General features: G+C 35.7%; 2 protein-coding genes and 1 non-coding gene across 3 annotated transcripts; 2 read left to right on the forward strand and 1 right to left on the reverse strand.

Annotated features, from left to right (window-relative positions):
* The first annotated feature begins 3,589 nt into the window (after window positions 1-3,589).
* Window positions 3,590-3,697, forward strand: LOC112732055 (small nucleolar RNA R71). The gene has a single exon (XR_003167796.1). It is a non-coding gene; the product is annotated as a small nucleolar RNA R71 (small nucleolar RNA).
* A 22,963-nt stretch (window positions 3,698-26,660) lies between these two features.
* On the forward strand, window positions 26,661-46,108 carry LOC112727627 (DNA-directed RNA polymerase I subunit 1). The gene is made up of 21 exons (XM_025777451.3): window positions 26,661-26,986; window positions 27,065-27,234; window positions 28,232-28,391; window positions 28,468-28,752; window positions 29,863-30,072; window positions 30,189-30,359; window positions 30,896-31,055; window positions 31,409-31,593; window positions 32,353-32,616; window positions 33,338-33,426; window positions 33,583-33,730; window positions 33,988-34,206; window positions 35,279-35,599; window positions 35,689-35,833; window positions 41,311-41,519; window positions 41,856-42,058; window positions 42,669-42,867; window positions 42,974-43,236; window positions 43,721-43,861; window positions 43,997-44,801; window positions 45,255-46,108. The coding sequence occupies exons 1-21, from the start codon at window positions 26,969-26,971 to the stop codon at window positions 45,849-45,851; spliced, it is 4,962 nt and encodes a 1,653-aa protein (XP_025633236.1). The 5' UTR covers window positions 26,661-26,968; the 3' UTR covers window positions 45,852-46,108.
* An 18,680-nt stretch (window positions 46,109-64,788) lies between these two features.
* On the reverse strand, window positions 64,789-65,698 carry LOC112730196 (uncharacterized). Its single transcript, XM_025780295.2, has 2 exons — window positions 65,609-65,698; window positions 64,789-65,214 (listed from the first exon to the last, which is right to left on the reverse strand). The coding sequence occupies exon 2, from the start codon at window positions 65,140-65,142 to the stop codon at window positions 64,789-64,791; it is 354 nt and encodes a 117-aa protein (XP_025636080.1). The 5' UTR covers window positions 65,143-65,214; window positions 65,609-65,698.
* Window positions 65,699-72,089: the final 6,391 nt, after the last annotated feature.

A 72,089-nucleotide genomic window follows, 5' to 3' on the forward strand; every position in this document is an offset into this window, starting at 1 on the left:
GTCTCTTCCTTGCCTTTGTTGCTCCTCTCTCATGATTCTTTGATCTTCTCTAATTTTATGGAGGAGGATGAAATGCTCTTGGTGCTCCACCCTTAGTTGTCCCATGTTGGAACTTAATTCTCCTAGGAAGGTGTTGATTTGCTCCCAATAGTTTTGTGGAGGAAGATGCATCCCTTGAGGCATCTCAAGGATTTCATGATGAGGAATTTCCTCATGCTCTTGTTCATGAGTGGGATCTCTTGTGTGCTCCATCCTTTTCTTAGTGATGGGTTTGTCCTCATCAATGAGAATGTCTCCCTCTATGTCAATTCCAACCGAATTGCAAAGGTGACAAATGAGATGAGGGAAGGCTAACCTTGCCAAAGGAGAGGACTTGTCCGCCACCTTGTAGAGTTCTTGGGATATAACCTCATGAACTTCCACTTCCTCTCCAATCATGATGCTATGTATCATGATAGCCCGGTCTATAGTAGCTTCGGACCGGTTGCTAGTGGGAATGATTGAGCGTTGGATGAACTCCAACCATCCCCTAGCCACGGGCTTGGGGTCATGCTTTCTTAGTTGAACCATCTTCCCTCTTGAATCTCTCTTCCATTGAGCGCCCTCTTCACATATGTCCATGAGGACTTGGTCCAAACTTTGATCAAAATTGACCCTTCTAGTGTAGGAGTGTGCATCTCCTTGCATCATAGGCAAGTTGAATGCCAACCTTACATTTTCCAGACTAAAGTCTAAGTATTTCCCTCGAACCATTGTAAGCCATTTCTTGGGGTCCCGGTTCACACTTTGATCATGGTTCTTGGTGATCCATGCATTGGCATAGAACTCTTGAACCATTAAGATTCCGACTTGTTGAATAGGGTTGGTGAGAACTTCCCAACCTCTTCTTCGGATCTCATATCGGATCTCCAGATATTCGCCCTTTTTGAGCTTAAAAGGGACCTCGGGGATCACCTTCTTCTTGGCCACAACTTCATAGAAGTGGTCTTGATGCACCTTTAAGAGGAATCTCTTCATCTCCCATGACTCGAAGGTGGAAGCTTTTGCCTTCCCTTTCCTCTTTCTAGAGGTTTCTCCGGTCTTTGGTGCCATAAATGGTTATGGAAAAACAAAAAGCTTTAGCTTTTACCACACCAAACTTAGAAGGTTGCTCGTCCTCGAGCAAAAGAAGAAAGAAGATAGTAGAAGAAGAAGAAATAGAGGAGATGGAGTGGGTTTTGTGTTTCGGCCATTATGGGTGGGTTTGGGAGGGAAAGTGGTTTGAATTTGGATGGTGAGGTAGGGGGAGTTTTATGAAGGATAGATGTGAGTGGTGAAGAGAATGGTGGGATTTGATAGGTGAGGGGTTTTTGGGAAAGAGGTATTGAGGTGATTGGTAAATGGGTGAAGAAGAAAGAGAGTGGTGGGGTAGGTAGGGATCCTGTGGGGTCCACAGATCCTGAGGTGTCAAGAATTTTTCATCCCTGCACCATGTGGCGTGCAAAACGCCCCTTGCTGCCAATTCTGGCGTTAAACGCCACGCTGCTGCCCATTTTTGGCGTTTAACGCTAGCTTCTTGCCCATTCCTGGCGTTAAACGCTAGTCTGGTGCCCTTTTCTGGCGTTAAACGCCCAGAATGGTGCCAGACTGGGCGTTTAACGCCTATTCTGCTACCTTTACTGGCGTTTAAAAGCCAGTAACTGTTTCCTCTAGGGTGTTCTATTTTTCATTCTGTTTTCACTTTATTTTTGCTTTTTCAATTGTTTTTGTGACTTCACATGATCATCAACCTACAGAAAACATAAAATAACAAAGGAAAATAGAAATTTAACATAGATAAGTAAAAATTGGGTTGCCTCCCAACAAGCGTTTCTTTAATGTCAATAGCTTGACAGTGGCTCTCATGGAGCCTCACAGATGTTCAGAGCAATGTTGAAACCTCCCAACACCAAACTTAGAGTTTGAATGTGGGGGTTCAACACCAAACTTAAAGTTTAGTTGTGGTCTCCCAACACCAAACTTAGAGTTTGACTGTGGGGGGCTCTGATTGACTCTGTATTGAGAGAAGCTCTTCGTGCTTCCTTTCCATGGTGATAGAGGGATATCCTTGAGCTTTTAACACAAGGGAGTCTCCATTCACTTGAATGATCAATTCTCCTCTGTCAACATCAATCACAGCTTTTGCTGTGGCTAGGAAGGGTCTGCCAAGGATGATGGATTCATCCATACACTTCCCAGTCTCTAGGACTATGAAATCAGCAGGGATGTAATGGTCTTCAACCTTCACCAAGACATCCTCTACAAGTCTATAAGCCTGTTTCTTTGAATTGTCTGCCATCTCTAGTGAGATTCTTGCAGCTTGTACCTCAATGATCCCTAGCTTCTCCATTACAGAGAGAGGCATAAGGTTTATGCTTGACTCTAGGTCACACAGAGTCTTCTCAAAGGTCATGGTACCTATGGTACAAGGGATTGAGAACTTTCTAGGGTCCTGTCTCTTTTGAGGTAATCTCTGCCTAGTCAAGTCATCCAGTTCTTTGATGAGCAATGGAGGTTCATCCTCCCAAGTCTCATTACCAAACAACTTGGCATTTAGCTTCATGATTGCTCCAAGGTACTTAGCAACTTGCTCTTCAGTAACATCTTCATCCTCTTCAGAGGAAGAATACTCATCAGAGCTCATGAATGGCAAAAGTAAATTTAATGGAATCTCTATGGTCTCAGTCTGAGCCTCAGATTCCCATGGTTCCTCTTTAGGGAACTCCATGGAGGTCAGTGGACGTCCATTGAAGTCTTCCTTAGTGGAGATCATTACCTCTTTCTCCTCTCCAGGTTCGGCCGTGTGGGTTGTGGTTATTGCCTTGCACTCTCTTTTTGGATTCTCTTATGTGTTGCTTGGGAGAGTGCTAGGAGGGAGTTCAGTAATTTTCTTACTCAGCTGACCGACTTGTGCCTCCAAATTTATAATGGAGGACCTTGTTTCAGTCATGAAACTTTGAGTGGTCTTGATTAGATCAGAGACTATGGTTGGTAAGTCAGAGTGGCTTTGCTTAGAATTCTCTGTCTATTGCTAAGAAGATGATGGAAAAGGCTTGCTATTATTAAACCTGTTTCTTCCAACATTATTGTTGTTGAAACTTTGTTGAGGTCTCTGTTGATCATTCCATAAGAGATTTGGATGATTTCTCCATGAAGGATTATAGGTGTTTCCATAGGGTTCTCCCATGTAATTTACCTCTTCCATTGCTGGGTTCTCAGGATCATAAGCTTCTTCTTCAGAGGAAGCTTCTTTAGTACTGCCTGTTGCTGCTTACATTTCAGACAGACTCTGAGAAATCATATTGACTTGTTGGGTCAATATTTTATTCTAAGCCAACATGGCATTCAGAGTATCAATCTCAAGAACTCCTTTCTTCTGAGTTGACCCATTATTCACAGGATTCCTTTCAGAGGTGTACATGAATTGGTTATTTGCAACCATTTCAATGAGTTCCCGGGCTTCTGCAGGCGTCTTCTTCTGATGAAGAGATCCTCCAGCAGAGCTATCCAATGACATCTTGGATAGTTCAGATAGACCATCATAGAAGATTCCTATGATGCTCTATTCTGAAAGCATGTCAGAAGGGCACCTTCTGATCAATTGCTTGTATCTCTCCCAAGCTTCATAGAGGGACTCACCATCCTTCTGTCTGAAGGTTTGGACTTCCACTCTAAGCTTGCTCAATTTTTGAGGTGGAAAGAACTTTGCCAAGAAGGCATTAACTAGCTTTTCCTAAGAGTTCAGGCTTTCTTTAGGTTGTGAATCCAACCATGTTCTAGCTCTGTCTCTTACAGCAAAAGGAAAAAGCATAAGTCTGTAGACTTCAGGGTCAACCCCATTGGTCTTGACAGTGTCACAGATTTGCAAGAACTCAGCTAAGAACTGATGAGGATCTTCCAATGGAAGTCCATGAAACTTGCAATTCTGTTGCATTAGAGAAACTAATTGAGGCTTAAGCTCAAAGTTGTTTGCTCCAATGGCAGGGATTGAGATGCTTCTCCCATAAAAATCAGGAGTAGGTGCAGTAAAGTCACCAAGCACCTTCCTTGTATTGTTGGCATTGTTGTTGTTTTCGGCTGCCATGGTTTCTTCTTCTTTGAAGAGTTCTGTTAGGCCCTCTAAAGAGAATTGTTCTTTAGTTTCTCTTAGGTTTCTCTTCAAGGTCCTTTCAGGTTCAGGATCAGCTTGAACAAGTATGCCTTTATCTTTGCTCCTGCTCATATGAAAGAGAAGAGAACAAGAAAGTAGGGAATCCTCTATGTCACAGTATAGAGATTCCTTAAGGTGTCAGAGGAAAAGAAGAATAGAAGGAGGAGGTGGAGAAGAGGGAATTCAAACTTATCCAGAGGGACAGAGTTCGAATTGCACCTTGATGAGGAGTCTTAGTCCTTTAAATAGAAGGATGTGAGAAGAGGGGAAGAATTTTCGAAAATTAAAGCAAAAGATTTTGAAATAATTAAAAGAAATTTTGAAAATTTGATTGATGATTTTCGAAAACTAAGATTGGGAAAGAAATCAAGTGATTTTTTTGAAAAAGATTTTGAAATCAGAAATTAAAAAGATATGATTGAAAAGATAAGAAAATCAAATTAAAAAGAGAAAGTTTTGAAACTAAAGTTGATTACTTGACTAACAAGAAATTAGAAGATATGATTCTAAAATTTAAAATTTGATCCTTTCTTAATAGGCAAGTAACAACTTAAAAATTTTTAAAGTAAATCTTGAATTGAAGCAAGGATTTTTGAAAATAGTAAAAATAAATATAAAATGGAAAGAAATTGATTTTGAAAGAGATATGATTGAAAAGATATGATTTGAAAAAGATTTGATTTTGAAAAATTATGAAAACTTGAAAAAAATGTGAATTAAAAACAAAATCTTCCCTCTAGTGTCATCCTGGCGTTAAACGCCCAGAATGGTGCCCATTCTGGCGTTTAACGCCCAAATCTCTACCTTTTTGGGCGTTAAACGCCCAGCCAGGTACCCTGGCTGGCGTTTAAACACCAGTTTTCCTTCTTCACTGGGCGTTTTGAACGCCCAACTTTTTCTGTTTGATTCCTCTGCTGAATGTTCTGAATCTTCAATTCTCTATATTATTAGCTTGAAAAGACACAATTTTGAAATTTTTTTGAATTTTTTACGAAAATTATATTTTTGGTTTTATGATTTTAAAATTTTTTTGTATTTTTTACGAAAATTATATAGAAAAGAAAATAAAGAGAATCAAAACTTTTAATAAGGATTCCAGGAATCATGCAATGTTAGTCTAAAGCTTCAGTCTAAAATGATTAGACATGTTTGGCCAAGTTTCAGTAGGACATTACATTCAATAGCTAAATTGATGAGAATCAATCAGCTTTTGTGATGATAAGAACATCACCTTGAAACTCTAGAATTCATTCTTAAAAATTCTGAAAAGTACCTAATCTAAGCAACAAGATGAACCGTCAGTTGTCCAAACTCGAACAATCCCCGGTAACGGCGCCAAAAACTTGGTGCACGAAATTGTGATCATCAACAATGGCGCCAAAGACTTGGTGCTCTCAAACGTGAATCACACTTTGTCACAATTCCACACAACTAACCAGCAAGTGCACTGGGTCGTCCAAGTAATAAACCGTACGTGAGTAAGGGTCGATCCCACGGAGATTGTCGGCTTGAAGCAAGCTATGGTCATCTTGTAAATCTCAGTCAGGCAGATTCAAATGGTGATGGAGGATTGATAATTAAAAGATGAATAAAACATAAAATAAAGATAGAGATACTTATGTAATTCATTGGTGGATTTCAGATAAGCGTATGAAGATGCTTTGTTCCCCTTGAACCTCTGCTTTCCTATTGCCTTCTTCCAATCATTCATACTCCTTTCCATGGCAAGCTTTATGTTGGACATCACCGTTGTCAATGGCTACATCCCGTCCTCTCAGTAAAAATGGTCCTGATGCTCTGTCACAACATCGGCTAATCAGCTGTCGGTTCTCGATCATGTCGGAATAGGATCCATTGATCCTTTTGCGTCTGTCACACGCCCCACAATCGCGAGTTTGAAGCTCGTCACAATCATCCCTTCCCAGATCCTACTCAGAATACCACAGACAAGGTTTAGACGTTTCAGATCTCAGGAATGGCCGCCAATAATTCTAGCCTATACCACGAAGGTTCCAATCTTAGATCAGAAACCCAAGAGATACGCATTCAAGCCATTGCTAGTAGAACAGAGGTGGTTGTCAGGCACATGTTCATAGGTGAGAATGATGATGAATGTCACGGATCATCACATTCATCAAGTTGAAGAACGAATGAATATCTTGGAGAAGAAATAGACTTGAGTTGAATAGAAAAACAATAGTACTTTGTATTAATTCATGAAGAACAGCAGAGCTCCACACCTTAATCTATGGTGTGTAAAAACTCCACCGTTGAAAATACATAAGAACAAGGTTCAGGCATGGCCGTGAGGCCAGCCCCCAAACATGTCTAAGATAGCATAAGACTTATCAAAGATCCAAAAAATATCAAGTGTGAAAATACAATAGCAAAAGGTCCTATTTATAGAGAACTAGTAGCCTAGGGTTTACAGAAATCAGTAATTAATGCAGAAATCTTCTTCCTGACCCACTTGGTGTGTGCTTGGGCTGAGCATTGAAGCTTCCATGTGTAGAGACTTTTCTTGGAGTTAAACGCCAGCTTTTGTGCCAGTTTGGGCGTTTAACTCCAACTTTTGTGCCAGTTTTGGAGTTAAACGCCAGAATTCTTGAGCTGACTTGGAACGCCTGTTTAGGCCATCAAATATCGGATAAAGTATGGATTATTATATATTGATGGAAATCCCAGAATGTCTACTTTCCAACGCAATTGAGAGCGCACCAATTGGGCTTCTGTAGCTCCAGAAAATCCACTTTGAGTGCAGGGAGGTCAGAATCCAATAGCATCTGCAGTCCTTTTTCAGCCTCTGAATCAGATTCTTGCTCAGGTCCTTCAATTTCAGCCAGAAAATACCTGAAATCACAGAAAAACACATAAACTTATAGTAAAGTCCAGAAATATGATTTTTAAATAAAAACTAATAAAAATATAATAAAAACTAATTAAAATATACTAAAAGCATACTAAAAACAATGCCAAAAAGCGTATAAATTATCCGCTCATCTGGAAGGAAAAGAAAAGAGAGAAGAGAGAGATTGTGTTTGGTGGAAGTGAATAAGGGATTCAAATGAATTGAATTTTATTTATCCGGTTAGTAACGAGTTTGAGAGTGATCACCGACTTGGACTTGGATCTTTATTTGGGCTAGGTTTGATTTCTTTCTTTCTTATGGTTCAGTTGTCCATCCTTTTTGGATCAAGATTTGAGTGAATGGTATGGTTAAAATTTGTGTTGGCCAATGTGTTTGTGTTTATGGGCTTTCTTACTGGGCTTGTTTCAATAATACACTTTTTCATTTTTTTATTTGGAAAAAGAAAAAAAAAATCTTTTAAACTCTGCTAATTTTTTCACAAAGGGAAGAAAGCATGGAGCTGAAATAACTCACTTAAAACCCCTTTTAAAGGATTATGCGGTACGATTGAATCAAATAAGCCCTTTTGGAATAAATATTCAGCTACTTGTGAATCTTCGGGTATTGTCGTATTCAACTTTTCAGTGGTACGGAGTCAAATGCTAGAAAATTCATTTCTAATAGAAATTGTTATGAAAGAAACCAATTTTTAAATGCTGGAGTAGATCCAAAGGAGATTCCACTTCCTCATGAATTTATCTTGAATCGGGATATAGCTTCAAAAGATGATAGAATTAAGAATACCCACTAAAAAAACTAATACAATCCATAATGAGGTACCAGAAAATACAACATTTTTGTTACTTGAGCAACCATCAGGAGAAGCAAATATGGTTAAAAAAGAAAAGGGAAACTGTTTTATATAAATTGAATATCCCTCTTATTTTTTATTCTCTTTTCTATTGTAGTGATAAGCCGGAGGAAGGTGAGGATGACGTCAAGTCATCATGCCCCTTATGCCCTGGGCGACACACGTACTACAAACGCAAAGCTTATGGCTGACTGATATTGTGCACCATCATTTAGCTATTGCGATTCTTTTCCTGATAGCTGGTCACATGTATAGAACCAACTTCAGGATTGGCCACAGTATAAAAGAGAATAAAAAAAGAAAATTAATTTCTGCACATTACACAAAAACAATCATATAACCAATTTGATAATAAGTCAATAATGTTTGGTCATCACTTTAATTAAGTTTTAGTTTTCCAAATTCAAAAATTTCTCCCTTAATGAAAAACATTATTAAAGAATGAATTGAGAGAAGTTGAGGGTAAGAAACTTCCCTTTGATGATTTATTTAATATGAAACTCCCCCTTTTCTTTGATCACTAAGATCTTTTTAAATGTTTGCTTTTAACAACCTGTGGAAACAATTCCAAGTAACCAATATATTTGCAAACAATTCTAAAACACCACATCCTGTTTAGTTTTTGCAAGGTTTTTCACAAGATCATTAATCAGCCTTATCAAACACAGAGTAATCACAGATTAAAGCTAATATTCTTAGAATTTAGATATCAAAGAACAAGACAAAAGCATTTAAATGTGATTTCTCATCTTTCCAAAACAGAGGCAGCCATTCAAAATAGAACATAGGCAGTCATGAGATAAAAACTTTCCATCAAACAAAAACATGAGTTTCACAAATTCAAAGTAGAGGCAAATATTTTTAGTAACCCATTTTTAATTCATTTTTCTTTGTTTCTTTTCTCATGTTCAAAAATTTAAAATAGAGGTAGCTATTTTTAGCAATAGCCCATTTTTTAGCTTATTTTCTCCCTCTTTTGTTATCAAGGAGGAAACCTGCAGAAAGAATGTCTCTAAACAATCCAAAACAGCAAGTTAAACAAGCTATTACTAACAAAGTTAATGAGATAATCCTATTACAGTCATCCATAAAGTAGTATTTAAAGCAGTATCCAAAGTACCAAGAAACACAGTGCCATCAAAATAGAGTTCAGAATTCAGAAACAACTAAGTATCAAACTTCCAAGGGCAACAGGGGACAAGACTAAGCATCAGATTCCTCTTCTTCAGTCTCCAAGATGTCTTCCTCTTTCTCGGACATTACCTGATCCTCATCAAGTGAATCAAGGTGCTTTAAAAGTACCTTAATTCGGTCATGGGATTTCATCAAAGATTTTTCAGTTTGAATTGTAATCTTTCGAATTTGTTTGCTTGATTAGACCATCTGTTTGGTCATAGACACAAACTCTTGGAGGACATCTTTGACAACCCCAGTAATCAAGTACTTGTGGGAATCAGAAGTACCAGCCACTGAAGGTGAGGAAAGGCTTTCATCTTCACTTTCATCCAAAACTTGATCCTTAGTGGTCTTGGTGTACTTTCCTTTGGCTTGTTTCATTGCACCACCGCCCTTTAGAGATGAAACTTTGTTTTCGACAGACTCATTACTTAGATCAATTGAAAAAGATTCAAATATGCAAGTCAGAAATATTTCATAAGGTAGAGAAATATTTTTCTCACTTCTAACACAGTCTAGCATGTGACGAATCATGAGGTAAGCAAATGAAATATGAGCAAGATTCAGAGTGGCATACAGCACCAAAATATCACAGATGGTAACTCGCTGGTATGATCCACTTTGGAGAAGAATAATATGAGTGATGATTCGGTAGAGTTGGGCTCTAACAGGACCTAGAGCCTTATGGGTGGAAATCATACCATCCATAAGTGAAAAATTTTCATAAATGCTAGCCAAGGCATCCTAATGAGAGATACCTAGATGGTCATCTCATTTTCCAGACATGTAGGCTCTCACTCCGATGTCTTCATAACCAAGTACATCACTAATGATTTCCTTATTCACAACAATTTGACAACCCTTGACATAAGAGTGGATTTCTCCCTCATGAAAAAGCAAGTTGGTATAAAATTCTCTGACCAAATTCGGATATACTGGTTTTCGAATATTGAAGATGTTTTTCCATTTCAAAAGATCAAAGTTAACTTTAAAATCAATTCCTTTTTCAGTCAGAGCCTTAAGGTCAACAACTAAAGTAGATCATAGAGAACGTTTTGACAGTACTTGTTTGTGAAACTCATAATCCATACAGGAAGAAAAGCAGAGAGAATCATAATGAGAATGAGAAGGTTTACCAATTTGGTTTTGTAGTCAAGAGAATCAATGTTAGGAGGTCCCCTGGAAGGTTTGAGAAATGGCCTTCTAGAGGCCTTGGAGGGATGGCTAGAAGGGGCAAATCGTCCTGAAGGATGAGGGGTAGAGCGAGGAGGTGGAGATGGTGGATGATCTTCTTCATGCATGGGACCCTTTCCTTTTCCTCCCTTATTAGCCCGAGATAACTCGGCCTCCTTCTGTGTTGAGGAAGCCCTAGGATGAATGGTCTTTATTGCCATGGATTCCGTCTGTTAAGGTGACTGAGATGAAGATGAGTGAGAATGAATGTGTATGTGAGTGTGTGATTGAGATTGCTTTGAATGAGGAGGGGTTGCAAGGAGGTATATAGGTGCCAGTGCCTCTTCTAGTAGCAACCTTCTTTTTCATAATGAAGAAGAAAAGAGAGAATGGAGGGGAGAGAGAACAGCGTAGTGGAGTAGTGGAGAAGAGAGAGATTTTCTTGATTAAGAAAATGTTTTTATATTGATGTCAATTTGTATTATAAATAAATATTTATTTATAATAATTATTATTTATTTAAACTAATAAATATATTTTTGTTGAACCAGCCTAACAGGAATTTGATGATTTGTAATTGGATCTGTTGCAGACGTGGAATCCAATGGTAAAAAATTACTTACGCTCAACGGGATTCTACCACGTTTCTAAGATTGGGGTGATAAGAGGATTTTACCCCTTATTAACTGCTCTGGTGGAAAGATGGAGACCGGAAACTTATACATTTGTATTGTTGGTGGGTGAGGTTACTGTGACACTGGAAGATGTCGCTCATATATTTGGCCTACCCATTGATGGAGAGCCTGTGAGTGGCTGGACAGATAGTAGTAGCGACTTCCAACAGAGCCAGAGTATCGCGATATTCAATTGCAAACCAGTTGTCAGTAGTTCTTCGAAATCTTATATAAAAGTTGGGTTGGGTTCATCGTATTAGAGACAGAGAGTCATTGGACAGTGAGGAGTTTATTAAGAGATATGTCAGATGTCAGATTTTCTGTTTGTTGGGTTTGACCCTATTCACGGATAAGTCAACCGCATATGCCCATGCGAAGTATCTACTATTGCTTTGCGATTTTGAGCGGATCCATATAGCATGTCTCACGCATCTTTGTAGGGCATTATGCCGTGCATCACGGTATGATACTAAGGAGATATATGTCCCTATTAATCTGTTGTTTGTTTGGGCATGGGAGCGACTGCCGTGTATTGCGCCTGTACTGAAATGGTCCCTTCCACCGGCTGAGATACCAGTTGCCATGAGATAACAGTTCCTATTTTAGTCCTGCATTATATTGAACCAGCATATTTGATTGACGGTAACCATTTTTAATTTTTTTAATGAACTATGTTTCAGGTGGAGTCATTCCGAACGGACCACAGCGTGGTTATCGAAGACCACAGTGACTTTTAGGCAGGAAATAAACTACATGGACGAGATAAATATTTAGGGTTCGTGTCATTCCCGTATCGAAACATTAATATAGGGTTCTAATTTTCTAATAATATGGGCCAGTTTGTGTGGCAGCTGTACGAAAGATTGATCATACCCGACGAGTTACATGGACACCTTGAGGTATGTGACTCGGTTTCTCCGTTATTGTCATTCGAGTGTGTCGAATGACACCCTGTAAACCGAGTGATGCGTCAGTTTGGGTATGCACAGCCACCCCCTGTGGTAGCTAGAAAGTGCCCACAGTCACACGTCCGTCGCGCAAGATCAACTACCAACACCTTTTCGCTAGTCATTTCGCGCACCTTAAACACCTCATTTCCTCTATCAAACTGGTGCACAACTATATTCCCAGCATGTTGCATATTTACTTCTATCTGCTATTGTGTAAATACAGAGTAAGTAAATCCAGCATGCTTGCATTTATGAGTCTCGGCACTCTTCCACATAAAAAGTTCATTTAACCAATAATATGTTGCTCGGATGAGCGCCAACACAGGTAGGTTTCGGGCACTCTTTAGCACTGAATTAATGCATTCGACAAGGTTCGTCATCATATGGCCCCATCGATGTCCCTTGTCAAATGCCAATACCCAATGTGTAAGTCCAATGGCATCGCACCACCGGACATATGCCTCGCCTCGCTCTTCCAACCTCTTATAGTTGATGTTGTACTCCTCCACCGTCCTTGAATACCCTATGTTGACAAAAAGTTTTTGTAAGTGCGGGACTTTGAATGCCCTTAAGAAGTTGCTACTGATGTGCCTCATGCAAAATATCTACTATGCTCTTAGAGGTTACCAGTCACCTTCGGAAAGATTTACTACTGCCCGAATTGACTCATGTTAGTATGAGATCATACCCACACCGTCTCTTTTAACAACATGCATTCATAGATTCCTAAGAAAGAAGTGCCACGCATCAATTGTCTCCCCCCTCCACCAAGGGCACAATGTTCTAGTTCTCATCTTGTACAATAGCAACCAGAAGTGTACCTTTGTATTTTTCGTATAGGTGTGTGCCGTCAACCTGAACTAAAGACTTGCAATGCTTGAATGCTCTAATGCATTGATTGAAACTCCAAAAAATGCGGTGGAGTATTCTGACCCCCTCCGCCTCCTCACTCCCGTTATATAGGGGTCATGTTTCTATTTGGACAATTGAACCAGACATCTTATGAACCATGACTGAGATCCACCATGGCAAAGCTTAGTAAGAATCCTCCCAACCACCAAAAACTTTGGCTATGGACTTCTGCTTTGTCAACCAAGCCTTTCGATAACTGATGGTATAATTGAACCTTGACTGGACTTCCGTAATTATAGATTTCACCTTGACGGACGGGTCGTTCTCGACCAATGGCCTTATAGCATTAGCAACTGTATCCGAGTCCAACTTGGAATGATCATGTGAAATCGTTCTCATTGTGCACGTGTGCCTACCGTTGTATCTGCGTATCTCCCAACAACCCTTTTTCTATATCAAGCTGGCTCGGATAAGTCAATTGCACCATGCTCACACGTCTTACATTTTGCATAGAACGTCTATCGCTCAGACTCATACACATTGTAGTTGACTCCTCTAGAGATAGTGTAACTTCTAATTACTGCGATGACCGACTTTCTAGAATTATATTCCGTTCCAATCCTGAACTCTCCGTCCTCAGGATCAGCAACACCTACAGAAAGCAGAAATTATCATTCATTGATCAATCCAAAAATATAAATTAACAAAGACGTATTATTCACTCATCATGAACCTATGTTTTCATATTCCGAAAATTCCGGTGCATACACGGCGTCAAGATCCAATTTACGCTTAAAAGATGGAACATTCATCGGTTGACTAACTGAGGGATGAACCACTACATTCTCCGCTGCTACCTCAACTCCCACATCACCGTCCTCGTCTTCGTCGCCGGCTTCATAAGTGGTTTCGAAGTCCTCTTCGCTGTCACTATTCATTCCTTCGTACACTGCAGCTCTATCATCCTCTATATCTAAATCATTTTGAATCTCATCTGCCTCTACGTTTTCAAACTCAACATACAACTCAATCTGTGGTTGTCGCATCTGATTCTGTCGATGAATTTAGAACATATTTTGCATACTCGCTTCGTCAATGATCAGCATAATATCAAACTATATTAGACCACGAAAAACTATAACCGGATTCTAGTACAAAATACTGCTCACTCTCCTCAACATACCATTCTCCATGCTTTGACAGAGACCGTTCTGAAGCTCCATGAATGTCATGGTGCATGGAACCACAAACAAAAACAGATTCTGACACACAAATCTCACTCCCTCATGAGTATTCCGTATAATCTCACCGTTACAATACACTACCAAGTTTACAGTACCCTCCATTACACTACCAACATAATCAAAGAAAACTCAAAAAATACTCTTCTTCACAATGAAAATGGTATCGAGTTTTGCCTTATATAGAGGGAGTACTTAGCACGCCCCCACGTGTTGTATCACCAGCCAACCAGACTGAGACACGTGGCAACACGCCCCCTACGTGCTGACTCTGCACGCCCTCCACATGTTGCTTCATCAACCAATGAGAGAAAGCCACGTGTAACACGTCCCCACATGCTGACTCAGCACGCTCCCCCACGTGCTGCAGTCCCAAGCAACCAGACTTTGCCATGTGGCAATCACGCCCCCCACGTGCTGCATGCAACATGCCCCCTACGTGTTGGAACTTCCATCTGACACGTCTATCAATTTGTAAATACACTCACTACACCCATTTCTAACTAAAACACCAATAATAAATTCATAACCAAATTTTTCATCCAATTTTTTTTATAAACTATTTGATCACTTAGACCTTTTAAAACAAAATAATAAATATATCAATTTAAACACCAGTATTAAGACACCTCTGTATATTTGTTGCCAAAAAACATAACTTTAAATAATAAAAAATTATTAATTATATAATATCTTATTATCAATTATTATGTATTCTTAAAAAAAGTTTATTATTATTATTATTATTATTATTATTTACTGATGGCCATTTTTTTATTTATTCTATATTTGAAATATTAAATATATTATTTATTTTAATATAATTCATTTAAACCCTAATTAAATAAATTGAATCTCTAAATCTCTTAATTGGTAGTTTAAATGATTTAATATCCGATCTAATTTTCAAAATGGTTTACATGAGATTATGAGATTTTATTCAATACTGTACTTTTAATTTGTATATTTTTTAGATTTATATTAAATTATATTTATGTTTCTATATATTTATTCATAATTTTATATATTACGTTAAAGGATAAAATCTACTTTTTGTTTTTAATATTTTCAAAAAATTTAAAAAATAATTTTTTACATTTAATTTGTTTCAATTTAATTCTTAATATTTCATATAAATTTTAGTTCTACTATTATTAAAAAAATTTGGTCGACCATTATTCAATTTTTTTTTCATTTTGTTCCTAAATCTCAATATCAATTCCTCATAACCATCTATCATCATCATTGCGGTATCACCAATTCACCATCACTATCTCTCTTCATCACCACCAATCCTAACCATATCATCCACTGTCACTATCATCACCCACCACCATTATTGTCGTTGCCACTGTCACTACCATTATCTCATATTACCCCTTCAAACTCCTCATATCTTATACTATTCCACTGTTTGGTAGGTTTTCAACTCAAATGGGTCTCCAACTCAAGAAAGAGAAGTGGCTTATAGCCACGCGAAGGAAAAAGAAAGGGAGTAGGAGTGTGCGATCAAAAAGAAAGAAAAGAAAAACAGAAACTAGGAAAAAGAAAGGGAGTAGGAGTGTGCGATCAAAAAGAAAGAAAAGAAAAACAGAAACTGAGGAGAGGAAAAGAGATTGACGAAAAAAAGAAGAAAAAGAAAAAAATAGCAATTCTAATGTGCTCTTATTGAATTGGTAAAGTTGCTCTATTTCTTATAAAATTTTAGTATGTTGCTTCTGTTGTGGAGATGAACATTAAGATATAACTTGCTAGTTGTATTGTTTTCGTTTTTATCTAATTTGACATACCTACTTTGTAGAGGGTTTATGTTAATTCCTTCAGTTTTGATGATGTATTTTGTTGATTATTGAGAATATTCTAGTGTTACTAAGAAGACTAATTGTGTACTCGTTATTTTGATAGTGAAAGATTTTACTGAATTAGATTTTGTGAGTTTTTTTGTCTCTCTTTTGAGAGTTTTTTCATAATAAAAATTCTATTATTTAATTATTTAATTTTTATCATTATATTTGCTGCTTGAAATATTTTTGAAGTTACCTATTTAATTGTACAGGTTGTAAAAAAAAATATTTTTAGTGCTTCTGCTGTTAGATAAGTTCTTGTTTGAACTTCAGTATTTCCCAACATCCACTATATTCCCAGTCCCACCCCGCTTGAACCATTATCCGCACCCCCACCCTTGCTGCAACACCATAAACCCTTTCACTCCATCTCTAAAACCTAACCTACCAGGTTACCACCCTATCCATTTTGCCGCCACCACCCCTCTGCTATCACTCTTTAGTCATCACTATCCCTCCAAAAACTCATCCCGCTCTAAAAACAATCTCTCACCAATAACAATAACAAAAATACCAACAATAATTCACACTGATTTTAACAATAGATTTAACAATGAAAATAAAATCAGATGTGGATGGTGAAAAAATCAACAACAACATGCAAAATAATGGAGGAGGTTGTCGTAGTGACGAATGATGAAGAAAAAAAAATTAGCATAAAGAATGGCTGATGGGGTAGATGAAAGGGTGGATAATGATGAATCAAGAGATGAAAAAGGCTGAGGAGATTGCAAGGGCAGCAAATGATGGAGGAGATAGATACGATGACAATGCATGGTGGATGAAGAAAGGCAGAGGAGGAGATGATGATGGCCTGGTACTTTGTTGTTGTGTATGATGATTGATGAGTATGGGGGTGGGGTTTGGAAAGAAGAAAGAAGGATTGGAAGAGTGAAAGGAAAGGTTTTGGAACATAGGTGATGATGAAGAATAATTTTAAGGATAAAACGGAACAAAAAGTACTAATTATTGAATATTAAAAAATTAACTATAATAATAAAATTAAAACTTGTCAAAAACATCAAAGACAAAATTAAAATCAATTAGATGTTTAGAATATTTTTAAAAAATTTTTAAAATATTAAAGATAAAAATAGATTTTATCAATTATTTTATTAGAATTTAGTTATTTTAATTAATACAACTGAACCAATTTATTTTTATACTAATTAACTAGTAATTAGAATAGTTTGATGATTCGTTCAAGGCGCTAATTGGTTTGACTATTTTCATTTTGTTTTTAATAAAAATAAAAATAAAAATAAAATATAAAAATATATTTGGTTGAGCATTTTAACATTATTTATAGCGAAAATATATTTAAAAAGAATATAAAATTGAAAATAATATTTTTATTTTTAGCTTTTTCAATTAAAAATAAAAATATTTTTAATCTAAAACACGGTATTTTTAATTGAGGATTATGTGATTTACTGAGTTCCATCCTTCACTTCTCTCTTTATATTTCACGCACGAAAACTAAATCCTTACTCACGTATTATGAAAAACATAAAGCAAGCTCATCCAATTCTTTGTCCACTTTTTTTTTCCGGTGGTTCTTCCAATGGTTCTTCTAGCTTCAATAGCTCTCTTCCATTCTTTTTATGGATTTTTTTTCTTTCCCTTTCATTCAAAGGTAAAAAGATTAGTTTTTTTTTTTACATGAAAGTAAGATGAGTGATATACTTTAATGTTGTAATTTTTAGTGTTTTTTAAAATTGTGAAAAGTATACAAATCAGAGGGTCACCTCAAATTTTTAATTTTTTTTAACACAAATCGGACGGTCCGATTTCGTTCTATACCTCTACAAATCGAACCGTCCGATTTTTGTACCTCTAACAAATCAGATGGTTCGAAATCTACTTTTCTAATTAAACGATTTCACATTTGAGAATAACATCCCAAAAATTCACATTTCAAAAAAACACCATTGCCACTCTAATATTAAAAAAAAGTTCAAAAAGATATCTTTCAAGCTTTCTTTTGCTATTTGGATAAAAAATTCTGACTTTTTGTTAATTGGATTTTAATATGGTGTCAAATTTGAGTTCTAAAATCATCTCTACTTACATTGACAATTCGTCGTCTACTAGTTGCTTACTTGCCTATTGTAACACCCTACTACACAGTGTTTTACGCTTAAGTCGTAGAACAGAGGTAGTGTGGTATTACAGACCTCTAAACAGTAAAGATATACATATAATACTAAAAGAAATAATATACTAGGAACCTTGAAACAAAACAGGTAAACAAAAATCGCAAAATAAAAGACGCAACGCTCAAGAAATAGGATTACTTGCATGCTAAGAAACCTAATAGGAACATGGTAAAGATAAGCAGAAGAATGAAGGAAAGCCAAGGTAACAGCATAACTAGCCCCTGACTCAGCCTGCGAAGCTAAGACTAGCTGGAGGATATATATATATATATACACACACACATATAAACATACATAAGTATCCAAAATATACCAAAATACCCAAGTAAACTTCTATCTCTCCCTCTCCCTCAACCTCTAAGAGGAGTAGCATACACAAGTTACTTGGAGAGTAAGCTAAGTACATATACACATATATACAAATAGAAAACTAAAAATACGCCCAAGGACTACTTCGCTTCCCAGGATCCAGACGTCTAGCGAGGAGCCTTTCGACCTGCATCTGAAAAATAACAATACAATATGGAATGAGAACCAGAGGTTCTCAGCATGGTAAAAGTGCCACGCGTATAATAAATACGGTCCTGAGAATGCCATGGGCAATCCTAGGACTCTAATATTCAATTATCCAACTTAATTACTAAACAGAAGCCATAAACAGGGGTAGGTATTCTAAGTCTACCTAACTTACTCAAGTTCAATCTTCACCTAACACCAAACCATTTTTCCGTTTCCTCCATCCCTCTATCATTCATAATGCAACAGAAACAAGCAACCAAACAAGTTCACGCATAAGTAATGAGCAGATAATACAAATAGCAAGTATAACAGATAGCAAGTGATATATATCAATTAGGCATACCCAGGAAATGTATAGCAATCAAAACAAACAAATGCATATGATGCATGCCTGTCCTATGGCTGATGGAGCCCATTTGTCGGTTATCCAGCCAACCCGACAAGTCTGAAAACCTTAGACTGTCCCCCGTCGCGCATCCCCAAGAGTCTATGCATAGAGTTCACATTCAATCATCATATAATCACTTAATGGGGGCTATCCATACCCGGGAATTTATACGTGCCTGGTCACCCTTACGATGTAGGGTCAACAGAGTATCGAAATTCAACTTGGAACACGTGGTGGCGATGTAAGACCCAGAACCTTTGAAAAGTCTTTTTATGATCAAGCCTCAAATCATATAGTTATTTACAGCCTTAATTTCAGAAATTATTTTATTAAAGATAATTAAGGCAAGTTTTGATTTATTGAACTTGAGATAAGTTATGATTATTATCCAATTTTATAATTATTGGATTATTTTCTATATTTAAGGTATAAGGCTGATAATTATGAAATAATAAGGATTTCATATGATTTGGATTAGATAAGTAATATTTTAAATATTAATACTGCTACTTTAGAAAAATAAAGGGTTTAATTATATTATTTCTAATTATTTTGATTTGGGCATTTTATTGAAAATAATTTGTGAAATTGATGAGCAAATAGTATTTTCTATATATCATTAGTGTGGATTTAAATTGGGTTTCAATTACTACATTATTCCCAATTTTATTTGAGATTACCGAAATGCCCCTAACCCTAATTTTTGAAAATGAAACCCTAACCCTGAAACCCTAACCCGTGACCCGGTTACCTTCTCCCCCAACCCAGCGGCAGCAACACAAATGCTCCCCCTTTTTCCTCAAACCAATACACAGCGACAGTAGCAAAAACGGAGAAGGAGTGGGGAAGAGAGGAGGGGCGATGGTGGCTGGCCTCACTACCGCCGCCGCCCAGCTCCCTAACTATGCAGCAGCAGCCGCCATCCTTCTCTTCATGCTGCGTAGCCAACAGCCTCTCCTTCATCCTCTTTGCTGCGCAGCCTTGTGATGAACACACACACACCCACTGCTCTTGAGAAGAGACAAAGAAAAGCAAGCGAAGGGATCCAAGAAGAGGGAGATCGGAATCGGAAGGGAAGGGGGCCGCATCTAACGGCGTGCAGTCGCGTCGCCCTCACCACGTCGTGCCGCCGCACCGTGTCCTCGCTGTCGAGCTCATTCCATCAGTGTCACGCCGCCGGGCCTCCTCGTCGATCTGCCTGTCGCCGTTTGGGGGCGAGCCACGGACGACTCTGAGGGAGAAGACACGAGGTTGGTGGAGCCGCACCCAGTCCCAGCCGCGCCGCCGCCTCTGTGCCGCCGCAGAACAGATCGGAGACGAGGGAGAGGACCGCAAGGGGGGGAAAGAGTCGCACCGCCCAGCGCCGGCCTGCACGCCGCCAACGTCGCCGGTGTTGTCGCGATGAGAAAGAGAGCCCGCCAGACCGTCGCGGAGCTGTCCCTGCCGCCGTGCCCAGCTGCTATTGGGAGCCCTGCCGTTGCTCATGGGGTTACGCCAGTTAGCTTCTGCCGCCGGAAAATGCCCCTGCTGCGTCGCCGGAGAATTCTACCGGTAAGGATTTTAATTGAGATTTCTGTCCTTTTGAAATCCCGGGAAGATTGTTGATACTGCGTGGTTGTACAGCTGCTATTATCAGAAATTCGGGCAGCCGCCGTCACTCGAGAGTTATTGGCGGAGCTGCTGCCGGGCTGCCGCCAAACCGGTTCAGAGACCGTCGCTGTATCGGTTCAGCCGTTCCTTCTTCGTTCGGTAAGCGTCTTCGATTTGAAAAGCCCTCTGGTTACTGTTCTGTTATCATACGCTGAGGTTTGTGACGTTAATTGCTATAAGATTGAGTTTTGGTTGTTATGTGTTGCGATTAGAATTGCTATGGCTACTGCGAAAGTGACTTGGAGCCGAGGTTTTGGTTGTTGATTTCGGGTTGAGGCGAAAAGGACTCTGTGACGCGTTTGGGTTATGGTTATGCGTTTTGAGGTAGGGGCTTTTGTACAAACTAGTTTTATTTAAATTAGAAATTGTTATAAATAGATATGTTGTACAAAATGTAATTTTGGTGGTTATGTGAGTCTTATGAATTGTCTGGTTTTATCTTGAATGAATATGGTTGCCTGTTTGATTGTAACAATGTATGATTTTGATAAATTGGAGATTTCTGGATTGGTTGATTTGAATGATTTTTGATAAATTAAAAGTTGAGTTTTGTTTTATTGAAAACTGATTTGGTCTTGAACCTGTTAGAAAGAGTTGATGATTGGTTTTGTTGGGACCCGAAAAGGGTGGCAAAGTCCAAGTTTTAGGGGAGATGCTGCCGAAATTTCTAGAAAATCTGAGATTTTGATTGGAATTGTTATTTTGGAAAAGAATAAATTATGCTTTGACTTAAATGTTTGAGAAATAAATTATGTTTGAACTTGCCTTATTAGGAAAATCTCTATATTTTTGATGTAATTATTAAGAAAGAAATTATGCCTTAAAAATCAATTTAAATATGAAATTTCTTTATGTTTTGGAATTTGATTTACATAAACAGATTTTGGAGGGGTTTTAATGGATTTAAAATAAACCTGGTTTTCAATTAATCTATTTCACTTTACGACATTTAGGAAGAGCTTGAAGTATTTTCTGGAACTTTGATTTATTAAAATTGAAACACTTCCCGAGCCCTTGGAAACAGATTTAAGAATGACACTGAAATTAGTTTTGGCTTAAGTTTGGTTGGTCTTGAAATTGGTTCGGCATAATTGGAAACACGATTTGGTTTTGGGTTTAAACCCTATTCTATTTATTCAACTCAAGAAGTTAAAGTTTCAGAGGTTTTCAAAAAATTTAAGAAATGAGTTAGGTTATTCTCTCCTGAAGTCTTGGGACTCTGCTAAGGAATCTTACGACCAAATCTTGATTTAGAAATGAATGATTGAGTCTTTCAAAGAGATTTTGAACTTGGCATGGTTTTGAGATTTTTGGAAGTGTTGGAAAGATGTGGAAAGTGGCTCCGTTTTGAAAAGTGATTCTTGGCTAGCTGTGATTTGACTACGTTTGTTATTTAAAAGTAAATGGGCCAAGAATGATTTTGAAATAAGGTATTGAGCCTGATTGATTGTGGATATCATCAAGATTGATGAGTTATTGTTTGGTAGGCGTAAGGGCCGGGTTCGTCCCGCTTATGCTGAGAGATTTGATAATTGACGAGATTGTTGATAAGTCGCTTGCGCCTGGCAAGGACGGTGGCTAATCCCGCTTGTCGAGGTTGTGGCGCCCGCGTAAGGACGGTGGTTAATCCCACTTACGTGTATATGTGAGGTCGGAGGCAAAGTATCCCGCTCACATCCTTTCGGATCACAAGAGTGTGCAGGCACTGACATCTTGGACCGTGTGGCGGGCACGTTATCCCAGAGGGTTCCCATTTATACGTGACCGAAGGGCAACATTCCCATGGGAATGTGTCGGGTTGGCAATTGAACCGACAATGTGATATCACAGCTAGTAGGACAGGCATTCATCATTTGCATTTATGTGATATTGTTTGGGTGTGCATATTGTATTTGGTTTGCTTATGTGAATACTTATGTTAACTGTTATACTTGTTGTAATTGCTCTTGATTGTGTTTGAACTACATTATTTGTGATTGTGTTTGATTGGTTGACTTGTGATGAATTGGTTGATGTTTGAGTTGTTTGGGCTGGGGGCCGTGTTGGATTGGATGGGCTTGAGGCCGTGATTGGTATATTGAGTCCTAGTTCTGTATAAAGTATCTGATCGGTTCAGCATAGACTTAATGAACCTATGCTTGGAACGGGATGATCATTTATACCGCGTAGGTAACTGCTTTCATGGTTGCGGCCTAGGAAAAACTTTTCAGACATTTTCTTTAAGAAAGGAAAAAGGTTTTGTTTTAGAATATTTGAGAAACTTAGAAAGTCTTCAAAAAGAAATTTTCTGGATTTCGAATGTGAACCTATGGTTTTTGGAAAGACTCATAAGACGAGCAATGATCACTGAACTCTAAGAATGATTTTATCTTTACGTATCTTGTTATAGCAATTTTTGTAATTCTATGGTGAGAACAAGCGAGGACGACGTTCTCACTCCCCTACAGGTTATTCCTTTTCAGGATATGGAAGATGAAGCTTCAGGAGAGTTATGTTTATTTTCTGTTTACTCGGTCTTTTTGTATTACCGTAGCTATTGTTTTTCCCTCGCCTTTACCTTTATTAAGTTTGCAAGAGGGATAGGAAATTATGATATGTATATTTGTAAACTAGTGTTATATATATATATATATTATATATATATATATATATATATATATATATATATATATATATATATATATATATATATATATATATATATATATATATATATAGCTTAAGGTTGTATCTGATTTGTATGTACATGTATGTTTATGTTTTCACGAAAAGAGTTATCGAAAGGTTTTGCGGTTTTAAGTTTTAAGCAGGCTCATATTTTAGTGTTAAATATTATAAGAGTCGTGGTAATACTCGAGCTATCAGAGTGGCGTAGCCGGAAGCGTGACATTTTGATAGTTAGGGTGTTATAGGCGAGCCACGGCTCTTACCCAGGAAAACTCGTATCTCAAATATCATTATTCATAAGCCATGGCAATTATCATCAATACATCATCAAGTATCAAACCTTAACATTAAACTTCATTAACATCCTTATTTTCTTCATAAAAGCCACTATTTACAACTTTCTTCACTTTCAAGTTATATTGTTTTCCTAACTTCTTTTATCTATTGGACCTAGAACCATACTTTAAGCCTTAAAGGGAAGAAAATGGAGGTTTAGAAGTGAAAAATTGGTTTAAAAATATTCAAAACCGATTTGGTCACCCTGAACTCAGATTTAAACACTAAACTTGCAACGTCCATAACTTTCTCCACAAAATTCAGTTTTCATAAAGTTGATATCAATCAAAAGCTCTTGAAACTATCTTTTATTTGTAACAAACTACAACCCAATCCAAAATTTGAGGAGAATATTATGGACGTCCAAAGTTAATCAAAATTTGGTTTTAACCACTTTCAACAAAACCTCTTTTTCTCCAACTTAAGTTTCTTACCATTTAAAACTTGCATTGTAAAACCATATCAACTCAATTCATCAACAATCATTACCAATATAAGCTTTAATCAACTCAACCAACCTTGATCATAAAAAATTATTCACTTTTACCCCATACATCAATAACCTTGCCTTTGTTCACATCAATTCTTCACCTATACCAATTCTCATCATATATTTATCAACCTTCCATCAACATATACCAATTAAATGCCATTAACATAAATCAAATCTTCATACATGTTAATCCATCAACTTGACATAACAACCATTTATTAACGATCACCAACCATAATTCATCAATATCAACATCAATACAACCCATTATAAGCAAGTCCAAAAGCATGAAATTAATAACTTCAATACCCCATAATTCCAATCTATGTTCATCAACAATTTACTCCAACAACATTACAAACTACTCATTAAATGCAATTAACAATTCAATTTATCCTATGGTTCCTCTAACCTAAGTTTTCACAACACTGTAAATATCAAACGTGTGAAACTTAAACCATACCTTGGCTGATCAGTTAGTTCACCCAAGGCAGCCTCACAACTCAAAATTACAGCCCCTCCAAGCTCAATCAAACAACCTCAAAACAAGCCTTGGTCACCAACAAACCTCCAAGTAATCCCAATTAAATTCCAATGCATAAACACCCACTTAAACTACACCTAATACATATATATATGTTCCAATTCAGTTTTCTATTACAAATAAAAGATTGAGCTAGGGTTAGGGTGTTCTTACCATACCCATATGCTCAATAGCTAGAGCCCACAAGTTCCGGAAGCTAACTTGAACCTAGAACACAAAAATTGGACAAGATTCACCATAGGTTTTCAAGTTTACCAAAGAAAGAGGGGTAGAGATTCTAAACCTAATAGGAGGCTTACCAGTAAAATTGTTCGGATAGAAAGGTAGAGCTCGACGCGCTGGACGTGCGGCCGCGAACGGTGCGGCGATAAGATCAGAGCTCAAATGAGGAAGTTATGGTAGTTGGAAGGAATGGTGAAGGTTTGGGAATCTCCTCTCCCCCCCCTTGCTGTTATGGCGTCGCAGCAGCTTATGAGGAAGAAGAAGCTGCTGTTTCATTTAAGTGTTTGGGTCCGGTTAGACCCACGGGTCCGGTTTGGACCCCGGTTCAACCGGTTCGGCTTTTTCGATCCGTTTTGGGCCAAATTTTTAAAATTGTTATCAAAATTCTCGTTTCGACGAGCTCTATCCTATTTTGATATTAGTTTTGCATTTTTAGCTTTTCTAATTAAAATTCAATTTATTAACTAATAGTTTACCGATTTTAGTGGGGTTTACACCTGTTACTGTTAACTTTTTTTCATTGATTTTTCCATTATCTTTCTTCTATTCAAAAATAAAAGAGCTCTTTAAAATTTTGTTTTTATGTGCTCGAAAATTCTTAGTATTTTATTTTTATAAGTTAGATTTGAATATTAAATGATGTGAAATTTGAGCTCTAATTTTTTTTTGTTATATTAACTTTTTTTTTTAATTTCAAGCTCATTTCCGTCTTTATCTTTCTATCTTCAATGTCTTTTAAGTTTTTTTTTTTTTTTTTTTCTGTGAGGATGTATTTTTCAATTTCATGAAAATATGATATTTTTTGTGTTTTGACTATTTTTTTATCAGGTGTATTTTTTTGTGTGTTTCTTCTTTAATTCAAAATTTATAGAAAAAAAAGAATATTTACAAAAAAAAGTGAATTCGACAATAATTGACAAAAAAATAAAAATTTATTTATATTTATATTTGTATTTGTATTTATATTCAATATGAAGATTCATGTGTATTCTACTATTTTTATTCAATATAATTCTCTCTTTTTTAACCTTTAAAAACCATTTTGAATAGTACCTTTTATTTTCAAAGCTAGATTAAACCGTACTCCTATTTTGTATGCTCTATTAGTTTTATGCTTATACCTCAACTTTATCTTTTAATATTAATATAATTTATTTTTTATTAAAAATTATTAATTTTAAATATTTTTCATTTTAAAATATTCTTTTTATATTTTTTTTAAACACCATGACTGTCTCTTTTTCAATAAAATAAAAAAATATTATGAAAATAATTTGTTTGATTAATAATTAACTAATAAAATATTAATAAATAAAAAAATAGACTAAAAAATATATTTTTATTATTTTTAATGTTTAAAATGATTTTTTTTTCAAATTAATTATATTTTCTAAGATGTAAAAAGTTAAAAATAAAAATTATTTAAAAAAAGTAAAAAAAATAAAAAATGTTTTCACAAACCAATCACCCTTGAATTCTAGAGGTTATAAAGAGGTTCTAAGGAGAAATACAAGTGTTTCTTAATATTTGTGCTTTGATGAATTGAATATAGATTAATTTAAAACTAATATATAAATAAACATATCAATTTAGTCACTAATTAATTAATTATATTTAAATTTGAAGTAATAATTTTTTTTTGTTATAAATGAAGATATATTGATTAAATTTAAATGCAATAGATAATTAAAAAATATATTTATAAAAGAATAAAAATAACAAAAATATATTTATCTTTCTATAAAAAAAGATTTGGTTTTTTCCTTAAATATTATAGAAATTAATTATTTTTTTACTAATTTCGATACTAATTTTGTTTTAATAATTATTAATTAAATCTTGGTAATAGTAAGTTAGAGAGTAATTTTTTTTCCTATTATAATTAGACCAGTTTTCGGACCAATAGATTAAAGTGCTCGGTTGAACAGAACATTGAAATAAGTTTGGGTCGGGTATTCGGTTGCTCCATTCGGAACCCGAACCCTAAGTCCTAACCATACTTAAGCTCTCCGTTTTACCGCCTTCTTTCTGTTTAGGTTCTGCTTCCCAGCGCCTCCCTCCCTTCCTTCTTTTCAACACTGCTACTAATTCCTCTCACTTAAACGTCGTCGTTTCACTTTCACTCCCACCTCCTTCGTAACTCTTCCACTCTTGGTCTCTCTCTTCACTTAACGCAACGACAAAAGGCAAGCCATGGTTCTCTCGATCGAGGTACTCCACAACCTCTTCTTTCTTTCTATCTACTTTTGTCACAGTCACTTAAAAATCTTAACCTATGTTATTTTTAAGGGTGCTTCGAATTCTGTTGATGAGGTTGTGTTCAGTTTCTACACGGATGAAGAGGTGAAGAAGAACAGCCGCGTCAAGATTACAAACGCTAACTTGCTTGATACTATCGGTGTCCCCGCTCCTGGTGGTTTATATGATCCAGCTTTGGGTCCATCCGAAGAGAAATTGCCGTATGTTTTTTTTTTTTTTTTAATAAAGCATATTCTGATTATTATTATTATTATTATTATTATTACTACTACTACTACTAGGGGGAAGTGAAGTGACTATTAATCTGCTCTTTATTTTTATTTATGTCATTGTTAATGTGTTAAATAAATGGTAATCACCCTGAGGTTAGCCAATATGACAAGGTCTTTAATTTCATGGTTTAAATCCTACATACGAAGAAAAATTCCTTTTTTTCATTTAGTAAGAGAAAGACATGAAAATATGAGTGAGAGATCAAAGAGAACAATCCAAGTACACCAACCTAAGTACTCCATTACCCTTTATATATTGGTATAGATGGATTATTATTATTGCTACTACTACTACTACTACTACTAGGTGCTAGGTGCTTTTCTGGGTTTAGGGTTTAGTGGTGGTGCTTTCCTGGGCGTCCATGCCTGTCAAATCCTATTCTGGAGAGGGCTTAGTAGTAGTAGTAGTGATTTGCTGGGTTTAAGTTTTAGTGGTGGTGCTTTGTTGGACATCCATGCTTGTCAAATCCTATTTTTTGGAGAAGGCTTCATTCTTGGTTAATTAGTTTTTGTTTTATTTTATTTTATTATTATATTTTTAAAGTTTTGGTTTCTCTTGTTTCATCCTTTGTTTATTTTTATTTATTTTTTATCTTTTATCCTTTGAATTGTTTCGGCTACAGTCTGCATACAAGAAATTATTTTATTCTTGAAAAGTTTTGGTTTTCTTTAGAGGACTTCTTCAAAACTTGTATTCTTGTTAATGATACCTAACAGGTTTACATTTTGATGGAAATTTCATATCTTACTCTTTTGAATCAGCCAAGTTGGTTCTTTTGATATAGCTCTGTGGACTGTGGAGATGAGACAAATTGAAGCAGAAATTATTTCCTGTTATCAATAGATCTTAATTTGATATTTTATTGGTATTGCACGAAGTTTTCTCGAGGTGGATGATTGAGATCTCTCTTTTTCTTTGATGCAGTTGTAAAACATGTGGTCAATTGTATCACCTTTGTCCAGGTCATTTTGGTCGTATAGAGCTTGTTTCCCCTGTCTACAACCCCTTGATGATCAGTCTTCTTAGAAATATTCTACAAAGAACTTGTTTCACTTGCTGTCATTTTAGGGCTAATAAAGAACTGGTAAATATATTCTCCATAAGCTCATGATTTTAAGCATTTGTTGGTCACTATTCATATGGTCTTCTGTTGCTGCAAGGTGGAAAAATGTAGTTCCCAGTTGGAGCTTATTATGAAAGGGGATATCATTGGGGCAAAAAGATTGGATTCAATTAATAAAGATGAATCCATGTATCAAAGTGATGATGATGATAAAAGCCAGTCTTGTAGCTCTGAACAGCAGGGAGAAAGTTGGACCTCGCTGCAGTTCGAAGAGGCAATTTCTATTGTACAGAAGTTTTTGAAGAAGTCTTCTAAAAAATGTCAACAGTGTGGTTCCAATAATCCTAAAATTAGCCAACCAACCTTTGGATGGTTCCGTACGGTAAATTCTTAAATTTCACTTAAAATTGCTTTCTGATATTAAAGTATCATAAAGATTTAAATGCTATATCTTGTATATGCTAGTACTGGTAATTTACAGAGCTTGATTTGAGTTTCTTACAGCTCTCTCTCTCTCTCTCTCTCTCTCTCTCACACACACACACACACACACACACACATTCTTCTTTTGTATATCTACATTGTAAATGCCTACATGGGTTGAGGGAAAAGGAGGGTTCTTTTTTTGGGGGGGGGGGGGGGTGCAATTTTAACCTTTTTGTGATCAGAAAGAAATATTTGAAGTTGAACTTAGGACCTATTCTTATTATTATACCTTTCTCTACACTGTGTCCATGCACTCAACATGCGGATTATCTCTTTTTTTTTTTTGGTGGAAGGCATTTATCATTCTTTTGACTCAATTTCTCTTTTCACCTTGTATGTTTTGGTTGCAGTTTCCTGTTCACTTGATTTCTTTTAAACAATCTTTAATATTTTGGGCTACTTTTTATTTTGAGCTTGCTTTAATATTCTAGTCTTTTAACATATTTAGGCCATACTTTTTAATTTTGAGCTTGCTTAAGTATCTAAGGAAAGTGGGGAACCACACCTTAAAAGCTAGCTAATAAGGAGGAAGAATCACTCTCCTTATATACAACGTCAAGCATCCCATACTACCCGTAGTGGGACTTTGGGCACCCTATAATACCCAAGTCCCTAACAGCTTGCTCTAACATCCTCGAGTCTTATGATAGAAAGATGCATTCTGAATTTATAATGGTTTATTTTTCAAGTTCTGAATGACTGCTTGCTGCTATGCATATTTGTTCTGTTTTCTATGCACAGTATTCGTCATGTTTGCAATTGTGCTGTGTGCACCTTTCATGCTCCCCCCACTATTTTTTTTTTGTTGCTGGCAGTTTTAAATAGGAGAAGTAGAAAATCATAGAATTTAATGGTGAATTTTCAACTTTTTATTATTTTTTCTTCTTTCCGGAGGACAGTATGTTATTTCCACAGGTTCATTCTTGTGGGTGTTTCAACAATCCACATGCTTTACTAATTCTTGCAAAACCCTTCACCATTTTGGGTTTTTGGATAATGTATCTAGGATGGTCTGTCAGCTGCTGATGCTAGAGCAAATGTCATAAATTCTGATGATACAATCTTGGCAAGTGAGACTATAACCGATGACAGGGATACAACATATGAAGAAGATATCAACTCTGCTGGGACCAAGAAAAGTGATGCAAAAAGGCACAAGTTGTCTTGCAAGCTTGCTGAGCAAAATCGACTTTCTGGTGCTTTGTTACCATCGCAAGTTAGTTTCTTCCAAATATTGAATTAACCTCAATGTAAAGTGTCAGCTGGACACTGAAAAGTTTCACATGCTGTTGGAAAATTTAGAATCATATATTAATTCTATTCAAATTACAGGTTAAAATGACGTTAGAACTTTTGTGGAAAAATGAGGCTCGACTCTGTTCCTATATTAATGATATTCAAGGTCAGGGATATGGAAAGAAAGCAGGGCACTCAATGTTCTTTCTTGAGAATATTTTTGTTCCACCAATCAAATTCCGCCCTCCCACTAAAGGAGGTGATATGGTAAGTGTGAATAATAAATAAAGACTGTTAACGATTTGTACTATTTTTCTATCTTCTTTGTTTGTACTCCATGTTCTTGCCTCTATTGTGGAGTGTGGAATATTTCCAAAGTTTGTCAATGCAAGGTATTGGTTTAGGGAAGTATTCTGAATTTGAAACTGTTGTGGGATATAAATGTAGGAAAAATGTACTTATGAAATTGTTAGCAGATATATATAGATTGGATATGAAGGCTTTTTGTTAGAAAATTCTATCATGACTCATGCGGGCCATTCTTAGGAAAGGAAGCCAGCAGGATGTAAAGGTCATGTGAAGGGAGGATATAAGGATGAAATGCAAATCCAGTTTCTTTCTTGGTTTATCACAAGAACACACTTACCCTTTCAATGTAGCTAATCTCATTTAGTGGGATGAGGCTTGTAAATTGCTGACATTCAAAGTATAACTACTTTTTAGTCCTTTCATTGTTTTGTGAATACTTGACTATCTTTTTTATTCTACATTCACCTTATTGACTTGGGCAATTGTGTTTGTAGGTATCGGAGCATGCTCATACTGTTTTGTTGAGTAAGATTCTGCAGTCTAACATAAGATTAGGGGATGCCCATCTAAACAAGAAGGATCCCTCGATGGTTTTAGCCAGGTGGATGGAACTTCAGCAATCTGTAAATGTGCTCTTTAACAGTAGCACTTCTGGTGAGAATTTATGCTGGTTTTGTTTTGTTTTCTTTTTTTAGTAGTAACATGCAGACCTGGGTGTAGTTGAGTAATATATTTTATAAATTTCTTTGTGATAAAATGTCTGTTGAGCACTCTCTTCTTTTTCTCGTGAATATTTAAAGAGGACAAAGAACAATATGTGCACAATATATGGTAATACCCAACATGACTACATTATGTGACTGAAATGAAGGGTGCAGTCCTTGGTAGTTTGTACCAGGCTATGCTGAATGTGGATTACTTCATAAACATGTCAATATGTAAATATTTTTATTTCTCTTGCTATTGATGGTTACACATGATTTTCTATTACTTCTTGATTGGTCTAGGCCAAAGAGATGCAAGTAATGGAATTATTCAGTTGTTGGAGAAGAAGGAAGGCCTCTTCCGCCAGAAAATGATGGGAAAGAGGGTTAATTTTGCATGCCGCTCTGTCATATCACCGGATCCTTATTTAGCAGTGAATGAAATTGGGATTCCCCCATATTTTGCTCTAAGGTTAACATATCCTGAGGTGAGAATTATAATTTTGTATTACCCAATATGCATGTAAGTTATGTTCTTCATTTGCATTTCTGTTAAGAATTTTGTCTGTTCAGTTTAGCATTCTGCATATTTCATACCTTCAAAACATTTACTTACAGATCTAATAAAAGCTAATATATTCTGGTATTGACATTGCATCTTTATTTAGTTAATTTTCTGTCTATGCTATTTACATGCAGTTATTTTATAGACAAATCACTTTTTATCTGATGCAGCCTATGTAATTTGAAGAAAACTATACAAAATTGAAAAATAAGTATTCTGCTGCAAATAATTTGTACATTGAAGTGTGAAATCTTGGCCTCCTTATTATATCAGAGAATTAGGAACATAGGATGGGAAATTTCTCTATTGTGAAGTGAAATGTTTAGGGTTTATTAAGGAAATCAAACAATCTGTAGGATATTGTAAATGACTGAATGTTGATAAGCAGTTGATAGCATTGATGATTTCCGATGTCTAAGTTTATGTTTGGACTGTGCATGGAATGTGATATTACTAACTATGGAAAATCACATCTTCTAAGACGAGTATGTCATTTTGTTTTCTGCCCTTGATAACTTGATGATATCACTGGCTATGAAAAATCACATCTTCAAAGATGAGTATGTCATTATGTTTTTTTCCCTTGATAAGTTGCATGGAATACGAAACTACTAGCTATGGAAAGTCACATCATCTAAGCTCTGAGTATCTCATTTTGTTTTCTGCCCTTGGTAACGTACAGAGAGTTACTCCTTGGAATGTAATGAAGTTAAGGAATGCTATTCTTAATGGTCCAGAAATCCATCCAGGTGCCACACATTATGGCGATAAATCATCAATAGTAAAGCTTCCACCAAAAGGGAAGTTGCTTGCTTTGACATCAAGGAAATTACCATCATCAAGAGGGGTTATCATGCATAATGGAAAGATATGCGATCAAGAATTTGAAGGAAAAATTGTGTATCGCCACTTGAAGGATGGTGATGTTGTGCTTGTCAACAGACAGGTACTTCATTATCTTATAATCTTATTATATGGTGTTTTGTTAGCACATTTAAGTTTGGTTTGGTAAAACTTTTACTTTTTAAAGGTAGCTTATCAAAGCTAGCTTTTAAAATATAGCTTTCTAAAAGTTGTAACATTTATATTTAGTAAATAAATTAAAAATGATTTTCAATAAGCACAAATAACAACCATTGTGTTTGGTAAAATTTAAAAATACCACAATAGATATAAATGTAAGAGTTAATTTGGAAATTTACTAATATATGAAGTTATATTAGATTTTTGATGTTGATAAGCACAAGCCAACTTTAAAAAGTTTCACTTTAGGTGCTTTCAAAAGTACCCATATCTTTTAAAAGACAAAACGAGGATCTTGTGCTTTTCGAAAGCACAAACACATCTTCAAAAAGTTTTACCAAACCAAGCCTTATAATGTTAATGTATTTTATTCCCCTAATTGGAAATTCTTTTCTTTTAATCATACAAGAAAAGAAAATCAAATAATTACACCCGATGTATGGTGATTGAATATTATCATATACTATTTAGAACTGCTAATTGGGTATATTTAACTATATTCAATTTTAAGTTAACCATAATTGTTCTGATTCCATGACTTGGTAAATATGCTGGTTTGTGAAGACAATATTGATCAGAGATGTGATATAAACATTGCCAGTGTTTACCTTCTGGTTTGAATTGAACTATATATTCCGTTGCAGCCTACACTTCATAAACCTAGTATAATGGCGCATATAGTTCGTGTTCTGAAGGGGGAGAAAACAGTGCGTATGCACTATGCGAACTGTAGGTAATATTTTATTTTAGGCTTAAGCTTGGTGTGCTTGTGGAATAAATTATTATTATTGGGTACATTTTGACTCTCTGATAACTCAAATGAATAAGTATCCTTAGAATTTACTTTGATGCAGTCAATAACTTTTCCCTCGATTCCTTATTATTTCAGTACTTACAATGCTGATTTTGACGGTGACGAGATTAATGTGCATTTTCCACAAGATGAAATTTCCCGTGCTGAAGCTTACAATATTGTAAATGCCAACAACCAATATGTGAAGCCTACCAGTGGTGATCCAATAAGAGCCTTGATTCAGGTATTTGCATAAATAATTTAGAAAGGTGGCAGTTTAATGAAGATCCCAACATTATGGATTGAAGAATTACATGCACACTGCATGAATTGCTAAACGGATTGGAAGCAATCTGATCCTCACCCCTCTATTTGCATAAATAATTAACATGTTAACTGCATAGACAGCCTTTATTATTATTATTATTATTATTATTATTATTATTATTATTATTATTATATACTGAATTTTTTCTCTCTGCCTTTTAAATAAATTTCCAGGATCATATTGTAAGTGCTGCCCTTCTAACAAAAAAGGATACATTTTTAAGCTGTGAAGCATTCAATCAACTTCTCTACAGTTCTGGTGTATCCATGCCTATGGTGGGATCTTTCTATGCAAAACCTGGGCAGAAAGTTTTCACATCAACTTCCGAGAGTGAAATGTTTTTGTTTCCTCCAGCCATATGGAAGCCAGAGCCCCTTTGGACAGGAAAGCAGGTATACTATCATTTGGTTCGTTTTTTGGCTTTTTTGCTATTATATGAAGGGCCTCTTATCCTTGGCATTGGAAAGAATGTCATTAAAAATTCCTTTAGCCTTTCTCCTCCATAAGTACTCCATAGAACATGTTGTATTGATAGACAGATTTAATCAAATATCAAAAGTCACAAAATGCAGGAAGGAAACTAGATGTGATTTTTGTCTGTAGATGATCAGGGAATGCAAAAATGATTATAAGTGTGGTAGCAGGTTTTGTCACAAAAAAAAAGAGAAGAAAATTTGGGTAGTTTCTAAGGAGTAGCTCCGGGTGCTGTGTTGAAGAATATTGATGGTGATGTGATTTAAGGGCATGCTGTAGTGTTGTGGTACATTAGACCCACTAGAGAGAGAGAGAGAAATAACAGTTGTGATTGTGAACAAAAGATCTGTAAGACATGATTGGCTACAGTAATACTAGGATGAAATTTGGCATATTATTTAAATAGAGCATCAAATTCTGGTCAACTTACGGTAATAGTAGGATGAAAGTTGTCATATTATTAAGAGTCTGAAGTTCTGGTTAACTTGGAAATAGAATAGTGATGGGACATGATTTGGAAGGTGCTGCTGCTCAGATACTATATTGAAATTTCGAGGATAGAATAACAGGAGAGGAGTGAATGCGCGGCTGAATTCGATGTAAGATGCTGCGATTCAGAAGATACATCAGCTATTTTATGACGAGTGCTAATATCATACTCTATTAATTTAATATAGAGAAATCATGAACTATAAAGAAATAGATAAATTATTCTTAGAGATCTAAGATACTTATTCTATTCTAAAGATACTATGGAGATATTGCTGGATGTTTATCTAATATCTAACAATTATTTTCTTGATAAATTTTCTGGATCCTTTTCGTTTTGTCAATTCTGTTCTTTCTTGGTAGTTTTGATTTCTTAGTATGTGAAAAACTGGATTGTGTGCTACATACCATTACTTTTCTACTGAGCTATGATTCAAGATTTGCTTCTTTATATTAGGACCTTAATTTTTGTAAGTGAATTTAGTTTCTGCTATATTGCAGGTCATTAGTGCATTGTTATACTATGTCACTAGAGGTTCCCCACCATTTACAGTTGAGAAGAATGCGAAAATACCAGCTAATTTTTTCAAGACTCGAAACGGAAACACTAAAGGACGAACCACTGAGAAGTCAAGTAAGATGAAGGTCGAGCCTGATGAGGATAAATTGTTGATATATAGAAATGATTTGGTGTGCGGCGTGGTTGATAAGGCTCAATTTGGTGACTATGGTATAGTACATACAGTACAAGAACTTTATGGCTCAAACATTGCGGGAAACCTTCTTTCAGCGTTTAGTCGTTTATTCACAAACTTCTTGCAGGTTAGCTGCCAATGAGTTAATATATAATCTTGGGTTATTTTATTGATTTATCTATCCTCAATATTCTATTATATTTTTCTGTTTTTCAGATGCACGGGTTCACATGTGGAGTTGATGATCTACTGATAACAGAAAGAAAGGATGGTGAAAGAATGAATCAACTCAAAAGCTGCGAGGAAATTGGTGACATTGTTCATCGGGAATTTGTCGGAGTCATGGAAGGTGATAATATAGGTAATATTCTTAAATTTGGTTTCTGCTGCAAACCATATGATTATAAAATAAAATACCATTTCCTGATGTAGTAACATTGCTTAATTTGCTAGCTTTCTATGTTCTACTTATATATGACTCCTATCTAATTTATTAAATGACTTATGATGTGAAAATAGAATACTAAGTAAACTTTGGTAGTAACTCTACTATCCTAAGATAATTAATTTCTCCTATCTAATATGGATGTTTTTCCTGAGCACACAGAATCTATAGCTAGTATTGTTTCATAGATACTCCGGTTAAAGCATATTTCAAACCAAATAAAATTTTGGTATGCATTTCTTCTACGCTACCATATATATATATATTGGTCAAATATATAATTGTCACTTGAAGTGTCTGAATATTATGTATATTCAAATGTATAGGAAATCATCTCTTTATAGAGGATTTACAGAAATAGAAATAACTAGAAAATGGGAAATATACTAGCCTAAAATAAGGAAAGATTTCCAATCATAAAATCCCTAAAAATAAGCTAAACTAAAACTGGAAAGGATATTATAATTAATTCTATTTACAGAAAAGATTCATGAAATAAATTATGGATCTGATTTTGATTTGATTTAGTCAATGGATTTGATTTTGATTTGATCTAGTCAACACTCCCCTTCAAGCTGGCTTGAAGATATCCTTCATTGACAGCTTGCTTATTATGCTATCAAAGGTTTTCTTGGATAAACCTTTAGTTAGAACATCTGCCAATTGTTCAGTGGTCGGAACATATGGGATACAAATCTGTCCTCTCTCAATCTTTTCCTTTATAAAATGCTTGTCAACTTCAACATGTTTAGTTCTATCATGCAGAACTGGATTATGGGCAATAGAAATTGCAGATTTGTTGTCACAATACAACCTCATTGGTGGAGAAATGGGAACCTTTAGTTCTTGTAGGATTTTCTCTACCCATAGTGCTTCACATATTCCATGAGCCACTGCTCTAAACTCAGCTTCTGCACTACTTTGTGCCACAACACACTGCTTTTTACTCCTCCAACTAACCAGGTTTCCTCCCACAAAGGTGCAATACCCAGATGTTGACCTTCTATCCATGACATTCTCAGCCCAATCTGCATCTGTATAGGTTTCTACTTGAAGATGTCCATAGTTTTTGTAGAGTAACCCTTTCTCAGGCGACCCCTTCAAGTACCTTAGGATTCTAAAGACAGCATCCATGTGTTCTCGGCCAGGTGAATGCATAAACTGGCTTACCATGCTCACAGCAAAGGCTATATCCGGACATGTATGGGATAAATAGATTAGCCTCCCCACTAAGCGCTGATATCTCCCTTTGTCCATTACACTTTCTGGTTCAGCTGGCTTCAATTTTAAGTTAGGCTCTATAGGTGTTTCAGCAGCTTTACAACCAAGTAATCCTGTCTCTTTTAAAAGATCTATGATGTACTTTCGTTGGTTCATAAGAATGCCTTCCTTAGACCTTGCAAATTCAATTCCAATGAAGTATTTTAATGAGCCAAGTTCTTTGATTTCAAAAGCTTTAGCAAGCTTTTCTTTCAAGTCTTTTAGCTCCAAGCTATCATCACCTGTCAGAATAATGTCATCCACATATACAATTAAGATGGCAATTTTATTAACCGCTGAATGTTTATAGAAAAGTGTATGGTCAGCTTGGCTTTGAGTATAACCAAGTCCCTTCACCACCATTCCAAGTCGTTCAAACCAAGCTCTTGGGGATTGTTTCAATCCATAGAGAGATTTCTTTAGTTTGCACACTTTATTCCTCCCTAGTTCAGCCTCAAATCCAGGTGGAAGTTTCATGAACACCTCTTCCTCTAGCTCCCCATTCAAGAAAGCATTCTTTACCTCCAATTGATGTAAAGGCCAATTGTAATTCGCAGCAAGAGATAAGAATCCGCACAGGGTTGAGTTTAGCAACTGGAGCAAATGTCTCTCGATAATCTACATAGGTTTGTGTAAATCCCCTAGCTACTAACCTAGCCTTATACCTCTCTATGCTTCCATCAGCATTGCACTTGATGTTGAAAACCCACCTGCAGCCAACCAATTTTGTATTCTGTGGAAGATCTACAATCTCCCAAATTTCATTCTTCTTGAGTGCATGCCACTCTTCCATCACTGCTAATTTCCAATTGGGATCATCTAGTGCTTCCTCTATATTCCTAGGCTCAAACAGATTTGTAATTTTAGAAGTAAAAGCTCGATGTTTTTGAGAGAGATTTTGGTAAGAGACATAATTGGAAATAGGATGGTTGGTGCTGGTTTTGAGTACCTTTTTTGTGCAGGTTCTGGTTTCTTTCCTAAGGGCTATTGGCAAATTATTATTAGAAATAGCAATATCAGATTTACCTGGAAGATCCTCAGGTACTATAGTTGGGCCGTCTTCCGGGTTTTCAGATTGGGTTGGTGCAGAGATGATGGGCTGGTCTCTATTCTTCTTGGGATATTTTCGAACATAACATCGAAGCTCCTTTTCTGATTGTGGTATTTCTTTTTCTGTTTGTGTTCCAACTAATTCTGGCACAATTTCAGAATTGATTTCCACATCTTTTTTGGTAATTATTTTAGAATTTGTTTGATCAGTGAAAGTTGTATCCTCAATATGTAAGATAGGAGTGGGTAAAGGTTCATGCAAAAAATTTCCTTCACTTAAACACTCCCCCTGAAGAAATTTTTTCTGAAAAAATGTTTCATGTTCCAAAAAAGTAACATCCATGCTTACATGACATTTCCTTGTGTGTGGATTGAAACATTTATAACCCTTTTGACTTGGGGAATAGCCAATAAAGATGCATTTTTCAGCCCTTGGATCAAGTTTACTTCGGGGGGAATGTGTATGCAAAAATACAGTACAACCAAATACTTTTAAAGGTAAATCAGAATGCAACCTATATGCTAGAAAATTCTTTTTGAAAATATCCAACGGTGTGCAGTAATTTAACACACGCGTAGGCATTCGATTTATGAGATAGGCTGCTGTTAGGACAGCATCTCCCCATAAATACTTTGGAACATTACCCTCAAACATAATGTCACGTGCTACTTCAAGAAGATGTTTATTCTTCCTTTCAGCAATGCCATTTTGTTGGGGTGTATTGGGGCATGTAGATTGATGTTGAATACCTTTTTTTTGAAGAAATTCACCAAGATTTTTGTTAAAGAATTCAGTACAATTATCACTTCTTAATATTGAAATTTTTGTGTCAAATTGAGTTTCTACCAATTTTGAAAAATACTGAAAAATTTTAGAAACCTCAGATTTTTCATGCATGAGATAGATCCAACATAGTCTCGTGTGGTCATCGATAAAAGTCACAAACCATTTCTTACCAAATTGAGTTGTTATTTTCGATGGACCCCATACATCACTATGAATCAATTGAAAAGGTTTAGATACATGATAAGGTTGAGAGTAATAAAGAATTCTATAACTCTTTGCACGAATACAACTTTCACATTTAAGTAAGGAAGAATCAATATTCTTAAACAAACTTGGAAACAAATGTTTGAGATATGGAAAATTAGGGTGTCCTAGTCTATTGTGCCAGAGCATTATTTGGTCCTTTATAGGCATAGAACTAATACCACTAAATCCTTGAGCTACTTTATCTTCCGAAATATCCTCAAAATGATAGAGCCCGTCCATCATCTTAGCACTGCCAATCATCTTCCCCGAAGTCCGATCCTGAAAAATACCATGAGTGTCAAAGAATGTCACAGCACAATTGGAATCCTTGCAGATTTTACTAATAGAAAGAAGATTACAGGAAAGCTTTGGTACATGTAGGACATTTCTTAGGTCAATGTTTTTGGACAACTTAATGGTACCTTTTCCAGCAATGGATGAAAAACTACCATCAGCAATTCTAATTTTCTCATTTTTAAAAGAAGGAGAATATGTTTTAAATAAAGGAGAGAGGCTGGTCATATGGTCAGATGCACCTGAATCGACAATCCATGGTGCATTCAAGTTTGAGGTGCAGTTAAGGGACATAGGAATACTAAAATTACCTGTTTGAGCCAAAGAACCACTAGGAGTACTAGATAAAGAACTGTAATTTAACAGCCTTACGAGCTGCTCAACCTGTTCCTTACTCAAGGATGAACTTTCAGCCTCATGAGCAGTTGGGGTAGCACGTATTTTGGGAGCAGATTTGCTGCTTTTAAGATGTGCTGGTTTCCCATGAATCTTCCAGCAGGTTTCTCGAGTGTGACGAGGTTTATTGCAGTGGTCACACCAAAAATTGGAGGGATGCTTCTGATTTGATGAACTTTTAAGTGCAGCAGGTGCCACTAAGAGTGCATTAGACTCCAAAGTCTGTTCAGTCTTGCCTTTTCCCATCATCACAGCTCTACGAGTTTCTTCTCTTCTAACCTCAGCAAAAACTTCTCCAATTGAGGGTAGGATTGCTCTTCCAATAATTCTGCCACGAACTTTATCTAGCTCCGCATTGAGGCCTGCAAGAAATTGAAATATCCTCCATTCTTCCACTGTTTGTTGGTGGTGTTTGGCATCAGCGGCTGAAATCCACTTGTAGTTATTGAAGTGGTCAAGGTCCTGCCACACCCGCTTCAATGTGTGGAAATATTTGGTGACGTTGTCACTCCCTTGTTGAATTTCTCTAGCTTTTAGAGTAAGTTCATAAATTTGGGATTTATTCCCAAGATCAGAGTACATCTCCTTGACACTATCCCACAATTCTTTGGCAGTGGTATAGTACATATAGTTACTGCTGATATCCTCCTCCATTGAGTTCACCAGTCATGTCATCACCATGGAATTTTCGGTATCTCACACATTATATTGTGTCAGTGACGTTAGGCTAGCTTCGCTCACCGGTGAGATATCCAATTTTTCCTCTTCCACGAATGTACATCTGAACTGATTGAGACCACCTAAGGTAGTTTGACCCATTGAGTCGAAATGTGGTGATCTGAACTGAATGGGAGTCACCACTAACTAGTACCCGCTGCTCAGATTTTAAATCTGATGGAGTAGGAGTGGTATTCTCCTTTTGTTCATGATTAATGACTGAGGAACTGTCAGCTATATCTATAAATCAGAGGCACAGTGCAGAGATTCTGCTCTGATACCAACTTGAAGTGTCTGAATATTATGTATATTCAAATGTACAGGAAATCATCTCTTTATAGAGGATTTACAGAAATAGAAATAACTAGAAAATGGGAAATATACTAGCCTAAAATAAGGAAAGATTTCTAATCATAAAATCCCTAAAAATAAGTTAAACTAAAATTGGAAAAGATATTATAATTAATTCTATTTACAGAAAAGATTCATGAAATAAATAATGGATCTGATTTTGATTTGATCGAGTCAACATTGTCCATGCATCCAACTTATAGTTCAGCATACCTATGCTACTTGACATTTACTTAGTGCAGTTAGTTTTCCTATGTAAAATCTGTGACTTGTGGCATATTTGTTATTTCAGACCCAACCACACTGCAGTTGAATATTGAGAAAAAAATACGCAGTAATGGAGATGCAGCCTTAACATACTTGGATCGGAAGATGATAAGCAGTCTTAACTCCAAAACAAGCTCAGGAGTTTTAAAGGAGCTATTATCCGAAGGTATATGGAAACCTTCTGGGAAAAATTGGATTTCTCTTATGACCACATCTGGAGCCAAGGGTAGTATGGTAAGTATACTGTTGTGATGTTAATTTGTCTGTGTTACACTGCTATGTTAGATTTTAGCAGGTTAGGATACAGAATGGCATAGATACAATGAATTTGCTTTTGCAACTATTTTGGATGGATTCTTTTACAAAGTAATCAAGTTTTGCTAGTCTGGCATTTGCTTTTTTCAGTTGATGATGTAGAACTAGTTAGTCTGATTGTTTTTTCAGTGTTAAATATCACTTTATTCTCTGTATACTTTTTAGTATTTTCCAATTGATACAAGTCTTGTTGATATATTTGATGGCATTTAACCATTTAAAAATATTAAGTTGATTCATATTGTTTTGAAACAGGTCAATTTCCAGCAGATATCTTCTCATTTAGGCCAGCAAGAGTTGGAAGGAAAACGAGTTCCACGCATGGTTTCTGGAAAGACTTTGCCAAGCTTTCCTCCCTGGGATTGTTCCCCTAGAGCAGGAGGGTTCATTATTGATCGTTTTCTCACAGCCCTTCGTCCACAGGAATATTACTTTCATTGCATGGCAGGGCGTGAAGGGTAAAAAAAGCTTATGGACTGAACATGATAGCAGTTTGTTTTGAATGTTTTATTGTTACGTGTATGGTTGTTAGTGTTGTGTATTGGTGTTTGCTTGTGTGTATTGTCAAGAAGTCACTGATATATAATATATACTTATATGCTTATATGCTTGTCTGTATTGTCAAGTAAAAGTTATAATGTCACTTAATACGTGGTAACGTATACACGTTGCAAATCACATTATCATTTCAGCTTTATGAATATACTAAAAAAAAAGATGTAAAAAAGAAAATAATTTTAAGTGAGTTTAAATTTAATCTGAGTGACATTTGCTTAGATGTATTGGTATATAAGTGACTTGAACTTGGGAATGCATGTTCTATGCATGTGATTACATTTCAACTTTATAATGTGCACGTTGATTAGCTGCTGACATGCATCTCATTGCTCATTTGCTTATGTTCTTTTCAAAGCTGTCTGAACCATTCTCTTCACTCCACAACACTTTCCCTAATGGAAAATCTTTCAATTCATATTTTGGATAAATAATTTGATAGTATTTCACATGTAAGGTTTATTTCTTCGATTACAGTATGGTTGTCTTAACAAATGAATGTTTGCTGCTCAGGTTGGTTGATACTGCAGTTAAAACTTCTCGGAGTGGTTACCTGCAAAGATGTCTAATGAAAAATCTTGAGTGTCTCAAAGTTAGTTATGATCACACTGTTCGTGATTCTGATGGTTCAGTTATTCAATTTCGTTATGGAGAAGATGGCGTAGATGTCCATCAAACAAGCTTTATTACCAAATTTGAAGCCTTGTCGACTGTATGGACTTGCTTTTTTACTGCTATTATTGTTATTTTTTTGAAAATCCTAAACAATGCATGCAATTTGTATGTTGTTTATATTTTGTTTATTGTGCCAATTTCAGAATAATGAACTGGTTTACAGCAACTGTTGCCGTGAGCTTGACAGATCCAGTCCTTATATTAGCAAGTTGCCTGATGCTCTTGAAGGAAAAGCTGAAAACTTCATTTGTAATTTTTCTTCAAAGAAGAGAAATCGTAGTTCATTGAAACGATCAGATTTCTTGAAGTTGATGGAGCACAAGTATGTGTCAAGCCTTGCGCAACCAGGAGAGGCAGTTGGTGTTTTAGCCTCTCAATCTGTCGGGGAACCAGCAACACAAATGACGTAAGACCCTATTTTTTCTGGGAGAATATTTGGCTGCTTCTTGATGAGCCTTGTTGTTGCTTTTTTTTTTTTTTTTTTTTTTTTTTTTGTATTTAAAGTAAAATGACCAGATAATTTATGGCAATTTGGAAGGAACAATTTTTATTAACGTGGCAGATAGTACTTCGACAATGCCCAGCATATGCTTAATTTGAACTATTTTTCATATAAATTGCTGGATCTTTGAAATCATAGCCTGAACTAATAAGAATAACTGCTTTATACTTGCGTATGGAGTTTGTAATCAAAAGCTGGTTTACTGTTTTTCACTGCAGTAAAATGTTAAGAGAGTAAAACTTCACAAGTTAAACATTTAAATTTTATGCCTCATAGGGGAGCTAGTGGGATTGGAACTGTACATCTGTTCTTTTACCAGCTACTATTTTTCAAAACTTAAGGTGTAAACAGTGCTTGTTATTTATTTTTTTGCATTTTTATTCTGCAGCTTGAATACTTTTCATCTTGCTGGTCGAGGGGAAATGAATGTGACTCTTGGAATTCCGCGTCTGCAAGAGATCGTGATGAATGCCTCAGAAAATATACTGACTCCATTTATGACATGCCCCTTGAGACCTGGCAAATCAATGTGAGATGCTGGCATTGCTTTCTGTTCTCTAATCTATTTGTTTGTAGTTTTGTTTCTGAACACCCCTTGCTTTCTCTATGTGTAGATACTTATACAAACTACAATACATATGTTTGACATAGTTGTTGCTTGCAGGGAAGATGCGATTTGTCTTTCCGATAAGTTGAAGAGAATAACTGTAGCTGACATTATTGAAAGTATGGAAGTGTCTGTTGTACCAGTAGTTGTTTGTAATGGTCAGATTTACAGAGTATATAAACTTGTGATGAAGCTATATAAACCTAAACACTATCCGAAATACACGGATATAACAGTTGAAGATTGGGAGGACACACTAAGAGTTCTCTTTGTGAGGGAGTTGGAGGATGCCATTGAGAATCATGTGGCACTGCTTTCCAAAATTGGTGGCATTAAAGATTTTAAGACAGAGAAATCCACCACAAATAGCTCAGATGATGTAGACGGCAATGAAACAGATACTGCAAAGAAAGGCCGGAGTAATGATGATGACGATGACGATGGTGGGGCTGATGACACAGAAGGGGATGAGGATCTTGGTTTTGAAGCACAGAAGAGAAAACAGCAAGTTACTGATGAGGTTGATTATGAAGATGATCCTGAAGATGAGACACGTGATAATGAGTTATCAGAAGTATCTGATGGTGATTATGGTGGAAGTGATAACGAGGATGATAAGAACATCAAACTTGATGCCCGTGGTTCTCAAGGACTTGAAGACCTGGCAGAGCCTGATGGGGATGTCTCACCTCCTGAAAAAATTGATCGGAAATCTAAGCCCAAATCTAGTGGTGAAAAAGAGAAGAAAAAATCTGGACCAATAAGAAAGAAATATGACAGATCAATTTTTGTGGAAGCAAAAGGGATGCATTTTGAGATCCACTTCCAATTTACTCACGAACCACATATTTTATTGGCTCAGGTATACTAATTTCTTTGATTTTAATGAGTTAACTGATTTTACAAATTTCTACTAGGTTGGATGATTTTATGATATAAATCTTGTTAGGATTTTACGTAAATCTTGATTTCTCTACCTTGGTTATGCCTAAAGAGCAACGTAGTTATTCTAGTCTTGTATGCAGTATGCTCTGCAATTCTAGGTTTGATTCCCTTGCAACTAGGAAATATTAGCAAGGTGCTATGGTAATTTTATAGAAAAGATGCATATGCTGTAGATTTTGTCAAATTGTTATTTGAGCTTAGACATGCAAATATTGTAGAGACATTAATGCATGAATGATGTTGAGGGAAGATGGTAACCTTCGTTTGGTTGACAAGTGATGGTTAACAAATGAGTGTATGTTATCTCTCTACCTTCTCATTGCTTTCAAACATAAAAAGGCTCACTTATTTTTGAATTAATTTTATGCAGATTGCTCAGAAAACAGCCAATAAGGTTTGCATCCAGAAGTATGGAAAGGTTGGCCAATGTAAGGCTGTTACATGCAAAGAAAGTGGAGTAATCTACTACGGCGAAGATCACCGTACAAGGGAAGATATCCCTGCCGCCGAATTGGAAAAAATAGCAGCACTTCAAACTTCTGGTGTGAATTTTCAAACATTTTGGGACTTAGAAGATCATCTTGATTTAAGGTACATTTATTCCAATGATGTTCATGCTATGTTAAAGACTTATGGTGTGGAAGCAGGCAGAGAGACCATCATCAGGGAAGTTAAAAACGTCTTCAAGTCTTATGGGATATCCGTAGACATCCGGCACTTGATGCTTATCGCCGATTTCATGACTTTCGCTGGTAAGTATCGTCCGATGAGCAGATCCGGGGGCATAGCATTCTCTACTTCCCCTTTCCTCAAGATGTGCTTTGAGACGGCCTCCAAGTTCATCGTCGAAGCATCTTCTCATGGCCTGGTTGACACCTTGGACACTCCGTCTTCTAGAATTTGTCTTGGTTTGCCTGTGAAGATGGGAACCGGTTGCCATGACTTGTTACAGAAACTGGAAATATAAGATCGTTGCTATGTTACTCCTAGATCTCTGGTTGATTCATGCCTAGAAAATCTGGCAAATTTTGACACCTTGTACAATTCATTGTTTACAAATTTTTACAGGCACATTTTTCTCTGGTTGAGTAGTAGTTTGTTTGGAGGCAGTAGTATAATGCTTTGAAATGTCATTCCCATTTCCATCAATAACTATGTATAATGCGATTTTTTATGTATAATATCTACGTTTAACGATATATTTTTAAAATGTGGATTTACTCATGTTCTTTATTAATATTATATATTTATTTATTGTGTCTTGAGTTATGTAAGGTTGTGTTTGTTTCACCGAGAGAGGAATACAAAATTATGTTTAGCAAAGTGAGATATGAACATGGATATTGTATTCTAATGTATCTGTTCTAGTGTTCTTTGCAAGAGACCTGGAAAGACACTAGTAGGATATAACTTATCTGTTTTTTTAATTGTTTTTATTAATTTTTTATAATTATATTTTTATTATTTTATTTTTCTTTATAAATTGTGTGAAAGAAAATTTAAGTAAACTAGATTTTTCATAATTTGTTATATTTTATATTTAGTTTATTACCAAATATATAAAATAATAATTTATGCTTGTCTTTTACACTATGTTTTTATTGTACGACTTAATTTCAAAGTAAGTACAACTATACATTCAAGTATTTTTGGAAATCAAGTCTAATCAAATTGGTCTAAACTCAATAAAACCTACTTTTATCACACTAGTGTATACATACGTGCGCTTTAATAATGTAAAACATATATTTTTTTATCTTTGTCTTCTCTGTATTTTCTTCCTCATCATCTTCCTCTTCTTTCTTCTTCCTTCTTCGTGCAAGCAGTCTTCTTCTTTTTCTCTTTCGTATCGTTATCACTAATAACACCAATATTTTGCTAATATCTTTATTGGTTCTGATTTTCTCTGGTGTCATTATTAAATAATTTTGGTTCATTTTTTAGTTTATTTTGGTTCATTTGTGAATTAATTTTGGTTCATTTATGTGTTAATTGAGATTTACCTGATGTTGTTGATAAGTATTGACCAAAATTTTTATTTCTTAAGTAATTTCAGTTCATTTCTTAGTTTATTTGAAGTTCATTTGGATTCAGAAATGAATTCGATAATTGAGGTTTACTTAATACTGTTGATAAGTATTGACCAATTTTTTTAGCAAAGAAGAATGAAGTTATTCATTATCACTTTATTCAATTGCATTAGATTCCACTCTATTCCATTCAATTGGTTCAGATTTGAACAAGCAATAAAAAAAAAACTCAATCAATAAAAACACATCAAATTAATTTCTGAATCTAAATGAACCTCTTAAACTAAGAAATGAACCAAAATTACTTAAGGAATAAAAAATTTGGTCAATACTTATCAATAGCATCAAGTGAATCTCAATTAGCACACAAATAAACCGAAATTAGTTCAGATTTGAACAAATAGTAAAAAAGACTCTATCATTAACAAAAACACATCGAATTTATTTCTGGATCCAAATGAACTGAAATTAAATTAAGAAATAAACTGAAATTACTTAAGGAATAAAAAATTTAGTCAATACTTATTAGCAGCATCAAGTGAATCTCAATTAACACACAAATGAACCGAAATAAATTAAGAAATAAACTAAAATTATTTAATGATAGCACCAGAGAAAATCAGAATTAATAAAAATATTTGCAAAATATTGGTGTTATTGGTGATGACGATAACGAAAAGAAAAAGTAAAAGAAAAGACTCAACATTAAGGAGGAGGAGGAGGAAGAGTGTGTGTGGGAGGGGGGGGGAAGAAGAAGAAATTGTGTGCGCGAATTTAGTAGAAGAAGAAGGCGCGTAATTTAAAAAGTTGTTATAATAATTTTGTTAAGTATTTTGCTTGACGTAAAACTTTATTGCTTCAAAATTAAATGCAGCCTATAAGATAGGGTTAAAGTAAAAATGTTATCAAAAAGTTAAGTGCATATCAATTTGGTTTTTGAAAGTTTAAACGTTTCAACTTTCAAATTGGTCTTTAAAAGACATAACTATTAATTAAACTATGACAATTGATATAATTACTATTTAGTTAGGTTTTCTACTTATCTTTTAGAAGTAAGAATAAGTAAATATTAAAGTTGGTTTTTAATAAATTTTAGAATGGATATTTTGATTTTTAATAAAATTTTATTATTCAATGAAAAATCTCGAAAATGATCAGATTAGTCTTTTGCCGCTTTTAATAAAATTTTTAGTATCCTTAGTAGACAAATAAATTTATAACAAATTTTATTATAAAATAATTTAGTTCTCAAAAATATAATTATAAGAAAAGAGACTAATTCGCTTTCGAAGACTTCTAAAATAATAAAAAGTTATTAAAGATCAAAATGTTTGATCCAATTATAGTTATATATTATGAATTGAACCCTTCATTTCATAATTAATACTATACTGGTCAAATAAAACAGTAACGGTTCAAATATGTATTTGGGCATTTCATTTCATCCAGTAGCTGAATATGCACTTGGTTATTTGGCATTCCAGCCATCCCTGCACATGAAGAGTCTTATCAATATGGCAGGGTGGTGGAATAATACCAAACATCCATAGGAGAACAACGTTTTTTTTAACAACATAAATAATAAGTTAAAAAAAATTAATTTTAAATTAATTAGATATAATTTTTGTTAATAAACCTGAAATACGACCCGATATTGCTTTCCTCTACCATATTCTTTGATTTCTTGCTCTCCTAGCTTCCCACATTTTCCTCCTTCTCTTTGAGCCACACTTTGAATATTCGAAAATAGCATAATGCCATATTGGCGTCTCTCTCCAACTTTGGGCAATTATTCAATAAAAAGAATGTATCATCATAACGATCATGATCAACGTGACTTTCTTCAAGATAACTTTGATAAGATGCCATATTTTTGTTAAGAGAATAATTAGAATCAAATTAGATCAATTAATATCACTTGTATTTATATAACATATCTGTATATTAATTGTAGGATTCTATATCTTTATTACTTTGATTCTTCTAGCAGCTATATATATCCCTTGTACATTGTACTTTTTCTCAACCTGAATAATACACAAATCCTTTCTCTAGTTTAGTCTCTTGTTTCTAACATGGTATCAAGAGCTTTGGTATTTTTTTTTCAGAAACAAATGGTTTCTAGCTCCTTTATTTTGTCTCCTCCGGCAGTACTTTGTCTTCACTTTTCGACTTCTTCCCAATGCTTTGGTTCGTCACTGCCGCCACCATCGCCTTCTCCTCATCGTAACGTTTCCAACGCCACCAGAATCACCGCCGGACGCGCTAGTTGAAGTTGCCTGTCCGCTTGAAGACACTCTCCTTCCAGACGCCTCTAGCGCCGTCGAATCAGCACCCCAGATCAATGGTTCCGCGTCGCGCCACGTGTCATCCTGACGCTCCAGGACCCGTGCTCGACCCAATCCGCTTCGCAACCCACGTGCCACCCCCGCCCCGTCAGCGCTGACGTGTTCTTCTGCCTCCAATCACGTAGCGCCACATGTCATTTCCTGCTGACGTGGTGGCTGACATGGCAGACAAGTGGGACTCTCTCTAAGGTTTTTTGGTGAGCTCTTTCCGATTCTGCACTCAGATTTCTCATTTTCTGCTCCAAAATTGTAGTTTTCTCTCCTCTCTTTCATCTCTGTGACTACTATTATGGAAAAGTCATATGTTTTTACTGTCACAGACAGAAAGGGTAACTTCTGTCGAAACTGTAACCGTTCCGGGCACCTCTTCTCTGACTGTCCCTCTGTTGAATGTCGCACATGCCACCAGAAAGGTCATATTAGCTACCATTGTTCACAACTGTTATGCCGTTATTGCAAGCTCTCAGGACATTTGATTACTATCTGTCCTACTCGCCCACCACGTCCTGATCAACTTAAATATCATTCTCGTCCCACGTTCTCCAAGATTGTGCCTGCTTCTGCTGTTGCTGCTACTACTAAATCTACCACCTCTGCTCCTCTCAACCCGTCTCCTGTCTCTCTATCTGCTATTACGTCTCTTCTTTAGCATCTTCTCTCCCTTTCTAGTAATACCCCTGCTGCTTTTTCGACTCCTCCAGGTAATTCTAAATGGTATTTTGACTCGGGTTGCTTTAATCACATGTCTCTATTGCGTAATCTTTTTTCGTCTCTGTCTACCACTACAAATGCACCTTCTATCAATACTGCTAATGGTTCCCTCTTGCATGCAACACACAAGGGTTCTATCTCCCAGCCGACTCTTAATCTTCCTGATACTTATTATATTCCCAAATTAAACTTTAATCTTATTTCTGTTGGTCAACTTGTTGATCTGGGTTTTGATGTCACTTTTTTCATTTCTGGTTGTCGTGTATAGGATCGTCGGACGGGACAAATCATCGGGACTGGACGTAAAGTCGGAAGGTTGTTTGAACTCGAGAATCTTCATATTCCTCCTGTACCAAATCTCTGTGCAGCTTCTTCTCCATCTACCCTTCACTTATGGCATCAACGTCTTACCCATAGCTCATTAGGAAAATTGCATCCTCTTGTGTCTCAAGGTGTTTTGGGTCAGATTCCTAATGAATCTTTTGATTGCATTTCTTGTCAAACTGCCAAACAACCTGCTTTATCTTTTCATAATAATTCCTCTCTTGCTTGCTCTCCTTTTGTTCTCATTCACTCTGATGTTTGAGACCCCGCTTCCACTGCTGCTATGGGCAGAGCTCGATACTTTGTTATTTTCATTGATGATTATTCATGTTTTACTTGGGTTTATTTGATGACTAATCGCTAAGAGTTACCTCAGATTTATATTAACTTTTTCACTATGATTAAAACTCAGTTTTCTAAGGTCATTAAGGTTTTTTGACGCGATAATGCTATGGAATACTGTGATTCCAAACTTTTAACCTTTCTTGCAGAATATGGTACTTTATATGAGTTTTCTTGTCCTGGTACGTCTCAATAAAATGGCCGAGCTGAACGCAAAAACCATTACATTCTTGACTCTGTTCGTGCAATACTTTTTCTTCTTCGTGTCCTGAGCGTACTTGGGGTGAAGTTATTCTTACTGCTGTTCATGTTATCAATAGACTCCATTCTTCTGTTCTTGGTAACGTTACTCCCTTTGAGTGTCTTTATCATACCTCCCCAGATTATAGTTCTCTTCGAGTTTTTGGTTGTGTCTGTTTTGTTCATCTTCAGCCTCATGAACGTAGTAAACTTGAACCTCGGGCTCGTATGTGTTGTTTCCTTAGTTATGACACTGAACACAAGGGTTATCATTGTTGGGATCCTCTCTCTAAACATATTCGTATATCTCGTCATGTTGTCTTCTGGGAGCATCACATGTTTTCTCGATTCTCCTCATTTGAGTCCATTCCTCCTATTCAGTCACCTTTTTTCACTAACCCTAATGTTGATCTTTTTCCTAGTGATGATTCTACAGATTCTATCTCGAGTCACCCTCTACAGCCTCCTGTTCTTCCGCCTTCTCCATCTCCCGATGATTCTAGACCGGACAACGATCCTTCTCCTACCGTCATGCCTCCTCCTTCCACTCGTTCTTCTAGGGTAAGAAATCCACCTCTTCATCTTCTTTATTATCATTTTTTTCTACTATTCTTCATCAACATGAACCTAAGTCATTCAGAGAAGCTTCCAGAAATCCAAATTGGCAACAAGCAATGCAGGAAGAAATACAGGTACTTGAAAAAACACACACTTGGAATTTGGTTGATCCTCCTTCTAATCAGGAAGTTGTGGGAAGCAGATGGGTATACAAGATCAAGACTCGCTTTGATGGTTCTATTTATCGTTATAAGGCACGATTGGTTGCTCAAGGTTGTACGCAAGAGTATGGTATTGACTATGAAGAGACTTTTGCTCCTGTTACTCGTCTCACATCTGTATGAGCTCTTCTTGTCATTGCTGCGGTCAAAAAATGGTCTCTCAGTCAGATAGACTTGAAGAATGCATTTCTTAATGGAGATTTAAAAAAGAAGGTCTATATGAAACTCCCTCCGGGTTATCCTTGTCCTTCTTGCAAAGTTTGTCTCCTTCGCAAGGCACTCTATGAACTTAAGCAAGCTATCTGTGAATGGTTTGACAAGTTTAGCACTATCATATACAATCTTGGTTTCACTTGCAGCCCTCATGAGAATGCTCTCTTCATTTGTAAAAGCGAACATGGAGTTGTTCTCCTACTTCTGTATGTTGATGACATGATCATTATTGGAGATTATGTTGATGGTATCTCTAATCTCAAGGCGTCCCTTCAGCGTACTTTTGAGATGAAAGATCTTGGTTCTCTCAGCTATTTTCTTGGTTTAGAAGTCATATCCACCGATGATGGCATCTATCTCTCTCAAGTTAAATATGCTTCAGATCTTCTTGCTCGAGCCGGAATTACCGATAGTCGCACTGAGTCTACTCCTCTTGAGCCTAATGTTCGAGTTACTCCTATGGATGGCACTGTTTTGGATAATCCTATTCTTTATCGACAGCTAGTTGGAGGATTCGTCTACTTAACTGTCACCTGACCAGACATCGCCTATCCAGTTCATGTTCTTAGCCAGTTCTTGTCAGCTCCTCGTACTACTCACTATGTGGTAGTTCTTCGTATTCTTCACTACATTAAAGGCTTCCATGGCCTTTATTTTTCTGTCCATTCATCTTTATCCCTTCAGGTGTACTCAGATGCTGATTGGGCTGGTGATCCCACTGATCGTCGTTCCACTACTAGTTATTGTTTGTTTCTTGGCAACTCTCTCATTTCCTGACAAGCTAAGAAGCAAACATTCACTGCTCGATCAAGTACAGATGCTGAATATTGTGCTTTTGCTGACACCACTATTGAAGTTATCTCAATTCGTTGGTTTCTCAAAGACTTGGGTGCTCCTCAATCATCCCCAACTGATATTTTTTGTGACAACCGCAGTGCTATTCAGATTGCCCATAATAATGTGTTTCATGAACGCACCAAACACATTGAGATTGATTGTCACTTTGTTCGGCAATGAATCCTTATTGATGCTATTCGTCTCATCGCTGTTGGAACACTGTATCAGACTGCTGATATCTTCACGAAGGCTCATCATCCGACTCGTTTTCGGACTCTGTTATCCAAACTCAAGATGGTATCCTTAGCTCCCATCTGAGTTTGAGGGGGATGTTAAGAGAATAATTATAATCAAATTATATCAATTAGTATCATTTGTATTTATATAGCATATCTGTATATATATTAATTGTAGGATTCTATACTTTTATTACTTTGATTCTTCTAGCAGCTATATATACCCATTGTACATTGTACTTTTCCTCAACCTGAATAATATACAAATCCTTTCTCCAGTTTAGTCTCTTGTTTCTAACAATATAATGTTGTTAAAATAAGTGAGGCGCTGGAGTGAACACTCTCTTCAACGATATGCAATTATCAACACCTAAGTGAAAGAGCGATAGTGGAATTTGAGGTAGTGATTGGAGCCTTTGCCAATTCCTTAAGTAGAAATGTTTCAAGTGTAGAAGATGTTTGATACTTTTGGATATGCTCTTCACCTTATTTCTATCAACTAAGACATGTCAGCTGTCTGAAACATACTTCAGATACGCACATTTTTACATGTTCAGGTACTGAAGGTTGGAAGATAACGAGGACCATGCAGATGCAGATGCAAAAGCTTTTTCATGTTAAAAATAAAATAAAACAAAAGTAAAAGATTATGATTTTGACAAAATATATCTTTACATTTGTTTTTTTTTATAAAATTAACCTCTGAATATCAACTCAAATTGATAAAATGGTCTAGTCATTAATTCGTTACACTGAATTATTAGATCATTTTGTCAAACGGAATACATATTTATAATTTATTTTGTCAAAATTAGATTTTTTTGAGTATTAAAATGATTATATATTTATAAAATACAATAAAAAAACTTTAGCACTCTCATCATACAAGATTAAATACTTCTTATTTTGCAAATTTTGAGTAATTATAATGTTAGTCTTTCAAACAAAATGACGATAATTTTTTGTATTTACTTCAATATATATTGAAATATCTTACCTGGAAGTCTTTTGAGCCTTTAGCAAAGCTCCAAGTTCACACTAACAAGCTTGGGGAGAGAGAAAACTAATGGGTGAACTAACTGACACCAAATTTTCACAAAACGAAAGAGATGATTCTTTAAGACTTAAGGCTTTACACAATTCTGGAATCTCCCTTAATTTTATGGAATTATCAAGGATAATAATCCTTCTTAGATTTGGTGGGTTCTATAATCAATTGAAAGAAACAAAATCTCACTCACTCCTAAATGTATATTTATTTTATGGCTGGGTAAATGATTGAAAAGTAAATAAGTAGACGAGAGAGTTTTGTTAAGGAGTTTCATGACTCATGAGTCATGACTGATGAATATATAAAAAAAATTAAAATTATTTATATTTTTGTATTTTATTACGTATTTATTTATATAATTATATTAACTACAGAATAAATAATAAAATATAAAAATATAAATAATCTTAATATCATATATATAAGTGTGATATGAAATTTATTTTATTTATTAAAAAGTCTCTAATTCTTTAATATCGTGTAAAATTACATTACATGTCACAGTGAATGGTAATGCAAATTTAAATTAGAAATATTACTAGAAGGTTTCAACACTCATTGATGTTTATTCTCTTATTCTCAAATAACCATCTGTCATTTTGTGTTTTTTGTTAAGTGATTATTCATTTAGATTTTTTTTTTAATATGTGGCATCAATTTTTTATTTATTTTTAATTATACTTCTATTTAATAAAATGAATAAACTAAGTGAATATGAACAATATTAGTAAAATAATAATAAAAAAAATACAACATGTTCCTTTTATTTTATGTATAGAAAAAAATTGTTGAATGCCTGCAGCTCTTCTTAAAGCAAAAGAATGTAAATAATGAAAGGTGAATACTATGGTGCCTATAACTTTCTACCTAAATTACTAAAAAGGATAAATAAATAATTTTTAATAAATTTTACATGATTTATTTTTTATTTTAAACATTTTATTTTTTACTTTAAAAGAAAAGTTAGGCAATTTAGACACCATAACAAAGGTACCATAGAACTCACTATAATGAAATCATCTTTATTCTGATGCCATGTCAACAAGAAATAATAATAATAAAAAAAAATAAAAATATTATTTGTACACTAAAATCAACCACTATATATGTATTATTTAATTCATTTTCAATAAAAAAAGGAAAGGAGTGGGGTTGCCATGGATTAAAGTCTTCGTTGGAAATCCAAAACATCGCAGTCGTTCAAGAACACATTTTCATTTGGACGTAAAGCTTGCAAATATTCATCGACGGACGAGCTATATACCAACCTTCTCAAGAACACATCACATTAGTATCCTTCCAATTAAAGTGATACAAAAGTGAGGGCAATTTACACATATAAAATGATTGAAGAAAACGTTTACGCAAATACAACATTGGCAATTTTCAGACGCAAATGCAACAAACGCAACTATATATAATCCGCTACACCCTGCAGCGAAACTTAATTGCACGTAATCCGCTACAGGGTATCGCGGATTACGTTGAGGGCGGGGTTACTCATAAACCGCTACACCCTGTAGCGGTTTATGACCAAATGGCGTTTCTGCATAATCCGCTAGAGGGTCGTCGCAGGCGCCGACTAGAGTTCCAGCGTCCGATATGCCGGATAACAGACGTTTGGAGCGGAGACGACGCATCGGTACACGTGCCACTGATCGCGACTGGCGCTGGCTAGACGACATGATGCAGGAGGAGCAGGTTGGTGGTGATGACGGAGGCTAGGCATATCATCGCCTTCGTCGATCTTCGGCTAGACGACGGGCTGCTCGTGGTGGAGGAGCACCTCCCGTCCACCACGATGACGAGGCAGGATCGTCCCGTCGGCACCCTACAGACACTCATGTTGGTGGCACCGCGGAGGCTAGTATGGGTGGTATACCTTTTACCCACGTATCTAGCTCTCAGGTACTACATGGGTGTAGCACACAGCTGTTAGCCAATCTTGCTACCACTTCTTTCACCATGGATTTGGACGATCAGTTGGGTGGACCCCAGTTCTATGCGGATTTTGCTGAGATCATACGGGGTGACGACGTTCATTAGTACCAGAGCCCGATTCCAGGCGGCCCTTCAGACCCTACGAAGTATAGGCCACAGCCAGCGGATATGCCTGAGACCTAGGTTCCTAAGACCTAGCTCCCGGTCGACTTGAATGAGCCCGCAGGCAGCCTGTACGACACTTGGTTCGGGATGGGGGGACGCCACCATCTGCATTTGGAGTTGGGGCACAGGAGGCTCCGCCGGGAGATCGACGAGCGGTTAGAGTTAGGCGTCCGACTCGATGTGGCACAGGCTCGCACCTACTTGGTCCATTCAGAGGCGACCATGATGTTGACGGTGACCAGCAGTAGCGTCCGATTCTCTTAATTTCCGACAGTTATCCATGTATGAATTATGACTTATTTATTTTCTGTTAGGGTTAACGATTTGTGACAGTTATATCTGTATTAGTTATGTGGTTATACATGTATTATTTTTGTACGAGTTACTGCGAATGACGATTATATTTTGTATCAATTCGTGCATTTTGCATCATGGGTTTTAAACCCTAATATATAAACACCACTATACTCATAATCCGCTACAGGATGTAGCGGATTATGCAGAAACGCAATTTGGTCATAAACCGCTACAGGGTGTAGCGGTTTATGAGTAACCCCGCCCTCAACGTAATCCGCGATATCCTGTAGCAGATTACGTGTAATTAAGTTCCGCTGCAGGGTGTAGCGGATTATATATAGTTGCGTTTTTTGCATTTGCGTCTGGAAATTGCCAATGTTGCATTTTCTTCCAAACCAAATTGAATCAACTCAATTTTTGCCCTTAAAAATCATTTTCAGTATGCAAAAATCTCTCAGGTTCAAACGACTTAGGGTTAGCCAAACACTTGATGAGTCTCTTCCAATAGACCACACATTAATTAGGATTCGTGCACTTTTGGAAACGGTGAAGCCTCCTAACTCTACATCATCATTTGCTTTGTGGGGTACTAGAAATGGTGCCGGTGGATGAAGCCTCAAAGTTTCTTTCACAATTACATTAAGGTATGGCAGCTTTGAGATATGAGACTCTTCAACTTCTCTATTTTTCCCAAATGTTTCTTCAAGTTCTTCTCTAACTTTAAGCAATTTTTTTCGACTATGTATCAACTCTGCCATTGCCCATTCTAGTGTGCTTGATGTTGTGTCTATTGAAGCAACAAATAAATCCTAATGTAACATCAATATATTAAAAGGGTTAATTCATGAAAAGTTCACCAAATTATTATTTCCTAGGTAAGGTGAGCTTTAAATTGTGGTTAAAAATTAGTAACACATGTTCTAGTAACAAAAATTGCTAATATTTTTGTTGTTGTTAAATTTTAGAAAACTCATATTCATCAAATATTCCTTTATAAAATACAAGGGTATCGATACCTTTAGAATTTTCCTAACTACTAAGGTGAACATTTTCTGTTAACGTACAAAAATTAAAGACTTTAAACATTTCTATCTTATTAATCTTCATAAATACCCAATTACTAGCAAAAACATGCTTTTATAATTAAATCACAATTATTAAATATAATAAAAAATACCGGTTTATACCTTTTTAAAAATAAAATAAAATAAAATAAGGATGTGGGAGACAAACGCTCTATGAAAATGATATCTTGAAAATGCAAGGGGGAAATTGAATTGATAATTTAATATGCATATAATTCCAAACTTATTGATGATGCACCGTTTAAGAATTAAATTTGATCCTGACCTGACATGTGAATTTAAGTCTAGGGAAAGTCTAGCGAGCCAGCATATTTATTAAAATTTGGCTAACATTTAGTTAGTAAAAGAAAAATGAGTGATTTTTCACTATTAGATGAAATCTCACACCATTAAATATATTATTAATGGTTAATTGATGGCTACAACTCACAAAATTTGCTGGCCCCTAACATTCCTCTCTAAGTCTATCCTTATCATTCAACAACGGCAAGGCGTCTGAATTAATTTTTTTTTGTTATTTATTTATTTGATTTTGTATAATTTTTATCGTATATTCTTGAATAATTAGTATATGCTTTGTTTATTATTGTTATTTTTTTATAATATAATTATTTATTGTATTAGAAAGATCAAATTAAATAAAAAAAAAACTAAAAAATTATAATCGAAAGAATACTAAATTTTAACACATAATTAATTTTTTTTAAATTCAAAGCCAAAAGAATGTTGAGAAAAATGTAGTTTAATTTTATCTAATATAAATTCATGTTTTTTTAGTAATATAAATTTAAGTAAAAAGCACATAAATTAAAATTATTAAAAAAGATATAAATTTATATATATTACTCAAAAGTCAAAATTATATTTTTTTTAACATTTTTTTAGTTCTCATTTTTTTAAAAGAACTTAAATTTATGTGTTAAAATTTAGTAATTTTTTGAGTTTTGATTATATTAATATTTTTTAATATTTTTTATTTAATTTAATATTCTTAATGAAATAAATAATTTATATTATAAAAAAATGATGATAATAAGCAAAGTACATGCAAGAACATACAGTATTTTATTTGGCTTACTATTGTTATTTTTTATAATATAAATTATTTATTCTATTAAAAAAATAAATTAAATAAAAAATATTAAAAAAGAGTACTGAAAAATTATAACAAAAATAATATTAAATTTTAACACATAAATTTAATATTTTTTGGTTATAATTATTTAGTATTTTTTATTTAATTTGATCTTTTTAATATAATAAATAATTTATATTATAAAAAATAACAATAATAAACAAAGTACGTAATAATTCAAGAAAATATAATAAAAATTATACAAAACTAAATAAAAAAATAACAATTTTTTAAAATAAATATGTATAAATAAAAATAATTAATTTTTTTTTATATAAACAGTGACTACTAAAAATTTCATAAAAAAAAAAATATGCATCAGAAAACACAAATAGTGACTTTTAGACGAAATGTTAATTATTAAAAGGTATTCAGTTTTCATGTTTCACATAAATCGTTTTACCCTTTTGGGGTTATTTTTTTATACAAAAATCGTATTATAGGTGTGAGGTTTATTATTCTGTAAGTAAATCGTCCCATTATTCTATGTTTAAAGTTGAACAAGCCTAAATTTTTAGGAACAATTTATATGTATAAGTGGAAATTCCTTATTCTAAAATGAGTTATGCTTATTTTTTGAAAAAAAAATTTTAAGTATAAATCATCCTAAACTGTCATGGTTAACCAATTAATATAAAATATACTTTTTTTAATATGATTTATATAAGGTTTAATTACTCTGCAGGTCTCTATAGTTTCATCGAATTTTCAATTAGGTCCCTATACTTTTTTTCTTTTCAATTGGGTCCCTATACATTAATTTTTTTTTCAATTTAGTCCTTGTCTTAAACGTCAAAAAAATGTTAGTAAATTGTGAAATTATTTGTATACCCTTAGGGACCCAATTGAAAAGAAAAAAAAAAAGAAAAAGTATAGGGACCTAATTGAAAATTCGATGAAACTATAAATATTCAATAAAATATATTCCTATAATCCCTATTCAATGATTTTACGACATGAAAGATATTTCTATAATCCTTTTTATTTTGTTACTATCATATTTGTAACAATTACATTCTGAATGCATCTTCATTTGTTAAAAAAAAATCTGCTAGTGTTTACAATTTCACAAGATTTTTGGGAAGATATGCAGATGACAATTTTAATGATATTTTGGATGAAAGCTATAATAGAAAAGATTACAATATGTCCTGGTTCGATTCCAAAAGTGAGATATACATCCAATCTCCACAACAACAAATAGTAGAATTTATGGTAGAATTTTTCACTATAATCGAATTTAAGTTACAAATATCAATTCAAACCAAATACAAAACAAAATTCTCAAACACCTCATGACTTTTTTTAGATATTCTCACATCTTAGCTCTCTTGCCTTTCTCATGACAGAAGTTGATACTCACTTTTTAAGCTCTCTCTTTCTTATAAATAGAATAATTCATATCAGCTATCCTAAAATAGAATGAAATGATGAAAACATGAAAACTCTTTCTTATAAATAGAATAATGATGAAGACATGAAAAAAGATAATTGCACAATATCAGTCAAAATATATAACTAAGTTTTTCCTTCCTTTTTTTCTTTGTACACTTTCTGCCTATTTTGACAGTGTTCCCTAATGCATTTCCATTCTCAAGTCCTGTTTGTAACACCCTAACTACCAAAGCTCACGCTTCCGGCTGCGCGACTCTGATAGCTCGGACATTACGACGACTTTTATACTATTTAATACTAAAATATGAGCCTGTTTAAAATTTTAAACCGCAATATACCGCTTCCAAAAATACTTTCGTTCGATGACGTACATTCACAGAATACCATACAACTTACAAAAGTTCATAAAGAGTACATCCATATATATACACATATATATATAAATAATATTATAAGCATTAGACAATACAATTCCTATCCCTCTTACAAAATATCTCAAGATAAAGGCGAGGGTACAAATAATAGTCTAAAGCAATACAGAGCATTTCAACCACAACTAAAAGAACTCTTCGTAACTTCTGCGCCCATATCCTGAAAGGGGAAAAATGTAGGGGGGTGAGAACATCATCCTCGAAAGGGTTCTCAGTAGAGGGTTTTTGGGAATTACTGTAATAGGATACATGAAGATAAACCGTACCAGTGATTAATAACCTTCTTATGCCTCTTTTCAAAAATACGGTTTTCAAAAAAAGTAAAGTCAAAAATCTTTACTGAAAGAGGAACCATTCAATTCTCAAAACTCAAAAGCCTTTCAAAACGGTTTATCTATGCGGGACCAAAATAGCCTTTCATAATTTTATTCCAAACCAGAAACACAAAACCGAAATCAACCATCAGTTCATCTCTTTCTAGCCACGGCCCTAGGCCTAAACAATCCAACCAACAACCAGTCACCACAAATCCAACAGAGTCCCAGGTGCAAACACAGATAGAAAGTTCAAGCACAAACAAACAGTTATTACAAGTAGAACAGTTAGCAATTAATCACATAGGCAAACCAAGTATAATATGCACACCCAACCAATGTCACACAAATGCATATGATGCATGCCTGTCCCTAGTGGCTGATGATATCATCTGTCGGTTATAGAGCCAACCCGACAAGTCCTGGTAGCTAACCATTGGACTGTCCCTCTGTCGTGCATCCCCAACTCGAGTTATACTCATCATAAACTTGATCATAATCATGATCCATATCCATCACCCTCACTGGTGAATATTTACAGGGGCGAGCTCATCCGGGCTTTCACAGTGCCCGGCCACACTTACGACATAGGGTCAACAGAGTATCAAGTCTCAACCTGGAGCACGTGGTGGCTAGCCACTGCTACTACCCAGGGAAACTCGTATCTCAGATAGTGGAAGTGCAAAAATCACAATTATCAATATCTCAGCATATATGCATTCATTCTCAACCATGGATCAACATCCATCTCAGCCATCCGGCTCACGGTTCAATCCAGAACCAGCCAATATTCATATCATACACAGCCATTCCGGCTCACGGTTTAATCCAGAACCAACCAATATGTATAATCATACACAGCCATTCCAGCCCATAACAAAACAGCACTTCCACCGTTCAACATCATTAAATTCATAAAACCGGCATTTAAGCCATAAATCACTTTTCTCAAGCCATTTCACTTTGAAATCAAATTTCAACTCTTTTTAGCCTTGGCTTTAAAGATCTCATTTCTCAAATTATCTCAGGCTCATAAGCCACTTTTACTCAAGGAAAATTCCCTTTTTAAAACAAAGCCACTCTCGGCATTCTCTTTCCAAAACTTCCAAAATCATGGCAAGTTAAGGATTTGTTTCACAGTATTCAAAATCATCCATCCAACGATGGGATTTTATAACAAAAGTTTTTCGGCAGAGTCCCAAGTCTTTAGGGGAGAATAACATAACTCATTTTGCCAAGTTCATTTAAATTCATTAAAAACCTTGGCTTCCTGATTTGAGTAATAAAATAGAATCTAAGCCAAATCGAGTCACATAATCATTTACTTCTTTCAAAGGCTTTTCCTTTTACTTAAACAAAAACCAGCTTCAACCCCATGAGGGATTCTAAAGCATTTCAACTACTCAGAAACTGTTTTAGTCTTGCTAAAATTCAAAACTCGAGGAGTACTTAAACCTTTCCGAAAACACTTTAAAATGAGACTTGTCAATAGACACTCGGGTCCTTTCAAAACCATTGAAACTTCTTTAATTGAAAACCCCAAGTCAAATTCGAAGGCATAAACCTTTTTCACATTCCAACGGCCTTAAGGCATAAGTTTCGTTTAAATAAATTGTTCACAAAGGAAATGTAATACCTTTCTTGAGAAACAAGACTAAATCACAGTTTCCTTTTTAATAACTCATTTCAAAGGCATGAATCATCCTTTTCTTGATAATTCGAATAGAATAGTAGAAGTCTTTAACTCATCATTATTTCAGACAATATTTCAATAAAGACTCGGATTTTATAAAAATTTCGACAGCATCTCCCCTAAAACTTGGACTTTTGCCACCCGGTTCGGGTCCCCACTAAACCGTTTCTCATTTCTTTTCAACAGCTCAAAACCAGAAATCAATTCAAAGTAAGCTAAATCCAACAGTCACCTCAATGGCATATCTCAAGGAAACCATTTCAAAATCAGCTCAATATCAACTGATTTAACTCATTTCCAAAGCTTTAAAGAAACGGCTCACTAACAAATCATTTGTCCAAAACCGAGTCGATTAAAGTAAACCAGGCTAAATTCAAAAGTGCATTCGACTTCTCCAATCATCAAAATAATTAACTCAAATCAAATCAATCCTCAACGGATTAAACTTAGATTTCAAATCTTTAAAGAATCAACTTCAAACATTACAATTCACAAAGCCGCACAACAATTCAGCCAAACCAACATCCATAATCATTCGAGTCAACCAAATAATACATAAGGCAGATACAATCACCAAATACTCAATATCTCACATCAGTATCCATATGTAATAATTCCAATACATAAAACATAGTTTTTGGAAAGCGCCCCTACCTCAAAACGCAAATCCATAACCCAAATGCCTCACAGGGTCCTTTCCGCCTCAACCCAGACTGACGGAAACCAAAACCTCAGCTCCCAGCCACTTTCACAATAACCATCGCAACACTATTCGCAACATATAATAATCAGGACTCGACCCCACGTTACTAAAATTCACATTCATTAACCAAACACAACGAAATACTAACGCGAGGCTTTCCGAAACATACTTACTGAAATGATAAAGGCAGCTGCGAACATCGAGCACGAAAGGTAAGCATGGATACACGACCCGATACTGAGGACTCAACAGCTATTTTCGGCGGCGGAGGCAAGGTGCGGCGACACCCAGCGGCTCTTCCTCCCTCCACGCGACTCAGATGACCACTGCAGCAACAAGCCGTGACTATGGTATTCTTGAAATTCAAAGGAAACAGAATCCATTAACAAGACCTTACCGGCAGTGTATTCCGGTGACGGTAAATGGCATTTTCCGGCGGCCAGGCACGGCGGCACTACTGATTTCTCCTCCAGGAATGGCTGTGACAGAACCAGAAACAGGGGAAAGGTTCACCGAATCAGTAATGGTTCTAATGGCGGCTTTTTCCGACGGAGGAAGCGTTAGCTTCGCGCAGCACGGCGGTTCCAACGGAGGCGGCGCCGGCGACGCAAGCACGGCCGGGTGCGATGGCTGGACTCCCAGCTCAGCCCCAGGTCTCTCGCATCTGCTCTGCTCCCGAGCTCTCCCTCTCTTCTCTACCGTAAATGACGGCGACTGTCTCGGTGGCAAAGGTGATGGCGGCACGGTGAGGACGACGGCGTTACCACACGGCGGCGCAAAGGGTCGTGCTCCTCGCGTCACTGGCCCGTGCTCTCCTCCCTCAATGTCGCGCAGTTTCTCTCCTCTGGGCTCCCTCGACAGCGACGACTCCTCGGCGACGGCGTGGCTAGGAGTGATGGTGTGACGAACAGAGGCGGCGGCGAGCTAGTCGGCGGCGCGATCGGCGACGAGGTGTGGGTCACAGCGCAGCCCTTCCCTCTCTGCCCGATCTCCCTTCTCAAGCTCACTCTCCCTCTCTGCCTCAATTTCTTTCTTTCATGGGAATGGGAAGGCGTGTGTGTTGCGTTCTGTTGGGGAAAGGGAGAAAGATCTACTGCTGCTGTTGAATGTGTTGGTTTGAGGAAGAAGAGAAACCATGGGTGTTGCCCCGTGGGTGAAAGGGAAGGCAGGTGGGGTTTCGGCTGCTGGGATGGAGGCCTCAGGGTTTCATTCATTTTTGAAAACTAGGGTTAAGGGCATTTTTGTAATTTCATGTAAGAGTAGGGATAATATAATAATTGAAACCCAAATTAAATCCAACACTATTTGTACATAGAAAATACTATTTGCTCATCAATTTTACAAATCATTTTCAATAAAATCCCCAAATCCAATAACTAGAAATAATATAATTAAATCATTTATTTTCCAAAGCAGCAGTATTAATATTTAAAATACTACTTATCCAATCCAAATCATATAAAATCCTTATTACTTCATAACTATCAACTTTATAATTCAAATATAGAAAATAATCTAATAATTATAAAATTGGATAATAAATCTCAATTTATTTCAAATTCAATAAGTTAAAACTACAGAAACACTGAATTTGAAATTAGCTAATGATAGCCCTTTTTCAAAGGTTTTGGGTCTTACACTGTTGCATTTGCTATTGCACCCACTGGACCACCATTTACTTGACTTGAGCCTGTAGCTGCAGTTCCAAGCCCACTTGGAGCTTCAGTACCTTGCTTGGAATCCTCCATTGAATTGGTTTGGGCTTCTGGTTGCATAGCATTAGGATCCTCAGCATAAGCATTTCCGTCGCCAGTATTCGAATAACTTAAGGCATAAGCTGAATTGGCTTGAGTAGCAGCCTCTGCAGCAGGCTCAGCAACAGTAGAAGCTGCTTCCTGAGTAGGGTTTGAGGCAGAGTCACCAAACCCAGCAGCAGCATGTGTCTCAGCTGCAGGTGCTTCGGTAACTACTGTTTCACTATCTCCCATAGTTGAATAAGCAAGCCTTCACCTTCAAAGGCTTAATGAATCAAACAAGCAAATAGTAACGCGGTAATAATCCTACAGAAAAAGTTAACTAGCAGGTTAGAAATGGAAGGACAAAACTAAAGAAATTCATTATTGTTCTCACTATGCAGTGTTGCTCTAAATGCAAACATAGTTTCCCTAAATTATATATACAAGCATACAAACAAAAAAGATAATTCATCGCATTCTACAAAGGCTTAGAGCTGAATTAAATAGAATTCCTAAAATCTAGGAGTGCAACGAAGAGCGCATCACAAAATCACAGACTCACAGTAACAAGAATTCTGGGTACAGCATTTGGATTCAGAGCAAACATAATCATTAATTAGTACAAAATTTGAATTCTAATAAATAGCTACGACAAAACTTGGCTTAGGTTTTTCAGATTCTAAACCCTAATCGACACTGCAGATAGCACTGCAAGTACCTGAAGAGAGAGAGTGAGTGAGAGAGAGAGTGAGAAATTCGCAGAGAGTAAAGCCTTCTCTTTCTTCTTCAGCAACACAATCTGAAATTGGAAATTTGGAAATTATCAAACTAAGCCTGAATCAAGCTAAAATGAATTAAACTCACCTTGCGAAAGAACAAGCAAGGAGAATGCACTTCGTTGGTGAAAACAAATTCAGGAGCAGCAGTGACCACATGAACATCATGACCAGCAAGGATTAGATGCCTCACCACCTACATATATACATGCAATTGAAATTGAAATTGCAATTCAAACTTAAGTGCAATACAATATCCAAATAATGAATCATGAACGACAATGACAATGAGAATGAGGATGAGAAATGAGAGGTTACCTCCGCAACACGAGTTGCGTGGCCAAATTCATGACCAGTGACATAGTAAGCAAACACCATTTTCTGTGTGGAATAAACAGCAGCAGCACCATCGCCATCATACTCTTCCTGCTGCTTCATCCCCATTTTAATCCCCATTTTAATCGCTACCATTTTAATCGCTACCATAATTTTTTAGCAGCCACACGTTGTTGCAGAGCCAATCCAGGAAGCAAGACGGAGTTGAACATCGGTGATTCGAGGCGAGGCGCGGTGAGACAAGGCGAGACTAGGCAATGCAATGGGCAAGGCAGACAAGCGGAGCAGAGCACCCGTGGACCGTGGACCCGTGGACGATGCAGACGGACGATGACCACCCAACGACGGACAAGGACGACGCCACAGAAGACGGCAGCAGAGTGCGACGGAGGAGAAACTCAATTTGGATCTTAGGAAACTAACTTAGGGCTGGTTAGGGTTTTTTAATTTGGGGACAAAATACAAAGGGTATTATTGGTATTTTAAAAAAATAGAAGAGATCTTAATTAATTATTTTAATCTAATTATAAGAATATTTGATTTTTTAATAGAATATTCTGTTATTTTAAATAGATTTGTGACGGTAGGGACTAAATTAAAAAAAATAACGTATAGAGACCCAATTGAAAAGAAAAAAAGTATAGGGATTTAATTGAAAATTTGGTGAAATTATAGGGACCTGCAGAATAATTAAACCTTTATATAAATATAAAAATAGTTATACTATACATATAAATTTTTTTGGCTTACAAGTCCTACAAGTTAGGCCAAGTCCAACAAAAAATACTCTCATCCAAAAGAGAGTGTTAAACACGCGCGTCAGTGAACCGTTTTCAAAGTGCGCTATTCACCATTATGAACGACTCTTCTTCTTCCTCAATCAAAACCGCAACCTTCAAGATTCAAGGCACATTCGAAATCAACCACAATTCTGAAGAAACTTTCAAACTCCTCGCCAAAAGTTGACGAAATCAACAAGAAAACATCCAAATCTCCATAAAAAAACACAAAAAAAAGAAGAAACATTATTCAAGGTATTGTTTCACTGATCTTCTAGGTTTTTCACTCATTTTTCTTTTTGATTTCGAAGGCAAAGCATTATATCGTTGTATTTCTCTTTTTGTTTCACTGTTCTTGGTTTAGATTTGATATTACTATTCTAATAAAACTGTTCAAGTTGTTTACGCTGTTTTACGTACTTCCAGTGAATGATTTAACGTGTGTTTTCATATGTTTTTGTGCATGTTTGCATGTTTTGAAGTGAGTTTGTATACATATAAACTCTGTATTGTATTTCAAGTGAAATCATTTTTGGGTGTATATGGCCGATTTTTTAGTGTATATGTCGAAATTCGAATGTGACTGGTGCTTCTAGTGGCATTTCGAACTTAAATATCATTCTAAACTCATATAATATCATGTAATCCAAAAAAACTAGAGGTGCATGAGACTGATATATATATTAAGAGTATTGAAGTGTAATTGGTGCTGTTGTACTTGTGCTTGACCTTGTAATGTCATTGTATGCATGTTTGGTTGAGTTGAATATCATTTTGAACTCATTTAATTTCGTGTAATCGAAAAAATAATAAATGTGTATAGGATTGGATTTGGGTGTATGAGGTTGGTATTTGGGTGTATGTGGCTGGTATTTTGGTGTATGTGTCTGTTACTTGCCTGGTATTTTTATCTATTGACAATATTTCTTATTCCTTACAGTAAAAATGACAACCAAGAGTCAAGGTGAAAAAAATACAATGTAAGCACATATATATATATATATATATATATATATATATATATCTTAGAACAAGTTAATTTTTCCTAATGTAAATATAGGTTATTTAAATGACTCTCATTTTGCTTTGTTTACAGCAAACCAAAGAATTGAAATGTGCCATGCGACTATTGAGTGAAAAATTTGAAAAGATGAGCGAGGCAAAGAAGGCCATCGTTCGCGAATTAGGATTTGGTGGTCTCATGCACATCCCACCAATGAATGTACCATACAAACTGTTAAAGAAGTTGGCTAATTCCTTTAATTTGGACAAAAACAAACTGGACACAAGCCATGGTTCGTTTAAAGTTAAACCCAAAATAATAGGGGCTGCCCTTGGCCTCAATGCATCAGGTAACTGATTATAGAAAACCTCTATACTTGCATTCTCTGTAATCTATTCTTTGTAATATCTTATTCTGATCTCATGTAATCAAGCAATAAATTTAGGTGTATATGAGTGATATTTGGTGTATTTCAAGTGATTTGGAGTGTAAATTGTTTTCTTTTTTTTTATAGGAGATCTATTTTCCGATAAAGTGAAGTTTAAAGATCTTTCTGAGGAGAACAAAGTGATTTTTAGAAGGTTCCAAGGGAAGACATTAAAGAATCTGACTGATGAGATGATGAATATTGGTGTTGACAATGACCAAGATCGCTTGATGTTCAAGAGGATATTCATCCTCTATATTCAAATGGCGTTCTTGTTGCCAACTACAATAAATAAAGTATCTCATGTCCACCTAGCTCCAATTTTTTGGATAGACAACATAACGGAGGGCAACTGGGGCGCCCATGTGCTCAATTTCATCATCAAAGGCATAACCAATTACCATTTGAAAAAGAAAAAATCGATTGACGACTGCCTCTATGCTTTGATGATAGTCTATTTCCATATAACAAAACACGCAAACAAGAAGGGAGAAGCAATCCCTGGACTGCCCTGGGTTAGCCACTGGAATAGAGAGCTACTGGTTGCGAGAATCAGAGAGAGACTGATGGTCATATGGTAACTGAACAGAATACCTTCTCTAATTTGGGTGTATTTTATTTATGTAGATGGTGTAAACTAACGTTTCTACTATTTTAGGGCATCGTCAAGAAGGCGGAAGTGAAAAAGAAGTTGAAGGAAATGAAAGAAAAAGAAAAGAAAGAAAAAAATAAAAGGACAAAAAAGAAGAAGGCAAGTTCATCCGAGAGTGATTCATCGGAGAGTGAACTTGATTTTTCCTCTGAGTCTGAGTTTGAACAAGACTCAGAGGAAGCAACAAAAACAAGAAAACAACCTACCAGGACAGCTAAAAAGTAAGTAATATTTTTGGGTATATTTTTATATTTTTAGGGGTTTTTTTTTTAACGATTGTTTGCCCTCCAAAATAGTATCTAGAAAAGGGAAGTAGATTTTGGAGGATTCCACTTCAGAAAGTGAAAGTGAATCCGATGATGAGTAAGATTCTGAAATGATCATTGCATCACTTTCTTTTTTGTTTATTATCAAAATTTGATGTATTAACATAGTGTTTCTCGTTTAATTTCAGAAGTGAAGAACCGTCACCAATAAAAAAACAAAAATCAAAGAAAAAAATTCAGACTCCACCCAAAAAGTATGCACTGCTTTCGAGAGTATTTTATCATCAATTTTGTTGTGTTTGTCCGATTCATACTTGTTTTTATTTCCAGGACGCAGTCCAAAAAAAGAAAGCAGATTGTTGAGGATTCGTCTTCTGAAAAACAAATTCAATCCTATGATGTGTAAGATACTTTGTAAAGCTATCTTACCCTTTATCATCAAAATTATATTTGTTAACATATTCTTTTTCATGTACTGTCAGAACTGATATTAGAACTGAAGTAATAGAAGAATTCTTAAGAGAATAAAAAAAAAGAAGAAAACCAATGAAAAGGCTGCTGCACAGGGGTATGTTGAATTTGGGTGTATATTGCTTATTTTAAGGTGTTTTTGTTGCTGATAATTGTTTTTGGTTTCCCAGGATGAAGGGAGCTAGGCTCCCATCGATGGAAGGTCACTATGACTCATCCAAAATGTAAGATCCTTTATTTGATAGGATTTTGAGATCCTGATTTAATTAAATAGTATTTTTACTGAACTATGTTTATTTTATACTTAGAATGTCGGAGGTGAACTTAGAAAGCGAGAATGATCCATTGTTTCAAGCACAAACGGATCAAAGCAGCATAAACAAACCCTCGGATAGCATGTAATTTCTGTTTCTAATACCAGTTGCTTAATTCTTTTGTTACCATCTGCTTCTAATTCTGTATATATATATATTTTTTTAGAAAAAATCCCTTTAATGTTTTATTCAAGAAAAAAAAGGTAGGAAAAAAAAATCTGCAACTACGTAAGTTCTCAAAAAAATAGATCCTGTGTTTATTTTCATTGCTTCAGGTGTATTTTAACATTATTTGGGTGGATTTCAGGTTGGGTCTCGAAGAAGAATCAGTCAGTGACCCAGCTTAACAGAAGATGATCGTTGTTCGGATGGAGACACATTCACAATCTGAACCGCTTGATATGTGTGTTTTACAACTAAATTTCAACTTTCTAATAATCTATTTAAGGGAGTTTCTTAACTTTTTATTTTTGTCTTGTTTAGAGTTCCGATTCAAGTATGCATGCCTCTGTCCCAGACAATATCAGCAAGCCCTGTGCCACCAATTGAACCATCCCCCCAAAGTCTCCGAGTGAGAAAATTAGTGAAGAAACAACTAAGTGGTGAGGAATAATATTCGGGTGTATTTGGTTATTATTTGGGTGTATCTCTTCAGAATTGAGCTATAATTGGTTTTTTTATAATTTGAATCCTTTTCTCTAACCCTGCAGCACTCCACAACCCCAGAAACCTGCTGAAAGCACACCCACAGTGCCACCAGCTCCATCTAAAATGTGAGTTCTACACAATATAACTTTCTTTCGATAACATTCGTCTATTCTTATTCTTATAATATCATATATGTTAACACACAGTAATCCACCCCCTGAAGCCACTGCTGCATTAATGATGATCACCAACACAGCATCCTATGTACCAAAACAATTTTTGGCGCTGTCATTCAGCCTCGACTTCACTGATTCAAGTCAAGAAGAAACGCTGACTCAAGAGGGGCAACCAGGATCTCAGAAAGGAAAAAGTCTTGAGACATCTATACTAATTGAAGAATTAGAGGAGCTGGTAGAGAAAATTGTAAACACTGGAGTTAAGGCAGCAATGGACTTTGCAGAGGGTAAAAGTCCCCCGCTCGAAAAGCAGCCAGCCGACCAAATTTTTGAAAAGTTTGAAACTCCTGCAAGGAGGAAGGAATTTTCGGTTGAGATGAAAGAGAAGTGCTACCTTTGGGCCACACATGTAAAGACATACGGAGATGGAACTACTAATGAGTATGAGCCAATGTGCACCCTCAATGCCCAACAACCATTGGTATTGTCAAAGATCCACTTTACGTATCTAAAAGCTAGTTCATATATCGAAGTTGAGGTAATATTAGAATAAGATTAATGATTTTATTATGACATGTGACTGCAATGTTGATTGATGTAACTAATTTGGGTTTTTTGTTCTTTTAGATTGTCACTGCTATGTGTCTGATTCTGAACAAACAAAATATTAAAAGATTTGAAGAAGAAATTTATTGTTTTCCCTCTAATATTATGGTAAGGTGTATTGAACTCAATTTTGGGTGTATTTATGTAATGTTTTGGGTGTATTAAATATTTCATATGGTGTTTCACAAAATGGTGTAGAACATGACTATTGGGAATCATAAGGGTGGCGAGTTCTTACAGCCAAAATAAAAAAGCCATTTATGATTGAGGATTACAAAATGTTCATCCCCTTTTGGACCTTAAAAAATTAGCATCCCATCCATATGTAAGTTTTCATTTCTAAAACTTCTTATCAGAATTCTTTGGTTATGTGACAATTAAACTAAAAGACTGTTCAATGTGGCCATACTTCAGATATTTGCACCTGTTTGCTTTGCGGAGCATTGGTGGATATGGGTGGCTGATGTAAGGAAGAAAAAATTTTGTATCCTTAACCCATTTCACAAAAAGTGTCCTTCTAAACCCAGAATGAAGCTTAATAATTTTGTTGTAACTTATTTCTGTTGTTGCATTTTAATATTTGGGTGTAGTTCTGTTCAAAATAAGGTGTACTATAGAATCCTTTGTGTGTAATCTTGTATTTAATTTAGTTTTTCTTATATTTTGCTTTGTTTTCTATTTTTAGGGGTATGTGATTTCCAGAATGAGAGTATACGCCGGCGGAGCACCTCTCAAGAAAGACGAT

This window comes from Arachis hypogaea, chromosome 12 (assembly GCF_003086295.3).
Source record: "Arachis hypogaea cultivar Tifrunner chromosome 12, arahy.Tifrunner.gnm2.J5K5, whole genome shotgun sequence".
Taxonomy (NCBI): Eukaryota; Viridiplantae; Streptophyta; class Magnoliopsida; order Fabales; family Fabaceae; genus Arachis; species Arachis hypogaea.

Coding starts and splice junctions, on each gene's coding strand:
- LOC112730196 (XM_025780295.2), bottom strand. CDS start 65,142: ATGGGAGATAGTGAAACAGTAGTTACCGAAGCACCTGCAGCTGAGACA.
- LOC112727627 (XM_025777451.3), top strand. Junction 31,056..31,408: donor CTTTAACAGTAGCACTTCTG/GTGAGAATTTAT, acceptor TGATTGGTCTAG/GCCAAAGAGATGCAAGTAAT. Junction 35,834..41,310: donor CATGGAAGGTGATAATATAG/GTAATATTCTTA, acceptor TTGTTATTTCAG/ACCCAACCACACTGCAGTTG.